This window comes from Pygocentrus nattereri, chromosome 19 (assembly GCF_015220715.1).
Source record: "Pygocentrus nattereri isolate fPygNat1 chromosome 19, fPygNat1.pri, whole genome shotgun sequence".
Lineage (NCBI taxonomy): Eukaryota > Metazoa > Chordata > Actinopteri > Characiformes > Serrasalmidae > Pygocentrus > Pygocentrus nattereri.
The window spans coordinates 10,161,165-10,233,253 of record NC_051229.1 but is presented as its reverse complement, the minus strand read 5'-3'; the positions used below and the strand labels follow the sequence as shown (position 1 = coordinate 10,233,253).

The 72,089-nt window shown below is 40.6% G+C and overlaps 1 protein-coding gene across 1 annotated transcript; it reads right to left on the bottom strand.

Annotated features, from left to right (window-relative positions):
* Positions 1-24,912: 24,912 nt before the first annotated feature.
* Positions 24,913-65,208, bottom strand: LOC108413488. The gene is made up of 10 exons (XM_037531230.1): positions 65,014-65,208; positions 62,199-62,492; positions 58,740-59,003; positions 56,256-56,519; positions 53,767-54,030; positions 51,295-51,558; positions 48,825-49,088; positions 33,703-33,966; positions 33,355-33,462; positions 24,913-24,929 (listed from the first exon to the last, which is right to left on the bottom strand). The coding sequence occupies exons 1-10, from the start codon at positions 65,066-65,068 to the stop codon at positions 24,913-24,915; spliced, it is 2,058 nt and encodes a 685-aa protein (XP_037387127.1). The 5' UTR covers positions 65,069-65,208.
* Positions 65,209-72,089: the final 6,881 nt, after the last annotated feature.

The following is a 72,089-nucleotide window of genomic DNA, read 5'->3' as shown; positions in this document are numbered from 1 at the left end:
TGTTAAAAAATAGGCTGCTTAGCATAAAGTTAGTACTAAAAAAGGACAGATGTCTAGTTTACATTCACACTAAACAGTTCTTTGTTGCGGATGAACAGTTAGAAGTTTGTAAATTGTAGATTTCAGCTGTCTTAGGCTGCCTTTACTCTGTGTATCTTTATGTGCTTGAAACCTACATGAGACTAAACGCATCACATGCTCACATGGAACGAAATATTTTGAAATGAGTGATTTCACTGCATCAAGTAAATAAGGCCGAAGACGGTTTACTGGGCAGTAAAAGAGGAGACACCCTGACTGACTCATGATTGATGGTATTCTGTCATTTTTCTGAAACAAGAACAAATGTGAGGTTTCTCCACACCAATATTTCTATAGCCAGCTGTTTTATCTAAACAGCTAACAGTAACAGCTGCTTTGACTTGCATGTTATGTAACTGAAAAGCTGTTTTTCTGTCAGAAAACTGTGAAGAAAGATAAAGACAAATGTTTACATTCACACTGATCATATCCTGGAAATAAAAAAGCAATACCTACTTTTCCACAATGTGGCGATGACGACAACAATAAGAATGATGACAATGACACCCACTATGCCACCCACGATGTGCTCTGTTACACCTGAAAAACAAAAACAAGAACGATTGAGCCTCATTCACCAACCATTTCTTCTTAAAACAACTTCTCCTTGAAGCACACTGGTGTGTTTTTTAAAAGGATTCATCAAAGTTTAATTTTAGGTTTTGTTTTTAGATAAGAACACAATCTACGCACAATGAAGAGTACAACGATGTGAAATATTCTGTGGTTTAAGAAGTCGTCCTCAATCTGATAAAGACTTTTTCTTAGGACTTTTCTCAAGAACAGATAAGATATTGGTCTATGAGGCCCATTGTGATGAATTTTACAAAGAAAGCACAAAATGGGTTCAAATAACGGGATGTGTTTGTGTTTGAGCGAGCGTGTGCACCTTCATCAGCACAGAGTCCTTTCAGTTCTTTCAACTCCAAAACATGCGTCTTCCAGCTGACTGGGTTGCTATGGTTACAGATGATGGTGCTGCCATTGACAGACAGGGAAAGAGCAATTCCTCCAGGTGATGTCACTTCCTTCTCCTCACAGGTTTCTTTGGAACAGCTGGAGTGGATAGAGAGGTCATGACCTCTACAGGTGAGAGTGATGTTACAGGTGTCTCTGTTTAGCTGGTAAGTCAGGACTGGAGCCTCTACTGGATCTGAGGTAGAAGATGTACAGACACATCACTGTAATGCTGACAGCCAGTCAGTGATAAATCACTCATCACAGATCAGTAAAAGTTTTTTTTAGAACTGGTCAGTATCTTTATTTGTTGAGATCCAACTGGACATTGGTGATGGTGCTGATATTAGACCTTAGAGACAAATGAGTTGAGAAAAAAGTGTAAAACTTATTTTTTTCACCTTGACTAATATTTTTTCAGCATTACATATAAAAAACCTCATGAGACAAAGACTTACTGGTCATTTTGTTTAGTAAATAAAATGATTGTTTTTGTGTTTTAGACGTAGTGATCCCTGTTTCCTGTCACCACCACTACAAAGACAGTTAGTAAGTTTCTCTACAATCAACAATGTCACATTAAACCACATAATGATTTTGTGTATTACGGAATTATGCAGGAATATTGAAAAAATGAATAGAATCTCCCTTTTAATCAGGCCAGCACCTGAGTTTATTAGATTAGCACAGCTAATTCCATAAACTGTCACAATAAATCTTAAATATGGATAGAATTTCTCGGCACAGTCAGGGGATGGAGGGTGTCTGGTTTGGTGATCTCAGGCTCACATCGCTGCTGTTTGCAGATGATGTGGTCCTATTGGGGACATCATGCCGCGAACTTCAGCTTTCGCTGGATCGGTTTGCAGCCGAGTGTGAAGCGGCCGGGATGAGAATCGGTACCTCTAAATCCGAGACCATGGTTCTCAGGTGGAAAAGGGTGGAGAGCCCTCTCTGGGTCGGGGATAGGCTCTTGCCTCAAGTGGAGGAGTTCAAGTATCTCGGGGTCTTGTTCAGGAGTGATGGTACAAGGGAGCGGGAGATTGACAGGCGGATTGGTGCTGGGTCAGCAGTGATGCGGGCTCTTTACCGGTCTGTTGTGGTAAAGAAAGAGCTGAGCCATAAGGCAAAGCTCTCGATTTACCAGTCGATCTACGTTCCCACCCTCACCTATGGTCATGCGCTTTGGGTAATGACCGAAAGAATAAGATTGCGAATACAAGCGGCCGAAATGAGTTTCCTCCGCAGGGTGTCTGGACTCTCCCTTAGAGATAGGGTGAGAAGTTCGGTCATCCAGGAGGGACTCGGAGTAGAGCCGCTGCTTCTTCACGTCTAGAGGAGCCAGCTGAGGTGGTTCGGGCATTTGGTTAGGATGCCTCCTGGACGCCTCCCTCGGGAGGTGTCACAGGCAAGTCCACCTGCGAGGAGACCCCGGGGAAGACCCAGGACATGCTGGCGTGATTATATCGCCCATCTGGCCTGGAAGCGCCTTGGAATCCCCCTTGGAGAGCTGGTGGAAGTGGCTGGGGAAAGGGAGGTCTGGGCTTCATTGCTTAAGATGATGCCCCCGCGACCCAAACCCCGGAGAAGCGGAAGATAATGGATGGATGGATGGATGGATGGATAAATTTTAAAACATAGAGATGTTAAAATTCTCTTAGAGAAATGGTTTAGGGGGAAAAAATCCACAATTTTAAATTGAGTTTACGTTTCAGCAGTTTTTGAAAGTTTTTGAAAGTTGTGAAATGAAAATGTACAGCTTTAAATGTATCCCTGATGCATTTAGAAGAAAATGAATACATTTGTGATCCGTTGTTTCAGAGGACATACAAACGAACACCAATGACATGTCCAGTGACGATGTTTAAAATAGCCTACAGAGTGGACCAACGTGGCTGTAGTATTAAAACATTCCAACAAATAGACTCTTCAAGTGAATCCAGGTAGAAGCTTTAACTCTTTATTAATTTCACCTGTTAACTGTCGAGATGACTGTGACTGAGATTGTACATTTCAGGAAAAAAACAGAAAAGAAAAATGGATTTGAATGTTTTTCAGGATTTTTTTCTAATCTGGAATTGTCCATTTTGCAAAAGTGATCCAGTCAAGAGCAGACCTTTCATTGTTTCAACACTATTTTTTAAAATACATTTTTCTGAGGCAATTAAATTAATATCAATTTGATTTATTTTCTTAACATGCACCAGTTCTACATGACCTTCTATCAGGGGCGGAGCCAAAATAAAATAAACCTGCCCACCAAATAAAATCTGATAAAATCTTCATAATATTCTTAACAGATGTCTAGTTTATGTTAAAATAACTATAAATATAAATGACAATACAACTTCTATTGTTTTCTGGGCAGACTGAGGCCCAGTGACATCATGAGGAGAATAGGCTGTCATCTAACATCACTAACACACTGACCACAAAGAGTTAACCACAAATCAGCAGCACTGACGAGAAAAAAATCTAAATAAAACAAGCTCACTTTAACTCAACTGTGGTTTCACTAACTGACTTTTACTACACAACTTTGCAACTTTGGCCTTCAGAAAAATTCCATATTGAACATGATAAAGAAAATTACAGCATCCTGTCAAGGCGGAGTGTTTCCTCTTACTGGCTGATTTTACTTACCCAACACAGAGAGTCTGTACTCAGCAACACGTGTGACATTGTCACCAGATGCTTGTGCTTCATACAGTCCGCTATCAGTCTTCTGTAAGTTCTTCAGCGTCAGACTGTAGGTTTCCTCATTGAACTCCACTCTGCCTTCATAATGGGAAAAGAATGTCACCTCTTTTTGTTTCCTACTATATTTTAGAACATTATTAGTTCTGTTAAACACCCAGAACAAGTCATCAAAGTCTGGCACTGGATTCTGTGTGTCCAGTTGAAGAGACCCGCCAACCAATCTGAACTTATCACAGGACACTGTGTAGAGAAAAATGAGAAAATATTAGAACAGAAAGATATTTTATTACATTATGATTTCTTTATCATGATTTGACACTGTGTGGCACGTTAATGACTAATCTCCTTTTAATTTCCTTATTCAGCTCACCAGTGGCATTAACAGAGATCTACATGTTATACACATTAAAATGATATTGTTCAGCACAATTTCTATTCAGGTCACCAGAAAATGCACACTTGCTACAACCACTTAAAGTCTTTATTTAGCAGAGAGTCTCAAAAGTGATACATTCTCATATATTTTAACCTCTTTAGTGATGGAGTTCAGAGAATTGTTTACCTGTGATTGAGATCAGAGAGGAGAGAACAAAGATCAGCCGCAGCATCATTGCCTTTGCAAACAGTGTGACATACTTGCTCTTTTGTACTGATAGATGATGTTCTGATAGAACCCCCCCTCACCCCCTGCTCCCACCCCCTCAGAGAGGTTTACAATCATCTTTACAATGAAAGAGGAAGTTTTGCCTCAGAGCGTTTTTTTATGTGCTGATGTGGCAGAACTTCTAAGTACAAAGTGACATAATGTTGAACACTAGAAAATGTAATGTAATAGATGTGGGAATCTTTAGGCACCTCACCATTCGATTCAGAGGCTGCGATTATAAAACAATTATCAATGCATCTTGATGCTTTTTTTCTATACAGGATTTGTATTTTCTCACTGTGTGAGGACTTGGTACTTTCAAAGCTGTAGCTGTGTCAGTAAAATATCTTTGAGACGGGATGCTGTATCTCAGCTCCAAAGTGTCCAACATAGCATTCTCAATGACTCCAAACAGAAGCAAATCCTTGCCAGTAAACGTTACGATAGAGTTTGTAATTCGCCTCCAAGTTGGGTGCAAACTTTGACATTGCTTGCTCGACGGTCCTCTGGTTGGCAGCAAGAACAACCGGACAGAAAACGTGTGGAAACATGTAATATGGTTTCTCATGTTTGTCGTTTCCAATATATTTTAGTTTAGTGTGACACAATTTGCATATAGTGTGGCTCTTATTCAGGTCCGTTTTTCCCTGGTGTGCAGATTGCAGGTCACCTAGCAACACAGTCTCTCCTGGCTAGTAGGTAATGAAAAGGCAACGAGAGAGATTTTAGATGAACATTTGGAGACAAATGGACTCCGAAGTTGGTTTCCTGGTGTGTTAAATCTGCAACAAGAGACTGTCAAACACTAAAACGTTGAGAAAATGAAGTCGGCTTCTCTTTCGAATTGTCCTGTTCCACCTTAAATGGTGCCATTTACATTCCGCGGCCTCAGGCAGAATTAAAGGTGTAGCGGGAAAATTTAAACAAGATGCTGGAGAATGTGAAGCGACTTCAACCTCATAAAAAAGTTGAAGATTGAGAGACATTTTACAATAAGCTGCTCTACTTTTGAGGAAAAGTTTTCTGGTGGAGATCGGAGGAAAGCAGCTATAACTGAAGATTAAAGCAGAGCAAAGTAAGTGTACGGTTTCGTTTATATCATCGGCACATACTGGGCATTAAATATTGTGGCTCCCAAGGTTTTTTTTTACTTTTGTTGAAAGGACAAAATGGCTCTTCTTAATATTTGTGTTGTGACTCCTGACCTAAACTGGCTTTTAATGCAGAACTGGTTGGATTTCTCGCTCATCCAGTTGGGTTTTTGTTATGTGCCGTCATAGACTGTCCGAGCGCTTCACTTTCACACCTTCAGGTTCCACCGTTTGCATTCCGTCAACATTACGTTATTAATTCAATATTTTTAAAATCGATTTTCGATTCAGAATCATCCACATCCGCATCGCAATGCATCCATAAATCTACCCCCCCACTACAATATAATACAGGTTCCTTTGTTTTTAAGTCATAAATACAAAGATGGTGCCCTCAGCCTCTTTAGTTGAACAGTACTGAGCACATTAGGACTGTTTTTTTCTATAGAATGAATTACCCTCAGTGATCATTCAACTAATTCTTAGAACTGTGAATCACCATTATGTCTTTCTGTTAGATTTTATTGCGTGACTGACAGACTTTGACATAATTTTTTTCAGTGCCAGTTTGCTCATGTTGGTTTTCCTGTGGTTAGTCTGGTTCCTCTTCATTAACTGTCATATTGTTCTGTACATGGAAGTGAAAACGCTACACTGCAGCAGTGGAGTTTCTCCACAACACAGAATAATGTTTTGATTGGGTTTAATACTGAACTGAACCTGTATTTTTTCCTTCATTTATTCCACCTGAACATCTATTGTGTGATGCAGTCTGCCTCCTGTGAAGACAAAGAAGAGCAGATTAATCTCCCTTTGTGTTGGTTTCACTTGATAATATAGATCATTTCATAAATCTGACATGCTGTATGTTCTGCTGTCTCATAAATGAATGCATGTAGACTAAGCTCTAACAAAGTATCTAACTAAGATCTCTAGCTGGCTCTAAATGAGCACAGTAACTAAATATATGTGGCACATTAACAGACTCTATGTGACTCTTAACTAATTTACACTGGCACACACACTCATAAAGATACCTACAGGATGGACGAATGGATGGATGGATTCGCAGTGTTTTAGTAACAAGAGATATAATTACACATAAACTTACATAAACATGCAGAAAATAAAAAATATAAATAAATCTAGATATAAGTTTAAGTGCAAGAGAAATTAAATAAAAGTACATCTGTTTACATATTTACATGGCATATGAGACAGATTTGTTTTATTAAATGACAGCAGGCACTAAGCGGTATGAGGTAGTCTAAAAGCACAATGAGTATAGACAGTAGGTAAGAAAGATTTCACATGGCACTCTTTAACACAGTAAAGCTGTAACAGACGGCCACTGAATGTGCTTCTCCGTTCATCCAGTGTAGCATGCAGAGGGTGTGAGGTGTTATCCAATAGGGCTAACAGCTTGTTGAGCGTCCTCTGTTCTGCCTCAACCTACAAAGAGTCCAGCTTGACTCCTACAACAGAGCCAGACTTTCTAATAAGTTTGTTTATTTTGTTCAGAGCACTTTTGTTAATGCTACCGCCCCAGCACACAACAGCATAGAACAGAGCACTCACTACAACAGACTGGTAGAATGTCCATAGGAGATTAGTACACATGCCAAAAGACCTCAGGCTCCTCAGGAAGGACGACTTTGGCCTGTCTTGTACACTGTGAGAGTGTTCTAGCTCCATTCCAGCTTGTTCCAAATATTTGTATGTCCCAACCACCTCCACATCAACTTCATAAATGGTGACTGGTGACAAGGCAGGTTTGGAGTTCCTAAAGTCCAGCACCATCTCCTTAGTTTTATTGATGTTCACCTGCAGTTGGTTCAGCTTACACCAGTCAATGAAGTTCTTCACCATCTTCCTATATACCTCCTCCTGACCATTCCTCATGCACCCCATGATAGCCATTTCATACAAGAATTTCTGCAGATGACACAACTGTGTGCTGTACCTGAAGTCAGAGGTGTACAGTTTGAAAAGGAATGAGGCTAATACAGTCCCCTTGGGTGCCCCAACACTGCACAAAGCCATGTCTGAGACACAGCCCTGCAGTCGCACATACTGTGGCCATCCAGTCAGGTAGAATTCAGTATCCATGAGATGATAGATTCATCCACCTGCATCAACCAAGCTTCTCCCCTAACAGCACAGGCTGTATGGTGTTGAATGCACTGGAGAAATCAAAGAACATGATCCTCACAGTGCTACCTGATGTGTCCAGGTGAGAGTATGTTCTGTCCAGCAGGTAGATAACTGCATCATCCATTCAAGTGCCATCATGGTATGCAAACTGTAGAAGGTCAACAGCTGTTTTGACCAGAGGTCTCAGATGAGCTAGCATCAGCCTTTCAAGGGTCTTCATGAAGTGCAACCAGTCGATAATCATTCAGTCTTTACTTGGGGACAGGAACCACACAAAATGTTTTCCACATAACTGGGACTCTCTTCAGGCTGCAGCTCAGATCAAAGACATGCTAAAGAATTCCACACAGCTGCTCTGCACACAGTTTCAGCACCCTATGAAATCTGTCCCAACCATTCAATTCGCACTGGAATGTGACGGGTCAAAGAAGGCCTTTTGACACCTTATCAGAATTTTATATCTGCTGTTGCCTAAAGTACTGTCGGTGATTGGTGGTCCAGCTATAAATTAACAGAGGGCCAAGAACTAGTAATTCAGTGAAAGACCACATTCAAATGACAGTAAAATTCCTCAAAATGGGTGTGCTTAATTATCGGTAACTTTATGAAAAGTACCACCCGATGAAGCTAGTGAAAAAAAGTTAGCTAGCTTGTTGGCTCAGTGGAAGCTGAGAGTAACATTACCACAAGTGAGGAGGACGTCGCTGCGAGTTTATTATCGATACCGTTTTCTAGATTATCTCTTAATGAAAAGTTGGAGTTAATCAGCAAAAGACGACCTACACTAAAGCTTAATTTGGCCTAAGAAAGGCATTTCAACTCCAGTGATGAGACCATGATACCCCTATGTGACGGGATCGACTAAGGTGTAAAAGCTCTACCGCTGGGACTGCTTGCTGTTTGGCATGGAGAGGGGGTCTTGGGACAAAGATGGATTTTGGGATTTAGGAAGTTTATCCAAGTCAGCCCATCACCATCAGAATGTTCAAGAAGCAACTGTTGGTTAACTTAACAGCAAAGGATCAGTTGCACAACCTTGCCATCAACAACTTCATTCAAAAGGAGGATGGAATTCATTCTGACTTCATTCTCAAGTAATGTTCTGATCAAAGGATAAGTTATTTAACATCATACAGGGCGCTCTGGCTGCTGATTTTATTCTGCCGTCGCCGACACTGTTTGTGTAATGTGAGGGGAAAACAGATATTATGTGGAATTAGTGGTCATTTTTCTGTCTGCATTTCATGGCTGCTTGGCTGTGTGCACACTGTCATGATGTGTAAGCTCATATCTAATATGTGTGGTAGGAGGCACAACAAAGTAGCTGGTTTGTTTAGGTGCTAACGCTGTCTGTGCTATGTGCTCGTTGCGTTTCTAAGGCTGAACTATCATCTTCATTTTTGTTTCTTAACTTTGCAGAACTTTAGGAGGGGACACAGTAAACCAGGCTGTTTTTTCAGACAGAGCACTGAGGTTTAAGAGTCATGTTTCACTACTGCATTCAACAGTATGTAGTCTAGTTTGACACATTTTGCTATTCATACAATCTTACAAGGTGAAGAGAAATGGGAATATGAGAATTTAGGTTTGGGTGAAAGACCACATCTGAAATTCTCTTATTCTTCATTCTGTACCATGTAAATTCGTCTCCCTTCAGTTTCTTCTGACAAAACTTGGCAAAATGTGTTTTAGAGTTGGACTGAACATTCCCACAGTTAAAGCTAATCATAGGCTTTTATTTTTAGCCCCTAAGATAGAGATTGAGAGTATACAGTTTGGACAGGTCAGCTGTCTTTGTGTAGATTATACATTTTAACATTATGAAGGAAAACATGCTTTTAATTTAACCACTTACACTCCTTATTTGACAAATACTAAGAAATTACAATGTATCATACATTTTAACCTCTATAGTGATGAAGTTCAGAGAATTGCTTACTGATTGAGATCAGAGTGGAGAGAACAAAGATTAGCTGTAGCATCATCCCCATTACAGAGACCCTGAGATGCTTCCTCTATAACAATGAAGGGGCAAGTTCTGAAAAGACCCCCTCACTGCCTCAGAGTGATGTGCTGACATCAGTGTAGAACAGTGTAAAGTGACAATGTTCTGCACTTAAAAGCAATTTAACTTTGTTATTAAGACCTAAATACCAAGATGGAGCCGTCAGTTATCATTCAACTAAATTCATAGAACTGTGAGTCATCTTTGTGCCTTCCTGTAATGTTTTATTGCGTGCCTGACAGACATTGATGTTTTTTTAAATGGCAGTCTGCTCGTGTTTTTTTTCTGTGGTTAGTCTAGTTCCTCTTAGCTTCTCACGCTCTTCTGTAAATGAAAGTTAAAAAAAAAAGCCAGTTTTACAGAGTTTATTTCTATAGAAATAATCACCTTTATTGATTAATTAACTAAGTAGTCGAACTGTAAAACATCAATGTGTCTTCATATGTTTTTACTGAGTGCCTGATAGACATTGAGGTTTTTGTATGCTTATCAGTTTCTGTTGGTTTCCCTTGTGGTTAGTGTCTTGGTCTGTACTGCACTTTGATTTTGACATATCGTATTATGCAGTGGTTAAATATAATTTTACTTCATTTACTTTTATTAACTTTGTAATTTCTCCTGAATCTTATTGTTCCCTTGCTTTTTGTTTAATCTCGTTTGCATTTTGAATGTCTCTTTTGGGTGATGTGTCAGGGCTGTGGAGAGTGGTTCCTTTGTCATGTTTGGACCTCCAATGGTTAACCTATTTCACTTCTGGTTATCTATAGCTCCCAAATCTAGCATTGTCATTTGTGGGATATCTCAGAGACATCCTGGCTTCTAGATCAAGGAGACTGTAAATTCCTGGGTGGGCCTCAACACTTCTATTTTAATTACAAAGGTAGAGGCAGCCACCCATCAAGTAGGGGGGTTTCTGGGTCATTTAGACAAGGAGACAACTAGGGGATGTGGGTTTCCAAGGTGACTATAAGTTCATGGTTTTTGTAAGCTTAGTCAGACTTGCTTGGTTGGGAAGACGCGCATTTATTAAACTTTTTTTTCCCTACTCCTGTTTTCTTCAAGAAACCAATGCTTGCCAGCAGAAGTCAACACAGTATTCTGCTAAAAATTAAAATGGCTTATTTGGACAATGCTGTAAAAAAGATTTGAATGCCAGTTTGAGAAATCCTTGAGGCTGTTTAGAGCCAGATACCGCAGAAGTCTTCACTCCTTGAGTAGCCTGGGTTCCACCACTACAGTAATAATTACAGCTAGCATTTATCATGTCACTCAAAAATTTAAGCCAACTTAAAAGCATATGTTAACACACATATAAAAAAAAACACTTCTCTGGGGCATCACTGATTAAACAGACTTCATGAGAAGAGGAGGAGTATGTTTAGTGATGTTTGTAAACATATACATAAACTCTATTTACAAATGCATTTAAATACAGTACATCTAATAAAACATTTATTTACACAAGATACAGTATTCTAGTACATTCAGTCAGTTGACTTCTGAGAAAGTACAGCAGTGATGTATGAGAGGCCATAACACACTCACACACTCGCTATCAAACTCTCTCACACTCACTATCGCACCTCTCACACTCACCATCAAACCTCTCACTCACTATCACACTCTCTCACACTCACCATCAACCTTCTCACAATCACTATCAAACCCTCTTACACCCACCATCAAACCTCTCACTCACTATCACACTCTCTTACACTCACGATCAAACCCTCTTACACTCACCATCAAACCTCTCACATTCAACATCAAACCTCTTACACTCTCCATCAAACCTTTCACACTCACTATCTCACTCACTCACTCACCATCAAACCTCTCAAACTCACTATCAAACCCTCTTACACTCACCATCAAACCTCTCACACTCACCATCATACCTCTTACGCTCACTATCAAACTCTCACACTCACCATCAAACCCACTCACACTCACCATCAAACCTCTCACACTCTCCATCAAACCTCTTACATTCATTATCAAACTCTCACTCACCATCAAACCCCTCAAACTCACCATCAAACCCTCTCACACTCACCATCAAACCTCTCGCACTCTCCATCAAACCTTTCACACTCGCTATCAAATCCTCTCACACTCACCATCCAACCTCTTACGCTCGCTATCAAACTCTCTCACACTCGCCATCAAACCCTCTCACACTCACCATCAAACCTCATACTTTCCATCAAACCTTACATTCACAATCAAACTCTCACACTCACCATCAAACCTCTCAAACTCGCCATCAAACCCTCTCGCACTCACCATCAAACCTCTTTCATTCATTATCAAACTCTCACACTCACCATCAAACCTCTCAAACTCACCATCAAACCCTCTCACACTCACCATCAAACCTCATACTTTCCATCAAACCTTACATTCACAATCAAACTCTCACACTCACCATCAAACCTCTCAAACTCGCCATCAAACCCTCTCGCACTCACCATCAAACCTCTCACACTCACCATCAAACCTCTCATACTCTCCATCAAACCTCTTTCATTCATTATCAAACTCTCACACTCACCATCAAACCTCTCAAACTCACCATCAAACCCTCTCACACTCACCATAAGACCTCTCATACTCTCCATCAAACCTTACATTCACTAACAAACTCTCACACTCACCATCAAACCTCTCAAACTCGCCATCAAACCCTCTCACTCTCACCATCAAACCCTCTCGCACTCTCCATCAAACCTCTCAAACTCGCCATCAAACCCTCTCACACTCATCATCAAACGTCTCGCACTCTCCATCAAACCTCTCAAACTCGCCATCAAATCCTCTCACACTCTCCAGCAAACCTCTCAAACTCACCATCAAACCCTCTCACACTCACGATCAAACCTCTCAAACTCGCCATCAAACCTCTCAAACTCACCATCAAATCCTCTCACACTCTCCAGCAAACCTCTCAAACTCGCCATCAAACCCTCTCACACTCTCCACCAAACCTTTTACATTCATTATCAAACCTCTCAAACTCACCATCAAACCCTCTTACACTCACTGTCACAACCTTTCACACTCGCCATCAAACCCTCTCACAGTCACCATCATACCTCTCACACTCGCCATCAAACCCTCTTACATTCACTAACACACCCTCTCACACTCACCATCAAACCCTCTCACACTCACCATCATACCTCTCACACTCGCCATCAAACCCTCTCGCACTCACCATCAAACCTCTCAAACTCACCATCAAACCCTCTCACACTCACCATCAAACCTCTCATACTCTCCATCAAACCTCTTTCATTCATTATCAAACTCTCACACTCACCATCAAACCTTCTCACACTCACCATAAGACCTCTCATACTCTCCATCAAACCTTACATTCACTAACAAACTCTCACACTCACCATCAAACCTCTCAAACTTGCCATCAAACCCTCTCACTCTCACCATCAAACCCTCTCGCACTCTCCATCAAACCTCTCAAACTCGCCATCAAACCCTCTCACACTCATCATCAAACGTCTCGCACTCTCCATCAAACCTCTCAAACTCGCCATCAAATCCTCTCACACTCTCCAGCAAACCTCTCAAACTCACCATCAAACCCTCTCACACTCGCCATCAAACCCTCTTACATTCACTAACACACCCTCTCACACTCACCATCAAACCCTCTCACACTCACCATCATACCTCTCACACTCGCCATCAAACCCTCTTAAATTCACTAACACACCCTCTCACACTCATGATGATATTGATAAATATAGTAAATATATCATACTGTAGGTTCACTTGTCATTTTAGATATCAGATAAAATTGCTGTAGTTTCTGTCACCCACACTGAAAAGAAAGTTAGTAGGTTTTGTGTATAATGAAGCATTAGACCACCCTGAATGACTTTTTTTTACATCTCAACAATCATGCAGAAAGTTTGAAAAATCAGTGTGTAACCCTCCTAAATTTAACTGTGCACTAAGGGGTTAAATTCAGTGTTATAACAGCACCTACTGCTCAGCGAGATGAGAAGACCCCCTCCCCCCTTTTCTCCCCCCCCCCCCCCCCCCCCTCCCTTATTCTCCCTGGTGCTAGACGCTTCAAATTCTCTCTCGTGTACATGCCACTCCTTCACGGAGTTCGCAGATAAAATACGTGCAGAAATGCTTTTTTGCCACTAACTACACGAGATAGGAGCCACCAAAGATCTCTTAGCACAGAAAGTCATAGTATTCTAGCTTATTTGCCGAACATTTTACAGCCGTTATAGTTCAGAGCTCCGGTGAGTTTTCTCAAACTTCTTTTAAGCTAGTTAGCTCGTGATGCTGCATTAAGAGATAAACGTGCTGAAAATGAGTTGTATCCTAAGAAATATGATTAATCCTAAATGTGTGTAACTACAAAAAAAAAACCAGTCGGAAGGAGACTAAAGTTTATTTAGCCGCATAAGTGATGTTTTACGCTGATACTGGAGCTAACTGGTTCCGATTAGCATGTAGGCTAACGTGGCTAAGCCTTTCTTTTGTGCTGTTTTCTGAGACGTACAAATGTAAAATAATTTAATTGCACTTATCTGTAATTCTTTTCAGTAAGGAGTTTTGTTTTGTATGACATTGTATGACATTTAAGGCTAGTTAATAAGTTCCTAAAGGCATGGAGTTTCCAGATACATTAGTATGAGCCTTTGTATTTGTGTTATCACGAAGTATTGTATCTGGAGCAGTATTTCATAGTGTTTCAGTACGGGATTGATATTTAACAAGGTTTTCTGCATTATGCAGACTGGTTTTTTTCATGAATAAAGTTTTGCAAGATAGAAGGAGAGATGGCGAGCCATTGAACCACGTGATCCTGACCTCCTGTGCAGCAGCTCTACAGGCAGCTGCAGGAATAGAGAGAGAGAGAGAGAGAGAGAGAGAGAGAGAGAGGGACCGAGATATCCCCGGACGCGCAAGTTTTTTTTCAGCTGGACATTCACACGCCCTCACACACACACTTGTATATACGGACCAATTTTTTTGAAAAAATAGAACTTAACGTGCACGTAGAGAAAAAAAGGGGACTACCCGGGTAGCGATTTTTTTTTGTTTAATTGTCTTCTCATTACATCTGTGGACTAAAGTTGAATGTTTCTCTTTTGTTATTTTCTTCAAATGTCTACTATGGTTGCTGATAAATGTCAATTCTTTAATACACAATTATAAATTTCACCTCTGTGTTTGTGTGTCGCTGCTCAAAACCCTCCTTTTCCCGAGCCTAGTTAGAAGCTTGGTGTACCCCTTTGATTTACTTAATTCATTCTGTACTACAGTTCAATAGCACCTTGCTACATAGAGACAGAAAGTGGCAAGCCAGCCAGGAGGGTTTATTGTACATAGCAGCGAGAATTGCGGTCTATGAGTTATTAGTACTTAAACCACAATACTAAGATTATACTATTTTTTTGTTTAGTAACTAAAGCCAATTCCAGTTTTTTGAAAGGGAACTAGACTAAAATGGATCTTGAAAATAAGTTTGGAGTGCACGCACAGAGGTCTTTATGTATGCTTAACATTTCTGAAACTGATGTTGATGATGACATAGTTGCTTCTTTTAGGAAGTATGGGACTGTAACTAAAATTGTTAGGATGAGAAAAGCAGATTCAGAAATTTACAGTGCAGTTGTTGAGTTCGATTCAGAGGAGCCCTTATCTTGTTTACAACCTGATTTTCCTTGCTACATAACCAGTGTTGCTAATCCCTCAGTTCAGTGGCTAGTTGATAATGTGCATGTACTAATGCAGTCCTCAGCCTATACCTCACTGATCACTATCCAACCTGATAAAAGTGACAGTACCGAATCAGATTCAGATGGCGCTGATTCAGACCATAGTCAAACACCCTTGTTGAGTAAGACTACAAGGAGAATGGAAAGCCTCCCTGCAACACAGGCAACACCTGATACTGCTGTTGTTCGCTCTAAGCTGCCCAAGCAACTTCCCACTGCCCAAGCGGCTACCCCTAATGTCCCTTCTCACGTTCTTGTTCCACCTGAAGTACAACGCATAGTAGTAGAGCATGTGGTTAGGAATGACATGTCTTCAACAGTTAATAACCAAAGTTCAAAGTGGTTAAGGTCATTTTCAGGACGTATCCCAAAACCTCCCGGAGAGGCAGATTTTGAAACTTGGTGTCTCCATGTTGAGTTAATGTTTCAGGATTGTCTGCCTAGAGATGTGCAACGTAGAAAGATTTTGGAAAGCCTCCTACCTCCAGCCTCAGATGTTGTGAAGCAATTGGGTTTGCAAGCATCCCCGCATGAGTATGTCAAGCTCTTGGATTCAGCGTATGGTCTTGTAGAGGATGGGGATGAAATATTTGCCAGATTTCTGAACACTCATCAGAATTCTGGTGAAAGAGCATCTGATTATCTTCAGAGACTTCAAATACTCCTGAGCTCTGCTGTGAAAAGACATGGTGTGAAAGCAGCTGATGCAAATAGGCAGCTGCTTAGGCAATTTACACGTGGCTGCTGGGACCAGTCGCTACTCTTGGGACTCCAACTTGAGTCACGGACTGATGCTCCCCCTGACTTTGCAGAGCTTTTGCTTAAGGTGCGTACAGAAGAAGATAGGCGAGCAGCCAAATTAGACAGGTTACAGCGACACATAGGCAGTTCAAAGGTAAAGCCAACCCTCAACACCCATTCAGTGACAGAATTCACCCAACATCCTGATATGCATACTAGTATCTTGCAGACGTATATAGCGGAAACAGAAGAATTAAGGAAACAAATCTCTGAATTAAGGATACAGCTGGGTTCTAAGAAGTCTAAGAAAGAGCCAAAGAGTGTTTCCAGCAAAGCTAAAACAACTGAAGAACAGGTGCTGAAAACCGACATTCAGGTTCATCAGGCAGCAACCAAACCCCAAACTCAGCCTAGGGCCTGGTTCTGTTTTAAGTGTGGTGAGGATGGACATATAGCGAGACAATGTGAGAACCCTCCAAACAAAGTCTTAGTGGATAGGAAGTACAAAGAATTGAAAGTCAGGCAGGATGAATGGAAAATGAGGCATGGGCCGCATTTAAATTAGACAGGGTGTCAGTAGAGGGCTGTACTGAGACCCAGGCTTCCAATAAGAGCCCCATCACCTGCCAAGCATGTTTAGAGGCTGAATGTAATAGTCATACACAAATGCAATTAAATGATGATGCCACCATTAACAAATTGGTCGGACCCAGATGCACAGCCTCAGTTATTATAGAAGGAACTCCCTGTGAATGCCTCCTTGATTCAGGTTCGCAAGTAACCACTATCTCTAAATCTTTTCATGATACTCATTTGAAATCACAGCCAATCCTGCCATTGAACAATCTAATTGAAGTAGAAGGTGCAGGAGGACAAATTGTGCCATACCTCGGTTATGTTGAGCTCACTATTCGATTCCCTGAGTGTATTACCGGGAAAGCTGAAGAAATAACCACCCTGGCTCTAGTTGTGCCTGACTCTAGGACCAATCTTGAAGCTCCTGCACTTATAGGTACAAATACTCTTGATACATTGTACAGAGTATGTGCAAATGGCCAGAACAAAAAGGATCATCAAGAAGGCAAAGACCATGTTTACTTATCACTTGTCAAAAACCTCTGCCGTAGACACAGAATACAGAATGGCGATGGGAAGGTTGGAAAAGTAAAGTTGCAAAGCAAGTCAAGTACTGTCATTCCAGCTGGTGAAAAGAAGGCCTTAACTGGGTTTACCAGAAATATCCCCTATCTTTCTGGAGGCCCGCTACTTGTTGAACCATCTGTTCAGTCCAGCCTACCTAATGGGCTGTTCTTCTGCAGCTATATATTCTCCAGCCCAACTCGGTCCTCGTTCAAAGTTCCCATTCTTCTGCATAACACAACTGAACATGACATCAGACTCCCTACCAACAGAAATATAGCTGAATTGTCAACACCTGTGTCCTTGTCGCCCTTGTCATCTGTTTCCAGTTCAAGTCCATCCACTGCCGATGCATTATGCCATTCTTCGGTTGTAACTGCTCAAGATCAGGTCCAGAACTCAGGAAGCTCATTGAGGACCATCTCTTTCAACTTTGGTGATTCACCTCTGTCTGAGGAGTGGAAACAGAGGGTTGCAGAGAAATTGAATTCCATTCCAGATGTCTTTGCACTGGGCGACCTTGATCATGGCCCTACCACAGCAGTCAAGCATCGCATTCGTCTTTCAGACCCCACCCCTTTCAAACAAAGGGTGAGACCGATACATCCATCTGATTATGAAGCTGTGAGATTCCATCTCCAAGAGCTGAGAGATGCCAATATAATCAGAGTCAGAGAGCCCTTTTTCATCACCCATTGTTGTGGTGAAGAAGAAAAATGGTGCTATAAGGCTGTGTGTAGACTATAGGAAATTGAATAACCAAACCATTAAGGATGCATATGCCTTACCGAACATTGAAGAAACCTTTTCAGCACTCTCTGGGTCCAAGTGGTTCTCAGTCATGGACCTTAAGTCAGGGTATTACCAGGTTGAGCTTGAGGAGGAAGATAAGCATAAAACGGCTTTTGTAACACCAATGGGTTTCTGGGAGTTCAACAGAATGCCACAGGGGGTCACTAATGCTCCCAGCACGTTCCAGCGTGTGATGGAAAAGTGTGTGGGTAGCATGAACCTTAAAGAAGTTTTGGTATTTCTAGATGACCTCATAGTATTCTCAAGCACACTAGAAGAACACGAAGATCGCCTCCTTCGTGTTCTAAAGAGACTTAAAGAATTTGGGCTGAAACTTTCCCCTGACAAATGTCATTTCTTCAGGAAAACTGTTAGATACTTGGGCCATGTTGTGTCTGAAAATGGCGTTGAAACGGACCCTCAGAAAATTGCTGCACTCACTACCTGGCCAAGACCCAACAATCTTCGAGAGCTGAAGTCCTTTCTGGGGTTCACAGGGTATTACAGAAGATTTGTGAAGGACTATTCTAAAATTGCTAGACCGCTGAATAACCTAACTGTGGGTTACCTACCTCCAAAGAGATCCTCTGACCCGGGGCGTGTAAGATCTAAAGTAAACATTTCTCTCAATTGGAAGCGGCCATTTAATGAGAGATGGACTGAAGAGTGTGAGACAGCATTCCGCACCCTGATTCAGAAGCTGACTTCCGCCCCTGTCTTAGGGTTTGCCGACCCAAAGCACCCATATATTCTTCACACTGATGCCAGCTTGCATGGGCTCGGTGCAGCATTGTACCAGGAACAAGATGGTCAACTTCGAGTTGTTGCTTATGCGAGCCGGGGCCTATCAAAATGTGAAAGGAGGTATGCGACACACAAGCTCGAATTCTTAGCTCTTAAGTGGGCAGTGACTGACAAGTTCTTTGACTACCTTTATGGTGCCAAATTTACTGTCATGACTGACAATAATCCACTAACATATGTGTTGACATCTGCAAAGCTTGATGCTGCAGGACATAGGTGGCTTGCAGCTCTGTCCAGCTTTGACTTTTGCATTCAGTACAGGGCAGGAAAAATGAATCAAGATGCTGACGGGCTGTCTAGGAGGCCACATGTACCTACAGGACAGGAAGATGATGTAGCCGATGAGGATGATCGAGTGAAACAAATTGTTGCGCAATTTACCGCAGTGGGCCAGCCCACGCTTTCTGAAGCTGCAGTTCGTGCTATCTGTCAGAGGTTCCAGGTATGTGGTTCAGTTGTCGGTGATGCCCCCGTAGCTGTTGAGTGTCTCGCAATGGATGTAAATGCCATACCTGACGATTTTGTCCACCTTCAACTTGCTCCTGGGTCAAACACCTTACCACAAATGTCTCAGCAGGATTGGGCTCTTGAACAACGATATGACACTGCTGTAAGCAGGGTAATAGATATTGTTAAGTCACAAAAGAGGCTTCCATACAGAGCAAGACGACGAGAAGACCAGGAAGTCCAATTGATGCTGAGGATTGTTGATCAGTTTGTTATAAATGATGAGGTTCTTTATAGGAAACGCACCATTAGAGGAGAACCCCATTTTCAGCTGGTTCTTCCCAGAAAGTTCAGAAGCTCAGCTCTTGAAGGCCTTCATGACGCTGTTGGTCACCTTGGTATTGAACGGACTGTGGATTTAGTGCGGTTCAGATTTTATTGGCCAAGGATGTTCATGGATGTGAGGGAGAAGATTTTGAAGTGTGAGAGATGCATTAGGCGCAAGGCAAAGGCTGAGAGGAATGCTCCTTTAGTAAACATCAAGACAAGCCGTCCACTTGAACTTGTCTGTATGGATTACTTATCTCTGGAACCTGATGGTAGAGGGACAAAGAACATATTGGTGATCACAGACCATTTTACGAAGTATGCGGTTGCTGTTCCTACATCTGATCAAAAAGCAAAAACTGTAGCAAAGGTTCTGTGGAATAATTTCTTTGTCCATTATGGATTGCCAGAGCGACTCCATAGCGACCAGGGCCGTGATTTTGAATCGTGTGTCATAAAGGACTTGTGTCAGATGTTAGGTATCAAGAAAACACGGACCACACCATACCATCCACGTGGAAATCCCGTGGAAAGATTCAATCGGACGCTGTTGGAAATGTTGGGGACTCTTGAGGAAGAAAACAAGGCAGTGTGGAGAGACCATGTCCAGCCATTGGTACATGCTTATAATTGTACCAGGAACGACACCACTGGGTTTTCTCCATACCAGCTTATGTTTGGCAGGCAGCCAAGCCTTCCTATTGATCTTGCTTTTGGCCTGACCCCTGATGGCCCTGGAAAGGAGTCACACGTAGACTATGTAAAGAGGCTGCAGGACACTCTCCGGGAGAGTTACAAACTGGCTATTGAGCATAGTGACAAGGTGGCGCAGAGAAACAAACTAAGGTATGACAGTAGGGTCAGAGAGTCTGTTTTAGAAACAGGTGACCGGGTGCTTGTGAGAAACATTGGTCTTCGAGGCAAACACAAACTGGCCGACAGGTGGAGCCAAACCATATACAGGGTAGTGAAGAGAGTCGGTGACAATCCAGTCTATGTTGTAACACCTTTGAATGCAGGTGGTCCAGAAAGAACTCTGCATAGGGACTTGCTGCTCCCTTGCGGTTTTCTACCCACTCATGCGGCAGAACCAGCACAACTGAAAACCCCAGAGACAGTGACTCGTCCTCCACATAATATGGGGAGAGGGACTGATTCCCCTGAGTCTTCGGATTGGATAGCAGAGGACACCTGCCAAGTTCCTGTATGTGAAGTGGTTGAGTACCAAGTTCCTCAATCCACAACTTGGGTGGAAACAATTGAGATTCCTATTGAAAGAGGATTAATATCTGGGAAACCTAAAGATCTGTCTCAGTCTCAGAATCAATCAAGTGTATCGGATGTTCAGTCTGACATAGAACCTCGGAGGGAAGTCAGGTCTACTCCAGAGACGATGGGATTAGAAAAGTCTGATTTGAACCCAGAAGCAAAAGTGTTCCACCCCCAGACTTCAGCTGTATCGAGTGATAAAGTGGATAGTCTGGATCAGTTGTCCCTTGGTAGTGCTGTTAGTGTCGTGTCACTACCAGAGACAGGAACTGGTCAGAACGCAGAGAGCGAGGTTGAAGCCACAGAGACTACTGAACCGAGTCAGGTGTCTGAGATTCATGATATGGGAAACCAACTTGAAGCTAGAGCCGCAGAGCAATCAGAAGGAGATTTTGAACCTAGGAGGTCGACACGGTATCGAACGGCACCAGATAGACTAGCTTATCAATCTTTAGGGAACCCTTTAGTCCTTATCATGCAGTCTGTACTAGGTGGACTTGATAGAGCCTTCTCTCAAGCCCTTGATTTCGATTTAGGCCCTCACATTAGCACTTCAGTGCCCTCTGAAGTAGTATAATAAGTGTCCTGCCTGCAGGGACGCATGCAGATTCAGGGAGGGAGGATGTAACCCTCCTAAATTTAACTGTGCACTAAGGGGTTAAATTCAGTGTTATAACAGCACCTACTGCTCAGCGAGATGAGAAGACCCCCTCCCCCCTTTTCAAACCTCTCAACTCACGATCAAATCCTCTCACACTCTCCAGCAAACCTCTCAAACTCGCCATCAAACCCTCTCACACTCTCCACCAAACCTCTTACATTCATTATCAAACCTCTCAAACTCACCATCAAACCCTCTTACACTCACTGTCACAACCTTTCACACTCGCCATCAAACCCTCTCACACTCACCATCATACCTCTCACACTCGCCATCAAACCCTCTTACATTCACTAACACACCCTCTCACACTCACCATCAAACCCTCTCACACTCACCATCATACCTCTCACACTCGCCATCAAACCCTCTTAAATTCACTAACACACCCTCTCACACTCATGATGATATTGATAAATATAGTAAATATATCATACTGTAGGTTCACTTGTCATTTTAGATATCAGATAAAATTGCTGTAGTTTCTGTCACCCACACTGAAAAGAAAGTTAGTAGGTTTTGTGTATAATGAAGCATTAGACCACCCTGAATGACTTTATTTACATCTCAACAATCATGCAGAAAGTTTGAAAAATCAGTGTGTAACCCTCCTAAATTTAACTGTGCACTAAGGGGTTAAATTCAGTGTTATAACAGCACCTACTGCTCAGCGAGATGAGAAGACCCCCTCCCCCCTTTTCTCCCCCCCCCCCCACCCCTCCCTTATTCTCCCTGGTGCTAGACGCTTCAAATTCTCTCTCGTGTACATGCCACTCCTTCACGGAGTTCGCAGATAAAATACGTGCAGAAATGCTTTTTTGCCACTAACTACACGAGATAGGAGCCACCAAAGATCTCTTAGCACAGAAAGTCATAGTATTCTAGCTTATTTGCTGAACATTTTACAGCCGTTATAGTTCAGAGCTCCGGTGAGTTTTCTCAAACTTCTTTTAAGCTAGTTAGCTCGTGATGCTGCATTAAGAGATAAACGTGCTGAAAATGAGTTGTATCCTAAGAAATATGATTAATCCTAAATGTGTGTAACTACAAAAAAAAAAACCAGTCGGAAGGAGACTAAAGTTTATTTAGCCGCATAAGTGATGTTTTACGCTGATACTGGAGCTAACTGGTTCCGATTAGCATGTAGGCTAACGTGGCTAAGCCTTTCTTTTGTGCTGTTTTCTGAGACGTACAAATGTAAAATAATTTAATTGCACTTATCTGTAATTCTTTTCAGTAAGGAGTTTTGTTTTGTATGACATTGTATGACATTTAAGGCTAGTTAATAAGTTCCTAAAGGCATGGAGTTTCCAGATACATTAGTATGAGCCTTTGTATTTGTGTTATCACGAAGTATTGTATCTGGAGCAGTATTTCATAGTGTTTCAGTACGGGATTGATATTTAACAAGGTTTTCTGCATTATGCAGACTGGTTTTTTTCATGAATAAAGTTTTGCAAGATAGAAGGAGAGATGGCGAGCCAGTGAACCACGTGATCCTGACCTCCTGTGCAGCAGCTCTACAGGCAGCTGCAGGAATAGAGAGAGAGAGAGAGAGAGAGAGAGAGAGAGAGAGAGGGACCGAGATATCCCCGGACGCGCAAGTTTTTTTTCAGCTGGACATTCACACGCCCTCACACACACACTTGTATATACGGACCAATTTTTTTGAAAAAATAGAACTTAACGTGCACGTAGAGAAAAAAAGGGGACTACCCGGGTAGCGATTTTTTTTTTGTTTAATTGTCTTCTCATTACATCTGTGGACTAAAGTTGAATGTTTCTCTTTTGTTATTTTCTTCAAATGTCTACTATGGTTGCTGAAAAATGTCAATTCTTTAATACACAATTATAAATTTCACCTCTGTGTTTGTGTGTCGCTGCTCAAAACCCTCCTTTTCCCGAGCCTAGTTAGAAGCTTGGTGTACCCCTTTGATTTACTTAATTCATTCTGTACTACAGTTCAATAGCACCTTGCTACAAGTGGAATACTCTTCCGCGACCCTGAGGGAGAAGTGGCTTAGAAAATGGATGGATGGATGAAAAAAAAAACAGTTCTAAATGACATTTCTACACGTACATTAATAATAATTATGTAAAAATGTTGCGTCTCTGATGTTTTTCCTCTCAGTTCTTTACCCCAACTTAACTGAATTGTGGAAAAAGGAATTTTGTTGATCCAATATAATGTAAAGTTATGAAATTGAACTTGACTCATCAAAAAGATTTAGTAATAGCTGTTTATTTAACTGATGCTGGTCCAACTTATCTTTCTATAATCATTTTAGATTTATTTAGAAGCACATCCAACAATAGAGGATGTGGTAAAGCAAATGGTAACAACCTTATATGATAAATCAAACTATATAATGCAATCACACACCCAAAGAAAAATCACATATGACTGAAAATAACAGAGATGATGAGTAAAAAAAAAGCAGAAAGGAATTGCCCAGCATGCAAATAGTCAAAGCCTCAAGCCAATAAAATCTTTAAATACAAGAAATTAGCAAAAAAGTTCCCTAACTCAAAATATTTCAGTAAGGTGGGTGTGACGGCGCTGCCCTCCGCCACAATGTACATATGTTTAAACTTTCTAGGTAATGGGGACATTTCATACTCAGAGACACAAACTGTTTTTAAATAGCATTTATTGATTGAGTGGTTATGCTGGGGAACAAGAGCAAACCTGCAGAGAAAAGAAACAAAACTTAATGGTGAATGTGAATGTTTTATTATTTGTAAATTTAGATTGATTTAGTGATGTAATGAAACATATATTATAAACTAACATTATTGAAACACTTGGGGAAGGCAACAAGTACTTACCTGTGAATAGACTCCAGAGGAAGGTAGCCGTGTTTTCAGTCAGGGAGGAAAACAGGACCCTTTGTTTGCTGCGTTTTTATAGTGAACTTTCCCCCGCGCAAAAACCGGAAGTGACGTCATAGCACTTCCTGTTTAGCTCTATAAAAGCCCTAGATGGACCAGAATGAGCCAGTCTTGTGGGAGAGGTAATGGAATGTGGTTGAAGCCTGAAACCCTCTCAAGTTGTGATTGAATAACTGACTATTCATATTAAGCTGTATATATTTGTAAATTTTTTTTTCTTTTTGGCATTGGATAAATTGCATTTTTGTTTTTTTTGTTTGGCTGTTCACTGGGATTTAATAAACACCGTTTTTTGCACCCCAAACTGGAACGTACCCACGTGTCTTTTCCGTCGGACCATCACAGTGGGATGTATCGACTTTAAGACTTCATGTGTTTGATTATGTGTCTTGTGATGGCAGGGAATCTCAAGAAACTTAAATACTTCTCTCTTTTTTGACTCAATTAACTTTGGCCACTGCAGAGAGAGAAAAAGATTAGAAATTAAATGAGAAATTTTTGTTTTGTTGTAATTTAAGCTGTTTGTGCAGATCGTTGCTGTCCAATGAAAAATGTGTATCTCCATTTTTTGTGATTTTCACTTTTCTGCATCATTTGAGCTCAGCAGCTGTCCTATACATTGTGTGGAAATATCTTGATGATTGGACTCTTAGAAATGCTCCAAAATTGCTTGGAATAAAATCCATTTCTATTAACATACATTGAAAGTAAAGAGATTTTGGAGATATGTTCTTCTTTGAACAGCGAAGAGATATAAACTCAGTAGGTGGACTGAAAAACAGAGCAGGAGGACTAAACTCAGTAAACAAGACCAACATATAATGCATACATGACATTAAATAATATGTAGCTTAGTTTGGCACATTCTTATAAGAAGATTGCTAAACATAAGCTTTTATATGGTTTAGTCAGGTCAGCCCTCCTTGTGTAGATTATGTATGTTACCGGGGTAGAGGATTAAACCAGTGATCACTCACACTCCTTATTTGACAGATTAACTCAAAAATATATATTATCATAAAGTTTAACTTCTATTGTGCTGAAGTTCAGAGAATTGTTTACCTGCGAGTGGAAAGAATGAAGATCAGCAGTAGCGTCATCACCATTGAGTGTGATAAACTTCCTCTGTGACACAACATTCTACACTGAAAAAGCTATTTATTGGTTTTCTTTCATATCATTAATCACATTGAGATATATAAAATATATATGTGTGTGTATATAATATATGTGTGTATGCAATTGGTAAATCAGTGACAATCAAAACTCAAGAAAACTTAGAAGCAGACAAAAGTCTTATATATAAAAAAATTATTTAGATTTTTACTTTAGTGTTATGTTTTGTTGCCCAGTAGCTTATAAATTGAAAAATTCCTCTGTGGTAAACTCATAACTGGCCATTTGAGATTTCACATGCAAAACATAGGAAAATGATATTTAATCCATGATCAAAAGTATTGAGAGGCATAAAGCTTAACTATTCTGTAAAATAGGGCATCTCCCAGTAGTCCTTACTATAGCGATCTGCAATCGACTGGCTATGCCCCGATCCAGACAGTAGAGGGTGATCACTGGCTTTTTTCACTCAAGATAAAGCCATCTATGAAGAACCTGCCCTTGAGTTTTATCAGGTCTCTAACTGGCTCTATTAGGTAGGAATCTAAGAAAATATGGTTAATTGTTATAGTAAAGACACCTTGAGCTAAAAGTAGATATATGTTGTTTGCAAAAAAAAAAAAGCTAATGCGATACTGCCGTTAATAGTTTCTAGAAAAGTCTAGTGAGGATACAAACCTAACTCAAATGAAGAAAAAAAAAACAGAGCTAACCTAATGGTTTCCTACAACCACTCAGAAAGTATCATCAAATGGGAATGACGTTTTTTTTAGAAGGGTGGCGCGGTGGGTTGCCTGTTCACTGTTGCCTGGGCCTGGGTTTGATTCCCCGGCCGAGTGACCAGGGTCCTTTCTGTGTGGATTTTGCATCATCTCCCCGTGTCTGCATGGGTTTCCTCCCACAATCCAAAGAAGTGCAGTTAGGCCGATTGTACATGCTGAATTGCCCCTTGATGTGAGTGTGTGTGTGAGACTGTGTATGTCTGTCTGTCTGTCTGCCCTGCGATGGACTGGCGACCTGTCCAGGGTGTATCCTGCCTTCCGCTCAATGACCGCTGGGATAGGCTTCAGCAGCCCCCCTTTTCATACGCATGGGAACAAGAGCTGTTCATTGACTGATGTAGTTTGGAATTCTTAAATATTTTTGTATATTTTTGTAATGTCATCAGAGTTACAGAATTTGTAATGTAATCAAATGGCTTTACGTTATAAGGCCCAAATTGTAGTTAAAACTCATAGATGCAGCCATTATAGTAGATTAACACTGTGGTGTTTATATGCTAGCTCTACTCAATCTGATGAAAACCCCCGTTTTCATGCACAATACAAGTAATCGGATCAGAATTCCATTTAGTGTAGACTTTATCATGACAACAAGCATCACATGAGTCCAGTCAGAGTGAGAGGAGCAGCAGTGAGCAGTGCTTGTGTTTTTAACTACTGTACAAAGATGTAAGACGAAGGAAAATGTACTTCACACATACTTATTAAAGAAGGCTGAGAAGAAGACGTTGTGTTCGGAGACACGTAAGATGGGTGCCCATCCCACCGCTGTCTTTTAAAGATCAGAGCGTAAACCTTGTCTGTTCTTTATACTTGAATTTATAAAGTTCAAATTTTATTAAGCCACCTTGATTAAACTGAATGTCACCACTGAATGTCAAAAGTTAAATAGATCAGAAAATTTAATAAGAATGCTTTTCATAAATACAGGAACTTGATAAAGGAAATAATTACAAGAAAAATTGAAAATGGATAAAAATATTCACGACAGGTTATCACATTTACACTGACAGACATAACCTCACATACAAAGGCTTAACCAAGGAAAAAGTTTAAAGAAAATCAGCAGGCTGAAGCTGAGAGTAGAAAGAGATGCAGGGGTGAAAGCACCCCCAGGTGTTTTCACTTGGTCAAAGCAGATGGTCAAAGCAGTTATACGTAGAATATGTTTAATTTATAAGTACTCACTGATGAGATTCATTCAACAAAGATAACGTCCCTCATGTGCATCTTAATGGCATCAGCTGATTTGCCCTCAGTCAGGCCAAAGGCTTTTAGAGTTCACAATCCATTCACCCAGTAATACAATGATGGAAAAACCCAGTTGCAATTCCTGCCACTATATCTGGTAGAATAGATGGAGATGGGCCTAAACAAGTCCCTCAAGTGGCTCCTCCCACTCCATGTGCTTTTTGTTTTGGTCTTCCATGTGCGTTTGTTTTTGTTTAGCCCCATCGTTTCATGACTCCGCCCCTGATTGTCTACACCTGTGTTTGCAAGTGTCCCTTGTTACCCTTATGTATTTAAGCCCTGTGTTTAGTTACTGGTCTTCGTTTGAATCTCTGTCTGTGTTGTTGGTGTTATATGCTGTGTTGGTTGTGCTGGTGTTGTTTGATTCTGGTTTATGTCATGTCTGGTCCCTGATCTATCCGTGTTGTCTCATTGACCCTGGACTGTTTTGACCGTGACCCTGGATTTGCCCTTAATAAATCTCGCTAATCTCAGCACGTGCGTCCGCTTCCTCGCTCCACATTACACTATGTCACAGTGTCCTTCTCAAGAAAGAGACAAAGGCCAAAAACTATATTGCCTAGGTGTAAGAAATGCATTAAGAACATTTTCTATATTATACAGATTTAAATTTGATAATGGGAGATATAATACTGAGAAAAGTTGTGATTCATTTTACTGCAGATTGGATACATTCACCTAATCAGATGTACGCCCAGTGTTTTTTCAGTTTCTGATGATCGCTGGAGTGGGACAGATTACCAGCATACAGAGTCCAAGCTTGTTTTGAAAATGTGTAGAAGGGTGAGCGGAGCTCCTGCTGATAATTAGGGAGACAACAGGCAGGCATTTGACCCACCACTTTTCAAAGTACTGGGGTGATGCTCCACTACTTTTCGAGTTCAGGACCCGCACATAAAAACCTCCTGCTTTCCCTAAATTGCATGAACTGCTGACCAGCATGAACAGACATAGTAAAACTGAGCAGCAGAGCCAATTAGAATCTCCATTTCAGCTGGGAGGCACTTGGATGGTGCAGACCTGCCAAACCTTTAGTTGGGTTTTGACATGCGACTCTACCCGTATTCTGCAACAAACAAGTGACTGACCACACTGATTCAAAAGGGAATTCAACAGTGCATGTTTGTGTTTTTTTTTTTTTCTCTTCTTCCAGTGACCATTTTCGCTGTACTGTCATTTAATATTTCTGTCTTTACAAACATTCATATTGTTCCTGCACTGCAAGCTGCTGGAAAGAATGAGAGACAAGCAACAAAATAATGATATGCATACGATTTTGGCACGTCGATCATGGAGCATGTTTTTGGCCAGCGACATGATCGGTTAAATTGTAATTGGTTTACAAATGAGCTTCTCTATTTTCTGTTCTGTTTTCATGGTGGTGAATGTGAGAGCAACAGAATGCCCCGCAAAACCTCTGATCAGCAACAAACATCCAAGTGTAGTTTAGTCCACATTAACCCTAGCACTCCAACATCTGATCCAAAGGAAAGATCACCAAAAAACACAAACTGTGGTGCAGCCTTTAGAAAATGAACTTGATGAATAGCCTGATGTTCTTCAGAGATGTTGGCTAACAAATACTGCTATCTGAAGCGGCACCTACTGAAGCAGCTTCAAAACAAACACCAATACTGTTCACGATCAGGGTCAGAGGAGGGTAGAGGAGCCTAAATCAACACTCGAGTAAAAGTATTGGTACAAGTGTAACGGAGTTGAAATTAAACAGTTGATAAAATATTGAGTTTCACCAAAATGACTCCATCTTTGTAAAAAGGGTTAAGAACAATTGTAAAAAGTTATTTATATTTTTATATAAAAAGGAAAAAAACCTTACAAATATTTTTAGGGAGCTATTCTTTTCTTGCTGTGACATCACTGCAGACCATGTCCCTCTGCTGCTACTGTACCTCCATCAGACGAGTGAGAGCTCCGAGATGGATGCTGTGTAACTGCTGTGGTTCCTCATTAATATATAGTTTAATTCAGTTCATATAGAGGAAAAAACTTTGAAACATTGTTCTAACACATTATATGAGCATGTGGTAATCTTAGAGTGTGGTTTTGATAAGAAATGCTATTTTGTTGAATTATTGCTCAGACATGTGCTTCAGCTAGCTGAGCCTCGGTAGCTAGCTATATGGCCAGCTAAAATTCGCCCTCAGAAGCAAAGTTCCAATATAAAAACTTCTAATTCCTTCTTACTTTATATTCATATGTTCAGCTTGCAAGGTCTGCAGCCGTCTAAGGCAAGAGAGGATTAATACACTGTAAAATCCCTCCTGAAATGTGCAGTGCATTTCGCTGATGCTAGCCAAGCAGCGTTAGTTTTGTATTTGTTCTGCAGTAAGTTCACTTTGTTTTGCCATAAGAGGAAAAAGGAAACGCTTTTCTCTGTGACTTTGGGATTTGTGTGATATGAACAAACTATACGATCACGTGTATGCTATTGTAATGTGAAGAGTGCTCTTTTGGGAAGAAATACTATGAGCTCAGCAGACGAGTGAGAGCTCCGAGATGGACGCTTGCAAGGTCTGCAGCCGTCTAAGGCAAGAGAGGATTAATACACTGTAAAATCCGTTTCAGAATAAACAGTGGAAAGCGAGCCCTTGTGTCCGACTGGTTGATGACCGAACAGTGGTCGTTACACAAGCATGAAATTATTATGTAAAATTATGATGTAAAAGTAATGTAAAACTTTTAAATGTAAAAAAAAAGTAGAAATACAAAGATTGTGCAGCAGGGAAGCTCTCAGGGAAGCTCAAAACACATTGAAATTAAACACAAAATTAGTAACTAAATATGAATGTATAAAATATAACAAATGTAAAAAGATTGTTTAACTCACTTTAATAGAAGTAAAAGTAATATGATTTTAAAAATACTTAGGACAGTAAAAAAAAAAAGTTTTGTGGGTGAACTTGCAGGCAATCTTTTGGAGAAAGAAGAGTCAACATTCTTTCAGTATTGTTCAAATATCACTGAAGAACATTGGCAGGATTGTTTTTGAGTATGTGAGACAAAATATTCTCAGTAGGGTTTCAGTCTGGACACTGAAAACCATCAGCAAAAATTGTATTTTGGGATTGGGATTGGTCAATGGCCCAAAATGACTTATGTCTAAAATTTTTAAAAAGTGATACTTTATTAATCCCATAACCAGGGAAATTCCACCTCCGCATTTAACCCATCCGTGAAGTGAAACACCACATACACACTAGTGAATAGACACACACACTAGGGGGCAGTGAGCACACTTGCCCGGAGCGGTGGGCAGCCCAATCTTCAGTGCCCGGGGGTTAGGTGTCTTATATGACATATTAGTAAGATGATTTGAATCATTTAAATGTAATAAATTAGCAAAAATAGAACAAATCTATTACTTTTTCATAGCAGTGCACCAAAGCCATCTTTTTCATACAAAACTAGAGAAAGGCCAGCTGTACTTTTATGGACTCCCACAAGATGGCTGTGAAATTACTGTGAATCTTCTTAGACAGCTGTGTAAAGAGTTAAGAGTGGCTTCAGTTTATTTGGTTTGGTACCCAGCTTTGCTGGGTTTTCAAACTGTGGCATAAATGGTCTCAGCCTTCTTAAGCTGCATCTATATGATTAGATGGACACAGAAAAAATGCAAATAATTAACATTCAAAGAGTTTACAGATCCATAATCAAATCAAAGATTAAAGCATGTTTGCAGGTTTTCTCAACCAACAAAAGTTTTACAAACCTTTGAATGGATAAAAAATATTGAAGCCTGTACACTCTAAAGGCTCTGTAACTGAATGAGCTTTTAGTTCTCCTTACCTGATATGGAACTGATTTGTGTGTGTTTATTCACGCTTCTGTCCACAGCATTTGGCTGCTTCTGAATATTTTCAAGAAAAAATATGAATATGATGAATACAGTGTATATGTGTCTATAAGTGAGAAGAACTGCTGGTGCAAACAGTATATAGGCTTATATTCATCCTTAACAAAGCAATCAGCTTTTTATACACTGCAGCTCTAATCAGGTCTTTTAGAAAGTGAATAAAAATGGTTGCACAAATATTTTCCTGTAGCTTCAACTGTGTTGCTTTTCACAGCTCCAACTGCATTAAACACTTACAGCACTATACAGAGTTATGAAATATCAATCAGCATCGAATTTAAATAACTTTGTATATGCTGGCCATTTTCACCTTGTTTCAGGAATTGGTGTCTGACTGGACTGTCCATTACTTGGAGGTGGTGGTTTCTTCCCTACAACACTGTACACAGTAAAAGGTGTCTCCAGTGCGATAGGTGATGCTGACGCACCACGGTTCCACCATCAAATTGTCATTTGTATAATATGCTGCGATGATTGGATTACCAGCATGTTTTACCATTTGTGTGATGTTGTGGGGCTTTTATATCATGTACATGCAAAAGCAACAATGCAAATAATCTACAATTATGCACGTACATCCACACTGATTTAACAAATACATTTAAAAGACACATTTTGATCTGTTTCAATTGCACATCATAACAAACCATTTAGCTGCTGTTATATAAATACACCAGCAGAATGCACACATGCAAATTTAAAATGGCCTCTTCTTGCATTGAACTCAATGTCTGACGAATCCCAGTTTGTGGAAAGTAGGTTTAGCTTGAAATCTAATTAAGAGAAAAGTAATTGTAATAAATGTTGAAATTCTAATTTAATGTTCAAATTAGTTTTATTTAAGTAGTTTTAATTTTTAATCCTCACTAAATGTTGCAATTTACAATGGATTTCAGTTAACAAGTGACCATAACATTGCTACTAGTGAAAATTTTACTAGTTGAAATTTAATATTCACTAAAATTAAATGAAATTAAACAATAAATGTTTAAAACATGTGATTGGTTGTGTGCATCACAACCAATCCTGATTGGAAACCCCTGGTATTGACTACCAAATTCAACATCAGGTTTTTTTTCCCTGTTTTTTCTTTCCCCACAAAAATGTCCTTGTAAATAAATACTTTTATATTCCATCTACTGTTAAAATCCACCCTGAAGTGAGGCAGGTTATACAGAAATACAGGTAAATACAGAAGTCTGTATTTGAAACTGCTTGTTTTGTGAGTTATCAGTCAATCTCTACACTTTGTTATTTGTAATAGACAAATACGAGTGTTTTTATGGAAAAGTTTGACAGATTTGGCACAAACAACCACTGAATTAAAGAGGTTGATAAATTAGCTGCTTGGGATAAAATAAGCACAAAAAAGGACAGGCGTCTAGTTTGCATTCACACTAAACAGTGCTTTGCTGTAAATGAACAGTTACAAGGTTGTACATGTGCAGAATTCAGATGCTTTAGGCTGCTTTTACTCTGTGAAACTGTGATGCAACTTTTATTTGTTTGAAATCTACATGAAACTAAAGCATCCTCTGCATTACTTTTGAAACTCAGCCGCAACAGTTGCAAGCATCTCTACTTTCTGTAATTTCTTACAATCAAAATGCCACTTATAGATCATGTGATCACGACATACCTTAAAATGACTGTTTTCACCGGATCAAGGAAATATAACAGACACGAGAACAAATGTGAGGTTTCTCAAAGCTAATATTTCTGTGGCTGGCTGTGTTAACTGACAGTAACAGCTGCTTTGACACACAAATTACATAACTAAAAATCTGTTTTTCTGACAAAGTAGTGAAGACATATAATGATAAACTGAACATGCATTGGAAATAAAAAATAACCAATACCTGGTTGATTCTTCTTCCAGTGAAGATATAAGATGATAAAGAAAACAAAGACAGCAACCATGACCACTATGGCAACCATGACACGCGATCTTTTGTTTCTTTTTCTTCCTAATGGTGGAAAAAGATTGTTATTAATTTCACAGCAGAAGTCCAGAATGGGTTCAAAAAATTGAATTTGTTTGTTTTGGACATGTGCTGCTCACTTTTATCAGCACAGTTTCGTTTGAGTTCCCTCACTGACACTCAGTAAGAGAGAAAGGCTTTTGTCTGTTGCTGAGTCAGACTGTCACACTACAATGTTACCAAATGGTTAATTACATGTTAATATAAAGTCTTCTTTACTCTCACCTTCATCAACACAGAGTTGTTTAAGTTCTCTCGTCTCCAAAACATCCGTCTTCCAGCTGACTGGGTTGCTATGGTTACAGATGATGGTGCTGCCATTGACAGACAGGGAAAGGGTGACGCCTCCAGGAAATGTCACTTCCTTCTCCTCACAGGTTTCTTGTTCACAGCTGCAGTTGAGAGAGTGGTCATGACGTCTACAGGTGAGAGTGATGTTACAGGTATCTCTGCTTAGCTGGTGAGTCAGGACTGGAGCCTCTACTGGATCTGAGGTAGAAGATGTAAAAAAAAAAACAGTCGCAGGCCAAATACCTGTGTTTATTTGTTTGACACAGCTATGCTGTAACAAAATCTTGAGTGAATTTTAAGGCTTTACTTTAATAGAAGTGGAAAAAAGAGAAATGGTTGAGATGAAAAGTAAAAAAAATCCACTACTGTAAATGCAGGGATGGGGGAGTAACGAAGTATCACTACTTTTTGTAGTTATCTACAATATTAGTAGCTAATAACTGTAGCTGCTACAGTTTTATGAAATGTAGCTATTAGCTGTAGCCGCTACAGTTTTATGAAATGTAGCTAGTAGCTGTAGCCGAAACAGTTTTATGAAATGTAGCTAGTAGCTGTAGCCGCTACAGTTTTATGAAATGTAGCTATTAGCTGTAGCCGCTACAGTTTTATGAAATGTAGCTATTAGCTGTAGCGCCTACAAATTTTTGTGTAGCTATAGCAAAAAATTTTCACTACAAGCTTCAGTCAATCCAAGAAAAATGAACCACAGACCACGGTTGTTCACTGGGCTGGTGGCGACTGTGCAATCCTGACTGAGCTGCAGACAGTTTGAGGCTTCACTCAGGGGTGACAACCAAAATGTTAATAAGAGCCGTTTTGTCCTTTCAGCAAAAATCAAACCACTTTGGGAGGCATGATATTTTATGTCCGTTTTACCCTCTTGGCTGCAAGTATATCTCAGTATGACCTGATGTGCTAATTCAGGCTGAAACTATAAACCCAAACTCAGACTTACTTTGCTGTGCTTTAACCTTCAGCTCAGCTGTAGCTGCTTTTCTTGCATCTCGGGAAACCTCTCCGTGAGTCTCTTGTAAAATGTCTCTCAATGTTTGACTTTTTATGAGGTTGAAGTCGCTTCTCATCCTCCAGCTTCTCGTTTGAATTCTCCCTTTCCACCTTAAAGGTGCCTGACGTGCCAGATTGTACTGCGGTACCATTTCAGGTGGTGCGGGACAATTTGAACGAGAAGCAGGAGAAAGAGAAGCGCCTTAAGTTTAGCGAGTTGCTGCAGATTAAACATATCAGCAAGCCAGAGTGATTTATAAATGTAAATAAGTCCATTCATCTCCAAATGATCGGAGTTCATCTTCTCTCTCTTTGCCGTTTCATTATCTGTGTTCCTGTGTGTCCAGCAGTCTGTGCATCTTCAGCGTTAAAGGTCGGTGAATTAGCAGTTATGCGTTAACTCCAGCATTCAAGACCATTTATTGTGAAAACTGTTAGAACTGTGTGCTATAACGATTTTACAGTAAAGGAGGATTATTATTTTATCTAGGAATTTAGTTCTGCTGTGGAGCTGCAGCAGTGGAGAGATTATTCAGGCCTAATTCTCATCCCAAACAGTCAGAGTCACTGATAAGGATTTTGAGGCTAAAGTGTTGATGAAGTAGGACTCTGAATGTCATGTCAGACATATTATGACCACCTCTTTGTTTCTACACCCATTGTCCATTTTGTCAGCTCCACTTACTATATGGATGCACTTTGTAGTTCTACAGTTACAGACTGTAGTCCATCTGTTTCTCTGATACTTTGTTAGCCCCCTTTTACCCTGTCCTTCAGTGGTCAGGACCCCCATGGACCCTCACAGAGCAGGTACTATTTGAGTGGTGGATCATTCTCAACTCTGCAGTAACACTGAAATGGTGGTGGTGTGTTAGTGTGTTGTGCTAGTATGAGTGGATTAGACACAGCAGTACTGCTGGAATTTCCACTCACTGTCCACTCTATTAGACGCACCTGCGTTGTCCGTCCACCTTGTAGATGTAAAGTCAGAGGCGATAGCTCATCTGCTGCTGCACAGTTTGTGTTGGTCATCCTCTAGTCCTTCATCAGTGGTCACAGGACGCTGTTGGCTGGATGTTTTTGGTTGGTGGACTATTCTCAATCCTCAAAGCTGTGACATTTAGGTTTTTAAAAGCTCCAGCAGCACTGCTGTGTCTGATCCACTCAGACCAGCGCAACACACACTAACACACCACCACTACATCAGTGTTACTGCAGTGCTGAGAATGACCCACCACCTAAATAGTACCTGCTCTCAATGGTGATCCTGACCACTGAAGAACAGGGCAAAAGGGGGCTAACAAAGTATGTAGAGAAACAGATGGACTACAGTCTGTAATTGTACAACTACAAAGTGCAACTATAGGGTAAGTGGAGCTGATAAAATGGACAATTAGTGTCAAAATTTTCAAAATTTTAGAATTTCCTTGTTGTGGGACTAATAAAGGACAATCATAAACAAGGAAGTCATAATGTTATGCCTGATTAGTGTATCTTGCTGAAATGCTTATGTTCGGAGTTATTTCAACAGTTGACAAAGCTTTGCATTTGTATTCGATTATTTTTGTTGATTTTTCTTAGGAAAAAACTGTACTGATGTAGTGATGAAGTAAGTTTGATCGTTGTTACACTTTCTGGTGATCTTTATGTATATTTGCAGCTTTTCAATTGTGTGTTTCTTTCTACCACAGGATTAAATGCAGTGTCTTGTTCACACTGTCAGTTGGGCTGTTTGGTGTGTCAGGTGGTGATTCACAAATGTTCTGACAATCAAGCTTTGAAAGTAGCTAAAAAGTAGTGCACTGCTTTCCAAAAGGTAGCTAAAAAGTAGCCACTACTTTACAAAAAGTAGCCACTACTCTTTCTGGAAAGGTAGCTAAATTGTAGTTAGCTACAAATTTTGGGAAACTAGCTACAAAGTAGCTAACAACAAATTTTTCAGTAGCTATCCCAACCCTGCTGTAAATTGAGTTTACATTTCAGTTATGAAATTAAAATGTACAGCTTTAAATGCATCCCTCAAATATTTAGCAGAAAATAAATACATTTGTATTTAGCTGTTTGAGAGGATGTACAAATGAACTCCATTAACTTGTCCGGTAGAGATTTTAACCCCTTAAATGGTCATAGCTGTTTAAGGTCTGGTGGGCCCACAGTTTTATTACATACTTCTATTACCTAAGATTAGGTCTGCCAGTTTGCATTAAAGTCCCTGTAGTTGCTGAATAATAAGCCTTGTAAATATGTAAGAAGACTGGCATTTTAAGGGGGTAAATTAGTCCACAGAGCTGACCAACGTGGCTATTGTATTAAGAATATGTTGTACACTGGAGAGCAATAACATCAAGATTCTTTCAGCATCTGACCCCGACTTTTTAATTATTTGAACATGATTTGTTTTATTAATTTTATCTGTATTACTATTTCAACATTCTTTATATGTAGAGATCATTCTCTTACTTTCAGTAACTTAGTTTTGCTCCTTAAGATTCAAACTCCAAAAGGAAAGTGACCATCAAAACAGAGTTTAACAGATGAAAATAAAATTATTAAAGTGAAATATGTGAGTGGAAGGATGAGAAAAGCTCAGATCAAAAAAACTAAAAAAAAAAAAAAAACAGAAAACAATGAGAGGCAGCAGGATGGTAGGCAGTAACAAGATAAATAAAAAATTACAATTAAATATGTTACCACATAATATCTGCCGAGCAAAAAATCAAATAAATCAAAAATCTAAATTATGGTTTTGCAACTCATTTCATTTATATTGATCAGAGACTGAGAAGTGAATGATTTTGAACATAACATGATTGTGATTCTTTTTCAGTTTAAAAAAATAATCAACTTTGGAGTGGTCAAGTAGCTCACACCTCAGTGTACACTGCACGTTTAGCCTTTAGAAAAAATCAATATTGCATAGGTTAAATAAAGAAAAGAGAAAAGTACAGACTCTTAATAACAGCAGTGCTCCTCTCACCGACTGATTTTCTGTAAAACTTACCCAACACAGAGAGTCTGTACTCAGCAACAACTGTGACCTCATCACCAGACGCTTTTGCTTCATACAGTCCACTATCATTCTTCTGTAAGTTCTTCAGTGTCAGATTGTAGGTTTCCTCATTGAACTCCACTCTACCTTCATAATCAGAATAGTATTTGATATTGTTTTTCTTATTATATTGTAGAACATTGTTTTCTCTGTTAAACACCCAGAATAGGTCATCAAAGTCTGGTACAGGACCCTGTACATCCAGTTGAACAGAACTGCCAGCCAGTCTGAACACATCACTGGACACTGTAGAGAAACAATTGAACATATAAGAATTTTGTTATACTGTAATTGCTTTATAATGATTGATAAAACCTTTATACTGTCTGTTAATACATACATACATACACACATAGAGAACTAGCAAGAATTCAGACGCTTAATTTTCTTATTTAATATGTAGTCATATAAAGGTTTGTGCATCCTTCATTAAATTATGTTTTGTTGATTTTCTAAGTAAAAACATCCTCTACAGAGAACTCACAGCATATTTAAATGCAGAATTACTGTTTATTTGCTAAACTTACCAAATTGGGAAAAAAATAAAACATGGAATGTGGCCTGTGCAAAATCTATGGCACTTTTTAAAGGTTATATTTTTTTCCCAATATGTTAAATTCATTAAATAAATGGTATATTCATTAAAGATAAAGATTTATTTGAAACCTACATCACCCATATGAAAAGGAATTACCCCCCTAAGCTTGATAATTGTTTGTGCCACTCTTGGCAGTAACAACTACAGTCTTTTTGCGATAACTTGTGCCATATCTTTAACTTTGCTGTGGAGGAATTTTGGCCAGCTTCTTTGCAGAACTGATGTAATTTGGCTTCATTGCATATTTTTGGTGTCACGATTCGCCCCTCCAAGTCCTGTCCATGTGTTTTTTGTTTACTTTTTCATCCACGTTCTTTGTTTTGATTATTAGTCCAGCCCCTTGTTTAGTGACTCCGCCCCTGATTGTTACCACCTGTTTTCCGCCTGTCCCTCGTTATCCCTGTGTATATCCCTGGAGCGAGGAGGCGGACGCATACGTTGAGATAAGCAACTTTTATTAAGGGCAAATCCAGGGTCGTGGTCATGACAGTCCAGGTTCATATAGCCAGCACGGATAGATTGAGTGACAGACATGACAAAATACAAACAAATTCAAACTACACAAACAGCATGTCAGAACAGGCTTACAAACAATTCATACATCCCAAACATGAATCATATCAAACAATGAATGCTCAGTCTCCAAGAAATCAATACTTCGCAAAAGACAGACTAAAAGCCTGGGCTTAAGTACTCTATGCTAAGAGTCACATGATACGCAAGACAGGTAAACAAAGTCAGTAATCAGGAGGCTGGGATCTCTGGTAGGAGAGTTGTGTGTTCTCCTGTGAGTGCTGCGTCATGTGATCTCCCAGAATATTCTGGGAGATCGAGTCCACGTCCTCCATAGGTGGTTCCGAATGCATGCCATTTGGGGGATAAACTGCCTGCTTAAGGTCTTGCCATAGCATCCCAATGGGACTCAAGTCAGGACTTTGACTTTGGCTGCTCCAAAACCTTAATTTTGTTTTGTTTGAGCCATTCAGAGGTAGACAATGGATCATTGTCCTGTTGTATAACCCAACCATGCTTGAGCTTTAGGTCATGAACTGACAGGTGGACACTCTCCTTCAGGATTTTCTGATAGCAGAATTCATGGTTCCATGATTTATGCAGAAGCAAAGCAGCCACAGACCATCACACTACCACCGCCACCATTTCTCAGTGTTGGTATGATGTTCTTATTATTGAACGTGGTGTTAGCTTTATGTCAGATGTCTTCCAAAATGCTACACCTTTGTCAGTCCACAGAATTTTATACCATTTAGATGACCATCTTTTTGGCAAATGTGAGATGAGCCTTTGTGTTCTTTTGGTCAGCAGTGGTTTGCTCTTTGCAGATCTCCCATGGATGCAATTTTTGCCCAGTTTTGCCCTTACTGTGAAATCATGTACTTTGACTTTAACTGTGGCAAGTGAGGCCTGCAGTTCCTTAGATGTTTGTCGCAGTCTTTTTATGAACGCCTGGATGAGTTGTCAATGCACTCTTGGTGAAAATTTAGCAGGCCTGCCACTCCTGGGAAGGTTCACTACTGTCCCAGTTTTTCTCCATTTGTGTAATAATTGTTCTCACTGTGGTTTTGTCCCAACGCTTCAGCAATGGTGTTGTAACCCTTTCTAGACTGGTAGATTACAACATGACATCATGTGCTGCTTTTTGAGACCTTCTAGTCTGATTCACATTACCAGAAGTTCTATTTAAGTGATGCTCAGATTCAACAGATCTTGCAGTAGTCATACCTGGGTGTGGCTAGTTGAAATTAAACCCTCATAATCAGATTTAACTGGTTGATTTAGTAGCTAAGTGGCAATTACTTTTTCACACAGGGCAGGGTCAGGCTGAGCAGCCTTTTTACTTCAATAAATAAAATTATTATTTAAAAATATTTTATGTTTACCTGGGTTACCTTTGTCCAAAATTAAAATCAGTCTACAGATCTTAAAAATTCAGGTGTGACAAATATGCAAAAAATAGAAGAAAGCAGGCTGAGTGACCAACAGAGCAGGACTAAACTCAGTAAGCAAAACCATCAAGTAACACATACATGATATTAAATTGTATATAGTCTAGTTTGTGGTTCAAACAAGCTTGTAAAGTCAAAAGAAATTGAGTTATGAAATAAATAAGTTTGGTTGAAGGACAACATCTGAAATCCTCTTCTTCTATGCCCAAGAAATCCCTCCCTTCTCACTTCAGTTTCTTTGTAAAATGTATCTTGGAGTTGGAATGTAGGTTTGCTCAGTTAAAGCTAAGCATAGTTAAAGATTAGTCATTTCAGCTGCCTTTGTATACATTATGTGAAGTAAAAGTGCGGAAGATTAAACATCCTTTTAATTTACTTCTAGCTACATGTTGTACACTTAAAAATTATATTGTTCAGCACAAATTCTATTCAGATCACCAGAAAATGCACACTTGCTACAACCACCTACACTCTTTATTTGACAGAGAGACTCAAAAGTGATACATTCTCATATATTTTAACCTCTTTAGTGATGGAGTTCAGAGAATTGTTTACCTGTGATTGAGGTCAGAGAGGAGAGAACAAAGATCAGCTGCAGCATCATCGCCATTGCAAACAGAGTGACACACTTGCTCTTTTGCACTGATGGTTGATACTCTGATAGACAACCGGCTTCAGAGAGGTTTTCGGTTTTCTAATGTGCTGATGCTCAATTTACGACTTTTTGCCTCAGAGTTTTTAGGTGCTGATGTTAATGCAGAACTTTTAAGTACAAAGTGACAAAATATTTGACATTAAAAACTGCAAATTAATACAGTTTATGTTGCTACTGAGACAAATACAAAGAGGGTGCCCTCGGCTTCTTTAATTTAACAGCACTGAACACATTAGGACTGGAAACGACAGATTTCAGAGTTTATTTCTATTGAATTAATCACCCTCAGTGATCATTCAACTGTAAAGCATCATCTTGTGTTTTATTGCGTGCCTGACAGACATTTACATGCTTTTTTTAATGTCAGTCTGCTGATGTTGGTTTTCCTGTGGTTTGTCTGGTTCCTTTCAGCTTCTCGCACGGTTCTGTATATGGAGAAATGCAGCGAAGATGTGGAGTCTCTCTTGCTCACTCTCTGTGTCTATATTTCTAGCGTGATGAGTGGATAACAAGCTATGATAAACTGTAAGAACATCCATGTCTTTAAGAGGATTTGGTCAGTCTTCCTCTGATGTGGACAGTGATGACTGCAGACAGCATGAGGGTCAGAATGATGGAACATAGCACAGTCTTCAGCAATCACATAGATACACCAGCAGAGGGAGACACTGAACCTGAAACATACATGACAAAACCCACAGCTATATTGAATCTGATGACCAATTAGAAAAGAACTAATAACTTGTTTCATTCTTCTCTGTTCTCTTTCCTCTTAAATTAAGGGTCATATTTCTAATAGGAAGGCTAACGGCACTCATACACACTGACAAGAAGCAGTTAATCACAAATCAGCAGCACTGAACAGGTAACAAAATCACATGGCTTGTTTTATCTCTGCTCTGGTTTCACTAACTCACTCTTTCTCTGTTCAAACTCGAATGACCAAAAGGAAAGTGACCATCAAAGAGAGTTTAACAGATGAGAAAATGACCAGGTATGAAATAAAATATGTGAGAGGGAAGATGATGGATCTCAGATGATGAATAAACAGATAATAAAATGAGTCTCAGCAGGATGATGGGCAGTAACAAGAGAGATGAAAAATTACAAATACAGAAGGAGGCCTGAATTCAGTAAACAAAGGTGTCAAAAAATACCATCAATGACATTCAACCAGAGGGGAACCATCATGGCCCTCTACGCCCTCAGAAAAGCACCCAATATATTCTAAAAATCCTATATTAAAATTGAGTAGTTCTAGTTTTATCTGATCATATTTTAATCATCAACATCTAAACAAATACAAATCAAATCAAATAAAATCTTCAGACCTTCCCATTCAATTCATACTGAATTGTGATGGGTCAAAGAAGGCCTTTTGTCTCTATCAGAATTTTGCTGTACCTGCTGTTGGTGATTGGTGGTCCAAATTAAGAGGGCCAAGAATTAGTTATTCAAGGAGAGACCACTTTCAAATGACAGTAAAAATCTTCACTCTAAATGGGTGGGCTTAGTTATTGGTAACTTTATGACAAGTTCCACCTGCAGTGGGGACATGACACTAGTGAAAAAAGCTAGCTAACTTGTTGGCTCAATGGAAGCTGAGAGTAACATTACCGCTATTGAGGAGGACGTTGCTGCGAGTTTATTATCGATACCGTTTTCTAGATTATCTCTTAATGAAAAGTTGGAGTTAATCAGCAAAAGACGACCTACACTAAAGCTTACTTTGGCCTAAAAAAGCTTTTGAAAGTAATTTCAACTCCAGTGAGTAGACTGTGATACCCGTGGATGACAGGATCGACTAAGGAGTGAAAGCTCTACTGCTGGGACTGCTTGCTTGTTTGGCATGGAGAGGGGGTCTTGGGACAGAAATGGATTTTGGGTGTTAGGAAGTTTATCCAAGTCAGCCCATCACCATCAGAATGTTCAAGAAGCAACTGTTGATTAACTTAAAAGCAAAGGATCAGTTGCACAACCTTGCCATCAACAACTTCATTCAAACGGACAGGAGGATTGATTTTTTTCCATTGCTGAATTATGTCCCGGTTGTGGGATCAAAAAAGTATCACTTATCACTTATTCTTCATTCAAACTAATGTTCTGATCAAAGGATAAGTTATTTAAAATCATACAGGCCGCTCTGGCTGCTGATTTTATTCTGCCATCGCTGACACTGCTTGTGTAATGTGAGGGGTTTATTTGGGAAAACTTTCTGACACTGATGTGTCTGCGTCTCATGGCTGCTTGGCTGTGTGCACACTGTCATGATGTGAAAGCTTGTATGAAATGTCGTTGGTTGAGTGGCAGGAGGCAGTGACTGTCATACATTTTCTGAAGATTGTTTGGAAGAAGGATTAGCATTTTGCCCAACAAATTAGCTGTTTTGTTTAGGTGCTAACGCTGTCTGTGCTATGTGCTCGTTGCATTTCTAAGGCTGAACTATCATTTTCATTTATGTTTCTTAACTTTGCAGAACTTTAGGAGGGGACACAGTAAACTAGGCTGTTTTTTCAGACAGAGCACCGAGGTTTAAGTGTCATGGTTCACTACTGTATTCAACAGTATGTAGTCTAGTTTGACATATTTTGCTGTTCATACAATCTTACAAGGTGAAAAGAAATGGGAATATGAGAATTTAGGTTTGGGTGAAAGATCACATCTGAAATTCTCTTATTCTTCATTCTGTACCGTATAAATTTGTCTCTCTCCCTTCAGTTTCTTCTGATAAAACTTTGTAAAATGTGTTTTAGAGTTGGACTGAACATTCCCACAGTTAAAGCTAATCATAGGCTTTTATTTTTAGCCCCTAAGATCTAGATTGAGAGTATACAGTTTGGTCAGGTCAGCTGTCTTTGTGTAGATTATGAATTTTGACATTGTGAAGGAAAACATTTAATTTGCTCATTCGGCTCAGCAATGACACTAAGAGAGATCTACAAGTCTTAAAATGGGTTTTACCCTTCAAATGCACCAATTATATTGAGCTGACCAGAAAATGCACAGGTGCTGTAATCACACTCCTTATTTGACAGAAATACTAAGAAATGGAACATTATCATACATTTTAACGTCTATAGTGATGGAGTTCAGAGAATTGCTTACCCATGATTGAGATCAGAGTGGAGAGAGCAAAGATTAGCTGTTGCATCATCACCATTACAGAGACCCTGAGACGCTTCCTCTATAACAATGAAGGAGGAAGTTCTGAAAGACCCCCTCACTGCCTCAGAGAGCTCTAATGTGCTGACATCAATGTAGAACAGTGACAGTGTAAAGTGACAGTGGAAGTGGAATTAATTTGAATTTGATGCCTGAAACACGTTCCAAAGAAGTTGGGACAGGGGCCTGTTCACCACTGTATTACATCACCTTTCCTTTTAACAACACTCAATAAGCGTTTGGGAACTGAGGACAGTAATTGTTGAAGCTTTGTAGGTGGAATTCTTTCCTATTCTTGCTTGATGTACAACTTCAGTTGCTCAACAGTCCGGGGTCTCCGTTGTCGTATTTTGCACTTCATAATGCGCCACACATTTTCAATGGGAGACAGGTCTGGACTGCAGGCAGGCCAGTTTAGTACCCGCACTCTTTTACTATGAAGCCACGCTGTTGTAACACGTGCAGAATGTGGCTTGGCATTGTCTTGCTGAAATAAGCAGGACGTCCCTGAAAAAGTCGTTGCTTGGATGGCAGCATATGTTGCTCCAAAACCTGTATGTACCTTTCAGCATTAATGGTGCCTTCACAGATGTGCAAGTTACCCATGCCATGGGCACTAACACACCCCCATACCATCAGAGATGCTGGCTTTTGACCTTTGCGCTGATAACAATCCAGACAGTCCTTTTCCTCTTTGGCCCGGAGGACACGACGTCCATGATTTCCAAAAACGTCTTTGGAACGTGTTGCAGGCATCAAATTCAAAATGAGTGAATATTTGCAAAAAACAACAAAGTTTATCCGTTTGAACATTAAATATTTTGCCTTTGTAGTGTATTCAGTTGAATATAGGTTGAAAATGATTTGCAAATCATTGTATTCTGTTTTTATTTATGTTTTACACAACGTCCCAACTTCATTGGAATTGGGGTTGTAATTCATAGAACTGTGAAGCATCATTGTGTCTGTTATGTTTTATTGCGTGCCTAACATTGACATGCTTTTTTCAGTGCCAGTCTGCTCGTGGTGGTTTTCCTGTGGTTAGAGTTCCTCTCAGCTTCTCACGCTTTTCTGTAAATGGAAGTGAAAATGCCACACTGCTTTTTCAGCTTTTCAGAGTTTATAATCAGAGTTTATTATCAGAGAAATAATCACCTTTATTGAGTAATTAACTATATAGTTGAACTGTAAAGGATCATCGTGTCTTCATATGTTTTTACTGAGTGCCTGATAGACATGAAGTTTTTATGTTTAGAAGTTCCTGTTGGTTTTCCTGTGTGTTTAGTGTCTCTGTCTGCTCTGCACTTTGATTTTGACATGTTGTATTATGCAGTATTCTGGCAAAAATTTAAATGGCTTATCTGGACCTTGCTGTAAAAAAATTAAATGCCAGTTTGATGCAGTTTTGAGCCAGACACTGCAGAAATGTTCACTTACTAAGAAGCCTTCACCTCACTCAAAGACTATTTTAACACCAACAAAAAAGACAGCTCTGAGGCATCACTGACCAAACAGGCTTCACAAGAAGAGATTAAGATTAAGAGACCCTTATTAGTCCCACATCGGGGAAATCTCACCTCCGCATTTAACCCATCCGTGAAGTGAAATACCACATACACACTAGGGGCAGTGAGCACACCTGCCCGGAGCGGTGGGCAGCCCAATCCGCGGCACCCGGGGAGCAGTTGGGGGTTAGGTGTCTTGCTCAAGGACACCTCAGTCATGTGCTGTCGGCTCTGGGGATCGAACCGGCGACCTTCCAGTCACGAGGCTGGATCCCTAACCTCCAGCCCACGTTTGTTTGTTGGTTAACGTAAGCATGAACCCTATTTACAACTCTATTTATATACATCTAATAAAATATTTACTTACACAAGATACAGTATTCTACAGGGAGATTCACTCGAAAGAGACCCCGAATATTCTGTTGTAACTCCCATTAGGATAAAGAACCAAAAAAATATGCTAAATACCTTGACGTCCATAAAATCAACTGCATTATATGTGATGTTAGAAGTGATCTACCAGACACATGAAGGGGTACGGGGTTATGCACCCAGAAGACGCAAACGGAGGTTAAACGTCACAACGGCTGTCCGGTGTCCACCTCGTCACGCCGACGAAGGAGCATCCCGGCTTGTTTGGAGCTCCATAGACTAAGGACCACATTATATTTGTTTTGTTCAGATTGCTTCATCCGAGCAAGAGTTATTACAGAATATTCGGGGCCTCTTTCGAGTGAATCTCCCTGTAGAATACTGTATCTTGTGTAAGTAAATATTTTATTAGATGTATTTAAATAGAGTAAATAGTGTTCATGCTTACGTTAACCAACAAACAAACATCACTAAAGATACACCTGCTCTTCTGCTCTTCTTGTGAAGCCTGTTTGGTCAGTGATGCCTCAGAGCTGTCTTTTTTGTTGGTGTTAAAATAGGCTTTGAGTGAGGTGAAGGCTTCTTAGTAAGTGAACATTTCTGTAGAATCTGGCTCAAAACTGCCTCAAAGTGGCATTTAATTTTTTTACAGCATTGTCCAGATAAGCCATTTAAATGAGTGAACCTCCCTGTAGTGCATTCAGTGAGTTGACTTCTGAGAAGGTACAACAGTGATGCTAGACGTCTTTACAGCTACAGCTTGCAAAAAAGTGATGTACTAGTATGAGAGAACAGCCTATTAGGTATTAGGTTCAGCTATACAGTAGAGTAGATTATAATCAGAGATTATACAATGAAGTATTATGTAACTATAATAAACAATGTACGACCATCCATGACTTTAAAATTATTTGGTCAGTCTTTCTCTGATGTGGACAGTGATGACTGCAGACAGCATAAGGGTCAGACTGATGGAATACAGCACAATCTTCAGCAAACACCCAGATGCACCAGCAGAGGGAGACACTGAACCTGAAACACACACAACAAGCCCACTGTTGAATTAGATATGATGAAAAGATAGAAAGGAAATAACTAACGTGTTTCAATCTTCAGTTTATTCTCTATTCTATTCAGTTCAAATATCATGTTTGTCCTGTTTAAAGTAAAATCTTTTAAAAATCACAAGATTAACATACAGTCTTATGCAGTTTTTTCCCCCAGTCTGGAGACAAGATGGGGTGTGTGGAGTCAAGACATCTTAGAAAATATCATTTTAATAAATTATCTTCCCTGACCAAATGTATTGACATGTGCCCTTGAGGGTACCACCCCAGTGACAGTTTACTAATTTCACTTTTCAAAATGTACACTTTGGAGTGGCCAAACTTTTGCACACAGGTGTAAATCCAGGGGTGGGGGGGCTGCTGGAGCCTATCCCAGCAGTCATTGGGCGGAAGGCAGGATACACCCTGGACAGGTCGCCAGTCCATCGCAGGGAAGACAGACACACACCTAGGGGCAATGTAACATGTCCAGTTGGCCTGACTGCATGTCTTTGGACTGTGGGAGGAAACCGGAGAACCCGGAAGAAACCCACGCAGACACGGGGAGAACATGCAAACTCCACACAGAGAGGACCCCAGTCACCAGGCCAAGGGATCGAACCCAGGCCCTTCTTGCTATGAGGCAACAGCGCTACCCACCACGCCACTGTGCCACCCACAGGTATAAATATACAGGCATATTAACAGCAGCACTAGTGGAGAGCATGCAGTGCCACTTTTATTTGAATGGAAAACTGACCCCTAGTGTAAATGGCTGTGACGAATCAGACTCAGAAACTTGTGAAGGATGCATGTGCAAATTATTAACAACAGGCCAGTCCAAAACTCATGGTCAAAATGGCCAAGCAAAAAAAGTTGTAACAGAGAAATCAGTCCAAAAGGCCAGGCAGAGGTTCAAAATACCAGCAAGACAAACACACACTCAGTAGTCAGACTCAAAGGAACTGACAATACTTCACACAGACTGGCTGAATGGGAGGAGTATTTAAGGTGGCTTCATTCTGGGAACAAGGCTAGTACTCAGAGGGAGACATCTGGTGGTCAGATAGTGAAATTCTGACAATGGCTCGTTAATCTCCTCCTCATCTGTTACTAAAGATGGAGATCAGTGAAAATGCCACACTGTCTGCACTGAAATTTCATCAGGAGGAAGATGCTGAGTCTCTCCACAACACAGAGCAGATTCATGATTTAAACTTTTAAAGTGTAAAATATGAGCTAAAAGAACACTTGTTTTCTAGCTGCTAGCATTCATGCTAATAATGCTAGCATTGTAGCTTCCAAGTTACGAAGTTATAATCCTCAAAAAAGAAACCCGTCATATCAAAATACTGTTCCAGTTTACATTCTGGTGAACTTCAACTGCTAGTTGACATTATCCTCAATTGGAACAGTTAAACAGAACTAAATAACACTGATTATACTGGAAGGTGAGAAAAACTGACAGACAGCTTTAATAAATACACAGTAAATACTCACTATTGTGTTTCTGCACCTGTTATTAGACCTTTTGTTGTTTCCTTAAGACCCATGACTGAGTCAGTGATACAGTTACTGCAGTAACTGCATTTTTTCATTATGTTAAACCTACAGTTGGCAGATCGTGTTGCTTCATGTAATTGGGTGTGTAGCACGGATGGTTTTGGAGGCAGTGCTTGTGTCTGTATGTATCTCTTTACCTTCATCAGCACAGAGTCGTTTAAGTTCTCTCATCTCCAAAACATCCGTCTTCCAGCTGACTGTGTTACTATGGTTACAGATGATGGTGCTGCCATTGACAAACAGGGAAAGGGTGACGCCTCCAGGAAATGTCACTTCTTTCTCCTCACAGGTTTCTTGTTCACAGCTGGAGTTGAGAGAGAGGTCATGATGTCTACAGGTGAGAGTGATGTTACAGGTATCTCTGCTTAGCTGGTGAGTCAGGACTGGAGCCTCTACTGGATCTGAGGTAGAAGATGTACAGACACATCACTGTAATGCTGACAGCCAGTCAGTGATAAATCACTCATCACAGATCAGTAAAAGTTTTTTTTAGAACTGGTCAGTATCTTTATTTGTTGAGATCCAACTGGACATTGGCAATGGTGTTGATATTAGACCTTAGAGACAAATGAGTAGAAAAAAAAGTGTAAAACTTATTTTTTTCACATTGACTAATATTTTTTCAGCATTACATACAAAAAACCTTGTGAGACAAAGGCTCACTGGTCATTTTGTTTGGTAAATAAAATGACTGTTTTTGTGTTTTAGATGTAGTGATCCCTGTTTCCTGTCACCACCACTACAAAGAAAGTGAGTAAGTTTCTCTACAATCAACAATGTCACATTAAACCACATAATGATTTTGTATATTATTGAATTATGCAGGAATGTTGAAAAAATCAATGGAATCTCCCTTTTAATCAGCCCATCACCTGAGTTTATTTAATTCATCATCGTCATCATCATTATCATCATCATCATCATTAACCACTAGTCCAGATAGGGTCGTGGTAGCAGTTGAGAGAGCAGAGCATCCCAGATGACCCTGTCCTCCGCAACTTCCTCCAGCTCATTTCCAGGGACCCCAAACCACTCCCAGGACAACTTAGAGATATAGCCCCTCCAGCAGGTCCTAGGACAACCCCGGGGTCTTGTCCCGGTAGGCCGTGCCTGGTACACCCCCACCGGGAGGCATCCAGGGGGCATCAGGATCAGATGCCTGAACCACCTCAGCTGGCTCCACTCAATGCGGAGTAGTAGCGGCCCTACTCAGCTCCTCTTGGATGACCGAGATCCTCACCGTATCGAACAGAGTGTAGCCCACCACTCTGCGAAGAAAGCTCATTCCTCCTGCTTGTATTCGTGATCTTGTTCTTATGTTCTGACCATAGGTGAGGGTCGGGATGTAGATCGACTGTTAAACACAGTCTTCACCACTACAGTCCGGTACAGTGACCGCATTACTGCTGCTGCCTGTCCCAGCCTGCAGCCGATCTCACAATCCCTCTTCTCATCACTCATGAACAAGATCCTAAGATACTTAAACTCCTCCACCTAGGTCTGGTCCTTTCCCCTTACCTGGAGTGCGCATGCCATTCTTTTCCAGGCTAAGACCATGAACTCAGACTTGGAGGTGATGACCCACAGACCAACTGCTTCACACTCAACTGCAAACCGCTCTAGTGAGCGCTGGAGACATCCATGTGATTCAGCCAAAAGAACAACATCATCTGCAAATAGTAGAGACGTCACCCTCCGGCCTCCACACATAATGCCCTCCTGACCCTGGCTACACCCTGACACTCTGTCCATGAATATCACGAACAGGAGTCAGGAGACAGGGCACAACCCTGGCGGAGTCCAACGCTAACACTGAAAGAGTCTGACTTAATGCCGAATATACAAACACAGCTCTCAGTCAGGGAGTACAGAGATTGGATGGCCCGGAGTAGTAACCCCATACTCCCGCAGGACCTCCCACAAGATATCTTGAGGAACATAGTCATAAGCCTTCTCCAAGTCCACAAAACACATGTAGACTGGGTTGTCAAACTCCCATTTATAAGCGCAGAGAAGAAAGCACGCATTGCTGTGTCTTTGTCTCATTGTGAGCCACTAGAAGTGGCTGGTAATTTTGGTAAGAGGGCAGAGAGTTTTGAGTTTATCCAGCCTCCTCTTGAGGTTTCCTTCTCTGCTCTCACAAAAAAATAAAAAAATAAAATAAAACAAAAATGTGTTCCAGGATTTTTTCTAATTTGGAATTGTCCATTTTGCAAAAGGCATCCAGTGAAGAGCAGACCTTCTTTCATTCTTTCAGCACTAATTTTTTAAATAAATCTTTTACATTTTCTGGGTCAATTAAATCAATATCAACATGATTTATTTTCTTAACATGCACCAGTTCTACGTTACCTTCTAATCCGTCATATAGTTGACTTCCTCAATTGGAAGAGTTAAATAGAACTAAATACCCACCACTGTGTTTCTGCACCTGTTATTAGAGCTTTTGTTGTTTCCTTAAGACCCATGACTGTTTCAGTGAATAGATATACTGCATTTTTTCATTATGTTAAACATGCAGTACGTAGATGATGTTGCTTCATTTAATTGGGTGTGTAACACGGATGGTTTTGGAGGCAGTGCTTGTGTCTGTATGTATCTCTTTACCTTCATCAGCACAGAGTCGTTTAAGTTCTCTCATCTCCAAAACATCCGTCTTCCAGCTGACTGTGTTACTATGGTTACAGATGATGGTGCTGCCATTGACAAACAGGGAAAGGGTGACGCCTCCAGGAAATGTCACTTCTTTCTCCTCACAGGTTTCTTGTTCACAGCTGGAGTTGAGAGAGAGGTCATGACGTCTACAGGTGAGAGTGATGTTACAGGTATCTCTGCTTAGCTGGTGAGTCAGGACTGGAGCCTCTACTGGATCTGAGGTAGAAGATGTACAGACACATCACTGTAATGCTGACAGCCAGTCAGTGATAAATCACTCATCACAGATCAGTAAAAGTTTTTTTTAGAACTGGTCAGTATCTTTATTTGTTGAGATCCAACTGGACATTGGCAATGGTGTTGATATTAGACCTTAGAGACAAATGAGTAGAAAAAAAAGTGTAAAACTTATTTTTTTCACATTGACTAATATTTTTTCAGCATTACATACAAAAAACCTTGTGAGACAAAGGCTCACTGGTCATTTTGTTTGGTAAATAAAATGACTGTTTTTGTGTTTTAGATGTAGTGATCCCTGTTTCCTGTCACCACCACTACAAAGAAAGTGAGTAAGTTTCTCTACAATCAACAATGTCACATTAAACCACATAATGATTTTGTATATTATTGAATTATGCAGGAATGTTGAAAAAATCAATGGAATCTCCCTTTTAATCAGCCCATCACCTGAGTTTATTTAATTCATCATCGTCATCATCATTATCATCATCATCATCATCATTAACCACTAGTCCAGATAGGGTCGTGGTAGCAGTTGAGAGAGCAGAGCATCCCAGATGACCCTGTCCTCCGCAACTTCCTCCAGCTCATTTCCAGGGACCCCAAACCACTCCCAGGACAACTTAGAGATATAGCCCCTCCAGCAGGTCCTAGGACAACCCCGGGGTCTTGTCCCGGTAGGCCGTGCCTGGTACACCCCCACCGGGAGGCATCCAGGGGGCATCAGGATCAGATGCCTGAACCACCTCAGCTGGCTCCACACAATGCGGAGTAGTAGCGGCCCTACTCAGCTCCTCTTGGATGACCGAGATCCTCACCGTATCGAACAGAGTGTAGCCCACCACTCTGCGAAGAAAGCTCATTCCTCCTGCTTGTATTCGTGATCTTGTTCTTATGTTCTGACCATAGGTGAGGGTCGGGATGTAGATCGACTGTTAAACACAGTCTTCACCACTACAGTCCGGTACAGTGACCGCATTACTGCTGCTGCCTGTCCCAGCCTGCAGCCGATCTCACGATCCCTCTTCTCATCACTCATGAACAAGATCCTAAGATACTTAAACTCCTCCACCTAGGTCTGGTCCTTTCCCCTTACCTGGAGTGGGCATGCCATTCTTTTCCAGGCTAAGAACATGAACTCAGACTTGGAGGTGATGACCCACAGACCAACTGCTTCACACTCAACTGCAAACCGCTCTAGTGAGCGCTGGAGACATCCATGTGATTCAGCCAAAAGAACAACATCATCTGCAAATAGTAGAGACGTCACCCTCCGGCCTCCACACATAATGCCCTCCTGACCCTGGCTACACCCTGACACTCTGTCCATGAATATCACGAACAGGAGTCAGGAGACAGGGCACAACCCTGGCGGAGTCCAACGCTAACACTGAAAGAGTCTGACTTAATGCCGAATATACAAACACAGCTCTCAGTCAGGGAGTACAGAGATTGGATGGCCCGGAGTAGTAACCCCATACTCCCGCAGGACCTCCCACAAGATATCTTGAGGAACATAGTCATAAGCCTTCTCCAAGTCCACAAAACACATGTAGACTGGGTTGTCAAACTCCCATTTATAAGCGCAGAGAAGAAAGCACGCATTGCTGTGTCTTTGTCTCATTGTGAGCCACTAGAAGTGGCTGGTAATTTTGGTAAGAGGGCAGAGAGTTTTGAGTTTATCCAGCCTCCTCTTGAGGTTTCCTTCTCTGCTCTCACAAAAAATAAAAAAATAAAATAAAACAAAAATGTGTTCCAGGATTTTTTCTAATTTGGAATTGTCCATTTTGCAAAAGGCATCCAGTGAAGAGCAGACCTTCTTTCATTCTTTCAGCACTAATTTTTTAAATAAATTTTTTACATTTTCTGGGTCAATTAAATCAATATCAACATGATTTATTTTCTTAACATGCACCAGTTCTACGTTACCTTCTAATCCGTCATATAGTTGACTTCCTCAATTGGAAGAGTTAAATAGAACTAAATACCCACCACTGTGTTTCTGCACCTGTTATTAGAGCTTTTGTTGTTTCCTTAAGACCCATGACTGTTTCAGTGAATAGATATACTGCATTTTTTCATTATGTTAAACATGCAGTACGTAGATGATGTTGCTTCATTTAATTGGGTGTGTAACACGGATGGTTTTGGAGGCAGTGCTTGTGTCTGTATGTATCTCTTTACCTTCATCAGCACAGAGTCGTTTAAGTTCTCTCATCTCCAAAACATCCGTCTTCCAGCTGACTGTGTTACTATGGTTACAGATGATGGTGCTGCCATTGACAAACAGGGAAAGGGTGACGCCTCCAGGAAATGTCACTTCTTTCTCCTCACAGGTTTCTTGTTCACAGCTGGAGTTGAGAGAGAGGTCATGACGTCTACAGGTGAGAGTGATGTTACAGGTATCTCTGCTTAGCTGGTGAGTCAGGACTGGAGCCTCTACTGGATCTGAGGTAGAAGATGTACAGACACATCACTGTAATGCTGACAGCCAGTCAGTGATAAATCACTCATCACAGATCAGTAAAAGTTTTTTTTAGAACTGGTCAGTATCTTTATTTGTTGAGATCCAACTGGACATTGGCAATGGTGTTGATATTAGACCTTAGAGACAAATGAGTAGAAAAAAAAGTGTAAAACTTATTTTTTTCACATTGACTAATATTTTTTCAGCATTACATACAAAAAAAACATTTGAGAAAAAGGCTCACTGGTCATTTTGTTTGGTAAATAAAATGACTGTTTTTGTGTTTTAGACGTAGTGATCCCTGTTTCCTGTCACCACCACTACAAAGAAAGTAAGTTTCTCTACAATCAACAATGTCACATTAAACCACATAATGATTTTGTATATTATTGAATTATGCAGGAATGTTGAAAAAAATCAATGGAATCTCCCTTTTAATCAGGCCATCACCTGAGTTTATTTAATTCATCATCATCGTCATCATCATCATCATCGTTAACCACTAGTCCAGGTAGGGTCGTGGTAGCAGTTGAGAGAGCAGAGCATCCCAGATGACCCTGTCCCCTGCAACTTCCTCCAGCTCATTTCCAGGGACCCCAAACCACTCCCAGGCCAACTAAGAGATATAATCCCTCCAGCGGGTCCTAGGACGACCCGTGGTCTTGTCCCGGTAGGCCATGCCTGGTACACCCCCACCGGGAGGCATCCAGGGGGCATCCAGATCAGATATCTGAACCACCTCAGCTGGCTCCTCTCAATGCGGAGTAGTAATGGCCCTACTCTGTGCTCCTCCTGGATGACCGAGCTCCTCACCCTATCGAATAGAGTGGCGACCACCCTGTGAAGAAAGCTCATTTCTGCCACTTGTATTCGCAATCTCATTTTTTCGGTTATTACCCACAGCTCATGACCATACGTGAGGGTCGGGAGGTAGATTGACTGTTAAACAATGTGTTCACCACTACAGTGTGGTACAGTGACCGCATTACTGCTGCTGCCTGTCCCAGCCTGCGGCAGATCTCACGATCCCTCTTCCTATCACTCATGAACAAGATCCCAAGATACTTGAACTCCTCCACCTAGGTCTGGTCCTTTCCCCTTACCTGGAGTGGGCATGCCATCCTTTTCCAGGCTAAGACCATGAACTCAGACTTGGAGGTGATGACCCACAGACCAACCGCTTCACACTCAACTGCAAACCGCTCCAGTGAGCACTGGAGGCATCCATGTGATTCAGCCAAAAGAACAACATCATCTGCAAATAGCAGAGACGCCACCCTCCGGCCTCCACACATAATGCCCTCCTGACCCTGGCTACACCCTGACACTCTGTCCATGAATATCACGAACAGGAGTCAGGAGACAGGGCACAACCCTAGAGGAGTCCAACGCTAACACTGAAAGAGTCTGACTTAATGCCGAATATATAAACACAGCTCTCACTCCGGGAGTACAGAGATTGGATGGCCCGGAGAAGTAGCCCCGGAGTAGTAACCCCATACTCCCGGAGGACCTCCCACAAGATATCTTGAGGAACATAGTCATAAGCCTTCTCCAAGTCCACAAAACACATGTAGACTGGGTTGTCAAACTCCCATTCATAAGCGCAGAGAAGAAAGCACGCATTGCTGTGTCTTTGTCTCATTGTGAGCCACTAGAAGTGGCTGGTAATTTTGGTAAGAGGGCAGAGAGTTTTGAGTTTATCCAGCCTCCTCTTGAGGTTTCCTTCTCTGCTCTCACAAAAAAATAAAAAAATAAAATAAAACAAAAATGTGTTACAGGATTTTTTCTAATTTGGAATTGTCCATTTTGCAAAAGGCATCCAGTGAAGAGCAGACCTTCTTTCATTCTTTCAGCACTAATTTTTTAAATAAATTTTTTACATTTTCTGGGTCAATTAAATTAATATCAACATGATTTATTTTCTTAACATGCACCAGTTCTACGTTACCTTCTAATCCGTCATATAGTTGACTTCCTCAATTGGAAGAGTTAAATAGAACTAAATACCCACCACTGTGTTTCTGCACCTGTTATTAGAGCTTTTGTTGTTTCCTTAAGACCCATGACTGTTTCAGTGAATAGATATACTGCATTTTTTCATTATGTTAAACATGCAGTACGTAGATGATGTTGCTTCATTTAATTGGGTGTGTAACACGGATGGTTTTGGAGGCAGTGCTTGTGTCTGTATGTATCTCTTTACCTTCATCAGCACAGAGTCGTTTAAGTTCTCTCATCTCCAAAACATCCGTCTTCCAGCTGACTGTGTTACTATTGTTACAGATGATGGTGCTGCCATTGACAAACAGGGAAAGGGTGACGCCTCCAGGAAATGTCACTTCTTTCTCCTCACAGGTTTCTTGTTCACAGCTGGAGTTGAGAGAGAGGTCATGACGTCTACAGGTGAGAGTGATGTTACAGGTATCTCTGCTTAGCTGGTGAGTCAGGACTGGAGCCTCTACTGGATCTGAGGTAGAAGATGTACAGACACATCACTGTAATGCTGACAGCCAGTCAGTGATAAATCACTCATCACAGATCAGTAAAAGTTTTTTTTAGAACTGGTCAGTATCTTTATTTGTTGAGATCCAACTGGACATTGGCGATCGTGTTGATATTAGACCTTAGAGACAAATGAGTAGAAAAAAAAGTGTAAAACTTATTTTTTTCACATTGACTAATATTTTTTCAGCATTACATACAAAAAAACCTTGTGAGACAAAGGCTCACTGGTCATTTTGTTTGGTAAATAAAATGACTGTTTTTGTGTTTTAGACGTAGTGATCCCTGTTTCCTGTCACCACCACTACAAAGAAAGTGAGTAAGTTTCTCTACCATCAACAATGTCACATTAAACCACATAATGATTTTGTATATTATTGAATTATGCAGGAATGTTGAAAAATCAATGGAATCTCCCTTTTAATCAGGCCATCACCTGAGTTTATTTAATTCATCATTGTCATCATCATTATCATCATCATCATCGTTAACCACTAGTCCAGATAGGGTCGTGGTAGCAGTTGAGAGAGCAGAGCATCCCAGATGACCCTGTCCTCCACAACTTCCTCCAGCTCATTTCCAGGGACCCCAAACCACTCCCAGGACAACTTAGAGATATAGTCCCTCCAGCAGGTCCTAGGACGACCCCGGGGTCTTGTTCCGGTAGGCCGTGCCTGGTACACCCCCACCGGGAGGCATCCAGGGGGCATCAGGATCAGATGCCTGAACCACCTCAGCTGGCTCCACTCAATGCGGAGTAGTAGCGGCCCTACTCAGCTCCTCTTGGATGACCGAGCTCCTCACCGTATCAAACAGAGTGTAGCCCACCACTCTGCGAAGAAAGCTCATTCCTCCTGCTTGTATTCGTGATCTTGTTCTTATGTTCTGACCATAGGTGAGGGTCAGGATGTAGATCGACTGTTAAACACAGTCTTCACCACTAAAGTCCGGTACAGTGACCGCATTACTGCTGCTGCCTGTCCCAGCCTGCAGCCGATCTCACGATCCCTCTTCCTATCACTCATGAACAAGATCCCAAGATACTTAAACTCCTCCACCTAGGTCTGGTCCTTTTCCCTTACCTGGAGTGGGCATGCCATTTTTTTCCAGGCTAAGACCATGAACTCAGACTTGGAGGTGATGACCCACAGACCAACTGCTTCACACTCAACTGCAAACCGCTCTAGTGAGCGCTGGAGACATCCATGTGATTCAGCCAAAAGAACAACATCATCTGCAAATAGCAGAGACGCCACCCTCCGGCCTCCACACATAATGCCCTCCTGACCCTGGCTACACCCTGACACTCTGTCCATGAATATTACGAACAGGAGTCAGGAGACAGGGCACAACCCTGGCGGAGTCCAACGCTAACACTGAAAGAGTCTGACTTAATGCCGAATATACAAACACAGCTCTCACTCCGGGAGTACAGAGATTGGATGGCCCGGAGTAGTAGCCCCGGAGTAGTAACCCCATACCCTCGGAGGACCTCCCACAAGATCTCTTGAGGAACATAGTCATAAGCCTTCTCCAAGTCCACAAAACACATGTAGACTGGGTTGTCAAACTCCCATTTATAAGCGCAGAGAAGAAAGCACGCATTGCTGTGTCTTTGTCTCATTGTGAGCCACTAGAAGTGGCTGGTAATTTTGGTAAGAGGGCAGAGAGTTTTGAGTTTATCCAGCCTCCTCTTGAGGTTTCCTTCTCTGCTCTCACAAAAAAATAAAAAAATAAAATAAAACAAAAATGTGTTCCAGGATTTTTTCTAATTTGGAATTGTCCATTTTGCTAAAGGCATCCAGTGAAGAGCAGACCTTCTTTCATTCTTTCAGCACTAATTTTTTAAATAAATTTTTTACATTTTCTGGGTCAATTAAATTAATATCAACATGATTTATTTTCTTAACATGCACCAGTTCTACGTTACCTTCTAATCCGTCATATAGTTGACTTTTTCAATTGGAAGAGTTAAATAGAACTAAATACTCACCACTGTGTTTCTGCACCTGTTATTAGAGCTTTTGTTGTTTCCTTAAGACCCATGACTGTTTCAGTGAATAGATATACTGCATTTTTTCATTATGTTAAACCTGCATTACGTAGATGATGTTGCTTCATTTAACTGGGTGTGTAACACGGATGGTTTTTGAGGCAGTGCTTGTGTCTGTGTGTATCTCTTCACCTTCATCAGCACAGAGTCGTTTCAGTTCTCTCATCTCCAAAACATCTTTCTTCCAGCTGACTGGGCTGCTATGGTTACAGATGATGGTGCTGCCATTGACAAACAGGGAAAGGGAGACGCCTCCAGGTGATGTCACTTCCTTCTCCTCACAGGTTTCTTGTTCACAGCTAGAGTTGATAGAGAGGTCATGACCTCTACAGGTGAGAGTGATGTTAGAGGTGTCTGTGCCCAGCTGGTGAGTCAGGACTGGAGCCTCCACTGGATCTGAGGTAGAAGATGTACAGACACATCACTGTAATGCTGACAGCCAGTCAGTGATAAATCACTCATCACAGATCAGAGATCATTAGACATTAGACAGTAGCATTGGTAAAATTAGAATTTTCAATGTTCATTGAGGATCAAAACTAACCTTTGATTTCTTGAATATTAACATTTAAAAATCTACAGCCAACCAAAGAAGTCAGAAGATATTAAACTGACTTGGTTCCCAGTAATGATTTGAAGTGTAGTGAATACGTGTGGCTTCACTTGCCATTTTAGATATCAGATATAATAGCAATAGGTGCGTTGTCGACATTGGTATTCCTGGTTTCATTAACATTGAAAAGAAAATTAGTAAGTTTTATGTTTAATGTAGCATTTTTGTAAAGGCTGGCTCCAGAGCTGCGGCGCACCCAGCCGCCAGAGGGAGATGACGCACATCTATCAGGTCCAATCCAGCCTAACGTTCTACACCTGGGCAGAGGGCTTTATAAGCGCAGAGAAGAAAGCATCCATTGCTGTGTCTTTGTCTCATTGTGGGCCAACAGAAATGGCTGGAAATTTTAGTAAGAGGGCTGAAAGTTTTGAGCTTCTACAGCCTCCTCTTGAGGTTTTGTTCTCTGCTCTCACAAAAAAAAAAAAACAACTTCTTTCTGTTCAGTTTTGGTTCTGCTTCTGTTGGGAAAGTCATTTTTCTGTTTTTCAGTTAGTTCACTTTCTCTCGACTTCTGAGAGAGCCAGCTTTCCCTGGCGTCCTTCCTTCTTTTTCCCACCTGACAAACACAGGTGGATTTACAAATTCTTGTTTGGGTAATCCCATATAAGAGCGCTCATTTCCATGGTCTTCACCACGGTTGTGGTGATGTAGCAGTAGAGCGTTCGCTCAGCACCAAAAGGGGCAGTGTTTAAAGTTCCAGCAGCACTGCTGTGCCCACTCACTGTCCACTCTATTAGATGCACCTGCGTTGTCAGTTCACATTGTAGATGATAGCTGCTCTGCTGCTGCACAGTTTGTGTTGGTCATCCTCTAGTCCTTCATCAGTGCCCACAGGATGCTGTTGGCTGGATGTTTTTGGTTGCTGGACTATTCTCAGTCCTTCAGTGACACTGAGGTGTTTAAAAACTCCAGCAGCACTGCTGTGTCTGATCCACTCAGACCAGTGCAACACACACTTACACACCACCACCACATCGGTGTTACTGCAGTACTGAGAGTGATCCACCGCCCAAATAGTACCTGCTCTGTGAGGGTCCATGGGGGGTCCTGACCACTCAAGAACAGGGTTAAAGGGGCTAACAAAATATACAGAGAAACAGATGGACTACAGTCTGTAATTGTGAAACTACAAAGTGCACCTATACAGTAAGTGGAGCTGATAAAATGGGCAATGAGTGTCAAAATTTGAGAATTTCCTCACTGTGAGACTAATAATATAATTATAAATAAAATATAATTATAAAATATAATTATAAGCTGCACTTATTGTATTGCACTGTTTTGTAGTTTATTGTATTGTATTTTATTGTATTGCATTGAATGGCACACTTCTGTGTTAAACTCTGTTCCTTTTTCTCTCTGTATCTACAGTGACTTTTTGTTTCTAGCAGTATCTGAGCTCAGAACTCTCTAACCTATTGGTAACTAGTAAAGATACTTTCTCTAGATAGACAAAGCACTTCTTGTAAGTCGCTCTGGATAAGAGCGTCTGCTAAATGCTGTAAATGTAAATGTAATAAAGGACTATCTTAAAACGAGGAGGTCATAATGTTATGTGTGGTCTGTGTATCTTGCTGAGATGTTTAAATTGGAGAAGTTTTACTTCAACAGTTGAAAACACCTTTGGGTGTGTAAGTTTGATTGGTGGTTACACTCTCTGGTGATCTTTTTGTATATTTGCAGCTTTTCAATTGTTTGTTGCTTTCTGGCAAAGGATTTAAATGCAGTGTCCTGTTCACGCTATCAGTTGGGCTTGTTTGGTGCGTCAAGTGGAGATTCACAAACATTCTGACAGTCACGCTTTGAAAGTAGTAAAAAAGTAGCCACTACTTTCTGGAAAAGTAGCTAAATTGTAGTTAGCTACAAAATTTGGGAAAGTAGCTACAAAGTCACTAACTACTCATTTTTAGTAGCTATCCCAACCCTGCTGTAAATTGAGTTTACATTTCAGTTATGAAATGTAGCTGTTTGAGAGGATGTACAAATGAACTCCAATAACATAACTCCGGTAGAGAATTTAAACCCATAAATGGTCATAGCCGTTTAAGGTCTGGTGGGCCCATCGTTTTAATACATACTTCTATCTAATATAATATAATCTAAGATTACATCTGCCAGGTAGTTTGCCATCTAAGCTTTGTAACTATATAAGAAGACTGGCATTTTAAGGGGTGAAATTAGTCCACAGAGCTGACCAACGTGGCTATTGAATGAAGAATGTGTTGTACACTGGAGAGCAACAACATCAAGCAGATTCGCTGAAATTTCTTTCAGCATTTGACCCTGCCTTTTTGATTATTTCAACATAATTTATTTTATTAATTTTATCTGTATTACTATTTCAACATTCTTTATATGTAGAGATCACTCTCTTACTTTCAGTAACTCGGTTTTGCTCCTTAAGGTTCAAACTCCAAAAGGAAAGTGACTAAAACCGAGTTTAACAGATGAAAAAATGACTAAAGTAAAATATGTGAGTGGGAGGATGAGAAAAGCTCAGATAAAAAAAAAAAAAGCAGAAAACGATGAGGCTGAAGGATGGTAGGCAGTAACAAGATAAATGATAAATTACAAATAAATATGTTACCACATAATATCTGCCCAGCAAAAACTCAAATAAATAAAAAATCTAAATGCCAGTTTTGCAGCTTATTTCATTTATATTGATCAGAGACTGAGAAGCGAATGAATTTGAACATAACATGAATGTGATTCCCCCGCGACCCTGATGGAGAAGCAGCTTGGAAGATGGATGGATGGATGATTTGTGATTCTTTTTCAGTTTAAAAAAAAAAATCAACTTTGGAGTGGTCAAGTAGCTCACACCTTCAGTGTACACTGCATATTTAGCCTTTAGAAAAATTCTTTATTTAAACTATGCAATATTGAAAAGAGAAATTCCAGCATCTTATAATAACAGCAGTGCTGTGTCAGGACTTCATGGTTCCTCTCACTGACTGATTTTCTGTAAAACTTACCCAACACAGAGAGTCTGTACTCAGCAACATCTGTGACCACATCACCAGACGCTTTTGCTTCATACATTCCACTATCAGTCTTCTGTAAGTTCTTCAGTGTCAGACTGTAGGTTTCCTCATTGAACTCCACTCTGCCTTTATAATCAGAATAGTATTTAATATTGTTTTTGTTATTATATTTTAGAACATTGTTTTCTCTGTTAAACACCCAGAATAAGTCATCAAAGTCTGGTACAGGATCCTGTACATCCAGTTGAACAGAACTGCCAGCCAGTCTGAACACATCACTGGACACTGTAGAGAAACAATTGAAAATATAAGAATGTTGTTATACTGTAATTGCTTTATTTAATATGCAGTCATATGCAAAAGTTTGTGCATCCTTGACCAAATGTTTTGTTGATTTTTCTAAGTGAAAATAAGTTTCACATCCTCTACAGAGAACTCTTTTCTGCACATTGAAATGCAGAATTACTGTTTATTTGCTGAACTTACCAAATTAGGAAAAAATATAACATGGAATGTGGCCTGTGCAAAATCTGTGGCACTTTTTAAAGGTTATATATTTTTCCAATATGTTAAATTCATTAAATAAATGGTATATTCATTAAAGATAAAGATTTATTCAAAACCTGCATCACCCATGTGAAAAAGGAATTACCCTCTAAACTTAACTGTTTGTGACCCTCTTGGCAGTAACAACTACAGTCTTTTTGCGATAACTTGTGCCATATCTTTAGCTTTGCTGTGGAGGAATTTTGGCCCAGTGTTCTTTGCAGAACTGATTAATTTTGGCTTCATTGCATATTTTTTTGGGGATAAACTGCCTGCTTAAGGTCTTGCCATAGCATCCCTATAGGACTCAAGTCAGGACTTTGACTTTGGCTGCTCCAAAACCTTAACTTTGTTTTGCTTGAGCCATTCAGAGGTGGACAATGGATCATTGTCCTGTTGTATAACCCAACCTTGCTTGAGCTTTAGGTCATGAACTGACAGCTGGACTTTTCTGATAGAGTGCAGAATTCATGGTTCCATGATTTATAACAAGTAAAGCAAAGCAGCCACAGACCATCCCACTACCACCACCATGTTTTAGTGTTGGTATGTTCTTATTATTGAACGTGGTATTTGCTTTATGCCAGATGTCTTCCAAAAAGCTCCACCTTTTGTCAGTCCACACAATATTATCCCAAAGGTCTTGGGGGTCATTTAGATGATCATCTTTTTGGCAAATGTGAGATGAGCCTTTGTGTTCTTTTGGTCAGCAGTGGTTTGCTCTTTGCAGATCTCCCATGGATGCAATTTTTGCCCAGTTTTGCCCTTACTGTGAAATAATGTACTTTGACCTTAACGGTGGCAAGTGAGGCCTGCAGTTCCTTAGATGTTTGTTGCGGTCTTTTTATGAACGCCTGGATGAGTTGTCAATGCGCTCTTGGTGAAAATTTAGCAGGCCTGCCACTCCTGGGAAGGTTCACTACTGTCCCAGTTTTTCTCCATTTGTGCAATAATTGTTCTCACTGTGGTTTTGTCCCAACGCTTCAGCAGTGGCTTTGTAACCCTTTCTAGACTAGTAGATTACAACATGACATCGTGTGCTGCTTTTTGAGACCTTCTAGTCTGCTTCACATTACCAGAAGTTCTATTTAAGTGATGCTCGGTTTCAACAGATCTTGCAGTAGTCATGCATGGGTGTGGCTAGTTGAAATTAAACCCTCATAATCAGTTGAATTTGATTTAAATGGTTGATTTAGTAGCTAAGGGCCCATTACTTTAAAAAGGGGCCAACTTTAAAAAGGGGCCATTACTAAATAAAATCATTATTTAAAAATATTTTGTTTACTTGGGTTACCTTTGTCTAATATTAAAAGCAGTCTATTGATCTTAAACATTCAGGTGTGACAAATATGCAAAAACGTGGGAAAGGGGCAAATACTTCTTCACAGCATTGTATATTTTTTAGTATAGTGTATGAATAATATTGTCCCTATCTATTTCCTTTTTCAACAAATATTTTTTATTTATGAATACATACATTATTTGATCATACTTAAAAGATAAGTCAAAATACATTGTGTAAATTTAAAGAGGAAATAAATGGAAAAACAAGTGTCTGAATGTTTCCTCTCACTGCAATTAAAAGTATGTCCAGTTTTTACAAAGTGATAACGTGCAGTAAAGCTAATTACGTCATATTTATGGCATATAAATATGAACATATTTATAGTTCTAGTTTAAAGTTTAGCTGGAGCTGCTTATGCAGCTATAAACTCAGCTGGCTGAGTGAGAAATGGAGCAGGAGGACAACTCAGTAAGCAAAACCATCAAATAACACATGCATGATTATTAAATAGTATATAGTCTAGTTTGCTGTTCAAACAAGCTTGGAGAGTCAAAAGAAATTGTGTTATGAAATAAATAAGTTTGGTTAAAGGACTACATCTGAAAATCTTTCTTCCTCTTCTATGCCCAAGAAATTACCCCCTCTCTCTTCAGTTTCTTTGTAAAATGTATCTTGGAGTTGGATTGTAGGTTTGCTCTGTTAAAGCTAAGCATAGTTAAAGATTAGTCATTTCAGCTGCCTTTGTATACATTATGTGAAGTAAAAGTGCGGAAGATTAAACATCCTTTTAATTTACTTCTAGCTACATGTTGTACACTTAAAAATTATATTGTTCAGCGCAAATTCTATTCAGGTCACCAGAAAATGCACACTTGCTACAACCACTTACACTCTTTGTTTAACCGAGGGTCTCAAAAGTGATACATTCTCATATATTTTATCCTCTATAGTGATGGAGTTCAGAGACTTGTTTACCTGTGATTGAGATCAGAGTGCAGAGAACAAAGATCAGCTGCAGCATCATCGCCATTGCAAACAGAGTGACACACTTTCTCTTTTGCACTGATGAATGATATTCTGATAGACAACTCCCCCCCTTCAGAGAGGTTTTCTAATGTGCTGATTTTCACTTTACAGTGAAGGAGGGTGTTTTGCCTCAGAGTTTTTAGGTGCTGATGTTAATGCAGAACTTTTAAGTACAAAGTGACAAAATATTTGACATTAAAAAATGCAATTTAATACAGTTTATGTTGTTATTAAGACATAAATACAAAGATGGTGCCCTTAGCTTCTTTAATTTAACAGTCCTGAGCACATTAGGACTGGAAACAACAGATTTCAGAGTTTATTTCTTGATGTATTGATCATTTCAACTGTAAAGCATCATCATCTTGTTTATTGCATGCTTGACAGACATGCTTTTTTCAGTGCCAGTATGCTGATGTTCATTTTTCTGTGGTTAGTCCGGCTCCTCTTCATTAGTACTCACACTGTTCTGTATATGGAAGTGAAAATGCTGCACTGTAGCAAAGATGCAGAGTCTCACCACAACACAGAATAATTTTTGATTGGGGTTTATTGTTAACAGAAACTGTGTTTTTCCTGCATTTATTCCACCTGAACATCTACTGTGTGATGCAATCTGCCTCCTGTGATGACATATACTGCTGTCTCATAAATGAATGTCACGCCACAGACAGATCCTCTCAGTGTTGTGAACTCCATCTCCCAAGATACTTTGGGAGAACAAGTGACCTCTGACTTTCTAACAGCTTCGGAGTCCAGAGCGGACTCCATTTCCCAGGAGACTCAGGGTGATCACAGATTTGGTGAAGATCAGCCACACACCTGGTTCCGATCACAATCACCAGATTACTGACTCTCCGCACCTGTGTTAGGTGATCAGGTGACTAGCGAGTATGGTACTTAAGCTAGAGCTTTAGCTAGCTCTCATTGCGAGGTATTGTTTCTTCTATGAACTTGCTGAGTGGTTTCCTGATTCACCTCTTCTTGTTTTTGTGCCTGACTCTTTGCCTGTATATATGGATCTTGAATTTTGCCTTGCCCCTTTGGTTTTGTTTGCCTGGTTTTGACCTTTTTTGCTTGTTTTGATTACTTTATGTACTGTATTATCCTTCTACTTTTGTCTGCCTGGTGTCATGATCACTCTGGTGATCATATATACGGTTCTGGTCTTGACCCACGCCTGCCTCTGGACTTCCCCGCTGTTTCACATAAATAAATCCAGTCATTTCAATAAGATCTGCATTTGTCTGACTGGTTCTGAGTTCTTACAGAATGCATGTAGACAATCTAACTAAGCTCTCTAGCTAGTTCTAAATTAGCTTGGTGACTGAATATGTGCATTATAGCTTCCAAGCTGGCTCACATGCATGTTTTCTTCTTGGTCTTTGTTTTTTTTTGTTTTTCCCCTGTCTGTCTACCTTACTAATTGACAGGTGCAACCCAACCCGTGGGTGGCGTGTTCGGCCCTCCAATAAGACGTCTACTGCTATTCCCTCATCCTCTAATCAGAATCATGGCTCAGTGAATGGGGCAGGTGTTTAAAAAGGCTGATCAGGAAACATGTGAGGGGAGGAGAGCATTGTGTTTCTGTGAGGCCTTTAATTTTTTTTTGGTGGTTAGGTGACTTATGCTGTTATTACAATTGTAGCCCCCTTAGTGTTTAGTTCTGCCTTGGCCATTATTTTTGTTGCTTTGGCACCGTCCATAGTCCACCATTGCAGCTAGCTTTGCATACAATATTACTCTCAGCCTTGTACTGAAAGTCAATTTAACTTTATAACAAACTTGTCTATTTTGATGTCTTATTGTCAGCTGACTTATGTCTTTATTCCATTTCACTACTTAACTTTAAAGGTGTATGTGTACATGTTTAAACAAAGCCTTACTCTTCAATAGTAAACGTGATACTCCCGTTGTCCGTATCTCTCCATTGAACCTGAAACATACACAACAAAACCCACAGCTGTACTGAATCTGATGACCAATTAGAAAAGAACAAATAACTTGTTTCATTCTTCTCTGTTCTCTTTCCTCTTAAATTAAGGGTCATATTTCTAATAGGAAAGCTAACGGCACTCATACACACTGACGAGAAGCAGTTAATCACAAATCAGCAGCACTGAACAGGTAACAAACACACAAGAGCTAATTTTATCTCAGTTCTGGTTTCACTAACTCACTCTTTTTCTGTGACCAAAAGGAAAGTGACCATCAAAAGAGAGTTTAACAGACGAGAAAATTACCAAGTATAAAATGAAATATGTGAGAGGGAAGATGATGAAGCTCAGATGATGAAGAAACAGTAAAATGAGTCACAGCAGGATGATGGGCAGTAACAAGAGAGATGAAATAATCGACCCCATTATGGATTTAACCTCAATAAATCTCGCTTTTCTCCACATATGCGTCCGCCTCCTCAACCAGTTCTAGTTTTATCTGATCATATTTTGATCAACATCTAAACAAATACAAATCAAATAAAATCTTCAGACTTGCCCATTCAATTCATACTGAAATGTGACTGGTCAAAAAAGCCCTTTTGTCTCTATCAGAATTTTGCTGTATCTGCTGTTGGTGATTGGTGGTCCAGCTGTAAATTTACAGAGGGCCAAGAATTAGTTATTCAAGGAGAGACCACTTTCAAATGACAGTAAAAATCTTCCCTCTAAATAGGTGGGCTTAGTTTTCAGTAACTTTGACAAGTTCTGCCCACTGTGGGGACATGTAGCTAGTAAAAAAGCTAGCTAGCTTGTTGGTTCATGAAGAAAGCTGAGAGTAACGTTACCACTAGTAGGTAAGTGACACTTTTTAATCCCACAAACGGGGAAATTTCACCTCCACATTTAACCCATCCGTGAAGTGAAACACCACATGCACAGAAGTGAGCACACACATGCTAAGGGGCAGTGAGCACACTTGCCCCGAGCAGTGGGCAGCCCTATCCATGGCACCCAAGGAGCAATTGGGGGTTAGGTATCTTGCTCAAGGACACCTTAGTCATGGACATTGGGGTATTAGGGGGGGCCTGGAGGAGGCGCTTTGCCTGACATCCCAGTCTAGGTACTTCTGTCCGCTGGGTGTCATAGTGATAACACAGCAAATTGCCATGGAGACAACCTCGAACGGGTCCCGGGCAGAGTCAACAATCAGCAAGTGTTTGGGGGAGTGGGGAAAAGGATAAAAAGAGTGTCTCACTGCAGTGTTCTTCTGGAGGAATTTGTTGTTCCGGCAGTGGCCTTGGCCAAGGCCAGTGCCGATACAGGGAGCCGAGAGCAGAATAACTGTATTATTTTGGCCTTCAGGCCAGTAGTCGCATTTTCTCTCCTTTACGCACCATGTTGCCTCGGTGGCTCGGTCCTGCCGCTTTGCGCTGTACAACATCAGACAGATACGGGCGTTTCTAACACAACGAGCCACCCAACTCTTGGTACAAGCAGTGGTCATCTCACGCCTCGACTACTGCAATGCCATACTGACGGGCCTCCCGGCCTGTGTTGTAAAACCACTGAAGATGGTTCAGAACGCGGCAGCGCATCTGGTCTTTAACCAAACAAAACGGGCGCATGTCACCCCACTGCTCATTGAGCTCCACTGGTTACCGGTTGCTGCTCGTATCAAATTTAAAACTCTTACGATTGCCTACAAGGTGTTAACAGAGCAGGCTCCTTCCTACCTGCACTCGCTCCTAAAGGCTTACAGCACTGCCCGGCCGCTATGATCCTCCAATGAACGTCACTTAGCTTTGCCAAACATTCACACAAAGCAATCGATTCTGTTCTCATACTTGATTCCCCAATGGTGGAACAAGCTACCTTCCACTGTCAGAGCAGGGGCGTCCCTCGCTATTTTTAAGAAACTCCTGAAGACAGAGCTCTTCAGGGAGCACTTACTCTAATCGCCTCTTGCAAATCTAACCACTACCAACCTCATCTCCTTCTTGCCCTCCTTCCCTTCTCTACCCCGCTATTACCCTTTGGCCTCCTTTAAGGCCTGACTATGTTTGTTCTATGTACCACATTATTTGTAAGTCGCTTTGGATAAAAGCGTCTGCTAAATGTAATGTAATGTAATGTACTCACCTAGTCCGTTTTGTTCATCAGGTTTCTCAATCGATCCATGTTCCTTTGCAAAGCCGCCAGCTTCTCCATGATGTTTTCCGAGTTGCAATTTATGGTCATAGTCTGTCATAGTCATAGTCATAGTCGGTCATAGTGCTGACAGCTCTGTTTTTTCCATTGCTGAATTATGTGCAGGTACATTATTGGCCACTCGGGGACCAATCATGTTATTTTGTTTGTTATTTTGGCATATGCTCATCCCGAAGCCATTACTTCCATTCAGTTTGGCCACTTGCAAACTTGCATACTTAGATAAAAGTTTCAATAAATCTGCAGGTTGTTGATTTATATGATGTCTGCTGTCTGCTCTGGCAGGTGGTCTGGGAAGAGAGCCCACTCTCATTATCTGTTATGGCCTGACCTTAAAACGGGTTGCAACACTTCATTCTTCATTCAAACTAATGTTCTGATCAAAGGATAAGTTATTTAAAATCGTACAGGCCGCTCTGGCTGCTGGTTTTATTCTGCCATCGCTGACACTGTTTGTGTAATGTGAGGGGTTTATTTGGGGAAAAGGGCTATTATGTGGAATAAGTGGTCATTTTTCTGACACTGATGTATCTGCGTCTCATGGTTGCTTGGCTATGTGGATGCTGTCATGATGTGTAAGCTCATATGTAATATGTGTGGTAGGAGGCAGTGATTGTCATGCATTTTCTGAAGAGCATATACAGCTTGAATGATGATGCGATTATTTGGAAGGAGGATTAGAATTTTTCCCAAGAAATTAGCTGTTTTGTTTAGGTGTTAACCCTGTCTGTGCTATGTGCTCATTTTGTTTCTAAGGCTGAACTATCGTCTTCATTTTTGTTTCGTAACTTTACTGTGTCCTCTCCTAAAGTACTGCAAGCAAGCAAGCAAGCAAAATTTATTTATATAGCGCTTTTTACAACAGGTGTTGTCACAAAGCAGCTTTACAGAACAATCAGTATTACAGAGAGAAGAGAAAAGAAGAAAGAAAATCCGGGTCCGAGCCCCCATGAGCAAGCCAGCGGCGACGGTGGCAAGGAAAAACTCCCTAAAAGAGGAAGAAACCTTGAGAGGAACCAAGACTCAGAAGGGGAACCCATCCCCCTATGGTCAACACCGGACAGCGAACATTATTAGTAAGAAGTATTATAGTAAAGTGGGAAAAGAAAGAGAGAGATCTGAGGGTGAGGACTGCACAGCGCTGTACAGCAAGAAGCTCAGTGGTGGTCAAACCGGTCCAGAAGGCTGGTGAGCAGCGGCACCAATCAAGGCAGTAGAGGCAACAGCATCAGGCGCACAGGATGGGCAGCTGATCAGCTCGGCAGAGAAAGGAGAAGAAAAAACAGAGTTAGTACTGTAAAGAGTGGCTGACCACAGATTACAGTAAAACAGAGCAGTGTAGACTCCAGCAGGTCTAGACCTGACAGGGAAGACTAGTCACCAAATGCTTGACTGTACAAATAAGTTTTTAGCCTAGACTTAAAGATTGGGGCTGTGTCTGATTCCCGAACATTGGCAGGAAGATTATTCCAGAGCTGGGGGGCTTTGTATGAGAAAGCTCTCCCCCCTGATGTAGCTTTATTTATTCTAGGTACCAGTAGTAAGCCAGCACCTTGTGATCTAAGTAGGCGTGATGGTTCATAGTGGGAGAGGAGCTCACTCAGGTACTGAGGGGCGAGCCCGTTTAGAGCTTTATAAGTCAGTAATAGAATTTTATAATCAATGCGAAATTTAACTGGTAACCAGTGCAGGGCTGATAAAACTGGACTAATATGGTCAAACTTCCTAGTTCTTGTGAGGACTCTGGCTGCAGTGTTCTGGACTAGCTGAAGCTTGTTAAGGCTTTTGCTGTGACATCCAGACAGCAGGGCATTACAATAATCTAGCTTTGAAGTGATAAATGCATGAACTAGCTTTTCTGCATTCTGTGGAGATAATGAATTTCTTAATTTAGCGATATTGTGGAGATGCAGGAAGGCTGTTCTAGTGATATTAGATATATGTGTGTCGAAGGAGAGATCAGCGTCTATCATGACACCAAGATTTTTAACAGATAGGCTTGATGAAACTGAGAGATTGTTAAGTTTTAGTGTTGAGTTAGACAGTCTGTCTCTGGCTCATTTTGGACCAAGAAGCAGGACCTCTGTTTTATCTGAGTTACGTAACAGAAAATTATTTGACATCCAATCTTTTATGTCTTTTATACAGTCCTCAATCTTGCCAAGTTTAATTTTATCATCCGGTTTACTTGATATATATAACTGGGTGTCATCTGCATAACAGTGGAAATTTATGCCGTGTTTACTGATAATGGTGCCTAGTGGTAGCATATATATTGTAAATAATATAGGTCCTAAAACAGAACCTTGTGGAACACCATAAATTACTTTTGCACGAACAGATGATTCACCCTTTACATTAACAAACTGCTAAACTAGGCTATTTTTTCAGACATGTAGGAGAGCCGAGGTTTAAGAGTCATGGTTCACTGCTGCATTCAACAGCGTTTAGTCTAGTTTGACACATTTTGCTGTTCATACAATCTTACAAGGCGAAAAGAAATGGGAATATGAGAATTTAGGTGAAACACCACATCTGAAATTCTCTTATTCTTCATTCTACAGTACACTGTATAAATTCCCCTCTCTCCCTTAAGTTTCTTCTGGCAAAATGTGTTTTTGAGTTGGACTGAACATTCCCACAATTAAAGCTAATGCCCCAGTTGGCTCCCGGATCGCCAAAATGCAAAGATTCAACACATTACATCAGTATTTGTTTTTCGAATATGCTCATTGCTCCTCCCTGGGGTGATTTCTTCACTCCTCCTCCCTGACCATGCTAGGGTTCCCACCGGCTATCATTGTATTGGTTATGTTAAATTTACTTTTTGACATGCTTTGTCTGACAATGACCATTTTTTATGACTTTCCATAATGG

Excerpts from the sequence above, each read along its gene's own strand:
- LOC108413488 (XM_037531230.1), bottom strand. The coding sequence starts at position 65,068 with ATGGCGATGATGCTGCAGCTGATCTTTGTTCTCTGCACTCTGATCTCA. Across the intron at positions 56,520-58,739 it reads ACGACTCTGTGCTGATGAAG|ATCCAGTAGAGGCTCCAGTC; the intron begins GTGAAGAGATAC and ends CTTCTACCTCAG. Across the intron at positions 51,559-53,766 it reads ACGACTCTGTGCTGATGAAG|ATCCAGTAGAGGCTCCAGTC; the intron begins GTAAAGAGATAC and ends CTTCTACCTCAG.